General features: G+C 40.8%; 1 protein-coding gene and 1 non-coding gene across 2 annotated transcripts; both read right to left on the reverse strand.

Annotated features, from left to right (window-relative positions):
- Window positions 1-7,484: 7,484 nt before the first annotated feature.
- LOC138739000 (endothelin receptor type B-like) lies at window positions 7,485-57,722 on the reverse strand. The gene is made up of 7 exons (XM_069890317.1): window positions 57,243-57,722; window positions 37,780-37,892; window positions 37,498-37,702; window positions 28,286-28,435; window positions 21,503-21,636; window positions 19,219-19,327; window positions 7,485-9,131 (listed from the first exon to the last, which is right to left on the reverse strand). The coding sequence occupies exons 1-7, from the start codon at window positions 57,672-57,674 to the stop codon at window positions 8,979-8,981; spliced, it is 1,296 nt and encodes a 431-aa protein (XP_069746418.1). The 5' UTR covers window positions 57,675-57,722; the 3' UTR covers window positions 7,485-8,978.
- Window positions 36,229-36,335, reverse strand: LOC138740192 (U6 spliceosomal RNA). Its single transcript, XR_011342731.1, has one exon. It is a non-coding gene; the product is annotated as a U6 spliceosomal RNA (small nuclear RNA).
- Window positions 57,723-72,089: the final 14,367 nt, after the last annotated feature.

The following is a 72,089-nucleotide window of genomic DNA, read 5'->3' on the forward strand; positions in this document are numbered from 1 at the left end:
TAATGTAAAGAGATAAAAGAAGATGCAATAGACTCTTTTATGAAAAATATTAATTTACCACAGTTATCTCAAGAAGACAGACAAGAGTTAGATAAACCTTTTACGGATAGTGAAATTGAAATGGCTATAAAAGATATGCCAAATGGAAAAGCGCCTGGTGGAGATGGTTTTTCTATTGAGTTTTACAAGACTTTTTATGCTGACATATCTTCCTTATTTAAGAATGTAATACAACAACTTTATGATACTTTTCAATTACCTGAGTCCTGTTCTAATGCTATAATTACAGTTATACCAAAAAAAGATAAAGATCCCTTACAGGTAGCTTCTTACCGTCCTATATCTTTGTTAAATGTAGACTATAAAATAGTGGCTAAAGTTATGGCTAATAGGTTGGCTCAGTATTTACCAAAGATAATACATTGTGATCAAACAGGTTTTATAAAAAAATAGGTATGCTTCGGATAATATTCTTTTTTTGAATATTTTATTTAAAATTTTAAAACCATAATACATACAGTTAATAAAACTATTAGTACATAATATATAATGTTAGTAAATGTACATGGTGCATAATCCAAAAAGAAACAAAAACCTTACTATCCCATCCTTTAATCAATGTAACCCCTTACCTGATTCCACCCCTAAACTTCCATCTATCTACCCTCCAAAAAAACAAAAAAAATAAAAAGAGAAAAAAAATGTAAATGACAATAACATAGACAATTACTGTGAACTGAGGTGCTTCCACCACAACAAGGCTGAAGTATTGAAAATTATAAATGCATGTCGTCCAAATAAGGGCTCCAAACTTTCCAATTTTAAAAAAAGATAATTATCTAGTAGATTAAATGATTTTTTTTCCAATGGTATACAAGATCTCAATTCTGTATACCATCTATGTAAATTCATTTAAAATTTTATGACATGAATAAAATAAAAATTACATTTAAAGAAATAATAAAAAATAAGATAATAAAAATTAGAATACTACATCATTAAACTACACAAATTAACCCCCCCCAATAATTATAACACAACATTAATCATCTAATTTAAAATTAGTCCAACTCTCCCCCCAAAATAAAGAGTGAAGAATTAATTAACAATGTTGTAAATAAAATAGAAAAAACCCCACTTACAAAAAAAGGATAAAACTTAACAACAAAAAAAATTACTAACAACAAAAAAAAATCAATACTAAAATAATACCCTTAAACATATATTTAAATCAAACATAATACATGTATTTAACAAATAAAGTCCACCTTAAAACTAAGTTCAAATATTAAAATCATATATCAACCACATATCTGTTATACAAAAAATCATAATTAATAATACATAAATACAGAATTTCCATTAATACCAAGTTTCCTTTATAATTCATCGAGAACAAAAACATCCCTTAGAAAAACAATCAGATAAACTTTTTATTCCCTTCCCCTCCCCTTATATAAAAAAAAGAAAAGAAAAGAAAAAAGTCCAAACACATAAAATACTCCATATTCTTCATTTATAACATCTTCAAAATTCTCTGTCGAAATTAACTTAATTTTATTAAACTCTTCTCCCTCAATGTATTTGTACTTAATTTTCTTCTTTTTCTTCTTATCACCTTTCCCCTCATCTTCCTCTTCATCTAATTTAACATCCTCAATTTTTGACTTATTATCTTCTGTGACATCATCCTCTTAAAAAAGAAAGAAAAAAGAGAAACCCCCCCAAAAAAAGAGGAAAAAAGGAGAGAAAAAAACCTCCTAATTCCCTCTCAATTACAATCAGAAAACAAAAAGAGTTAAAAAAAATTATTTATTTTAAAAAAATAATTAAAAAAAACCTTCACTTCTTAACCCAAAAATTAAAAAGATTAAAAAAAACAGGTCAGAGGTCACAACTACCTCCTCCTGTTTAAACCGCCCAAAGCGGTAAGTCCCCCAAAATATTGGGTGTGAGATAACACACAGGTAGCTGATGACTTCTGGAAACTAGTGCCCACCCAGTTCCCTCTCTCAACTCCCATTTCATTAAACTATCATCATTATTTAAACTATTTAAACACTTCTCAAAAAAAGATAAAAGATTTATTTTTTTAAATCAACGTTATCACTTCGGTCACCATTGCTTCCATTTCTTTTAAAAAACTGGATCCCACCTTACATCTCTACTCTCTTTGGAGACCTTGAAGGACTACATCGTTCCTCAAACTGCATGATTGGTAGAGACTGAGCAAAGTCCATAACCTCTTTAGGATTGTCAAAGAACTTTGGCTAATTTCCAACCTAAAAAATCTTCAGTACCGCAGAATACCTGAATGTTGCCTTATGTCTTTTTTTCCACAACCGTTCTTTCACAGAATTAAATTCACGTTGTTGAAACATAATTTCTTGACTCAAATCTTGATAGAAGAAAACAGGATTATTCTGAACCATCAAAAAAGATCTATTTTGCTGGGCATTTCTAATAGCCGTACGTAAAATTGTCTCTCTGTCACAATAGTTTAAACAACGGATCAAAACAGATCTTGGATTCTGTCCTGAAAAAGATTTTCTTCTTGAAACTCTATAAGCATGTTCCAGTATTAAACCTTCATGGAATTTATCCTGTCCTAACACTCGTGGAATCCATTCAGTAAAAAAAATTATTGGATTTGGTCCTTCTATGCCTTCTGGCAAACCAACAATTTTCACGTTGTTCCATCTAGATTGATTCTCCAAATCAACCATTTTTGCTAAATTTTTATTTTGGATCTGCAATGTTTCAATTATTCTATTTTCATCTTGCAGTTGATCCTGTGCATCGACTAAACCTTGATCACACATTTCAAATCTTTCAATGGTTTCAAGCTTAAAAGCTCCATTAATGACTTCCGCCATCGCATTAATCTTGGAAATAAACAAGTTCACAAAATTAGCTAAGTGACTCAATACAGAATATATCTTATCTTCAAGATCCTTAACAGACATTTCAACAGAAGTAGATTCAGGAATAATGGGGTCTTGCTGTTCCTTAGAGACCACGGGATCTTCTGTCCCTTCCCTTAATTTAGTATCTTTTCTAGCAGTTTGACTTCGTATAAAAATCCCTCTCAAAGTCCCCACAGCAATGCCAGGATGGTTATCTTTAAGCCAAATCTCTTTAATCACCTTCACTGAATCGATGTCTGGAAAAACCGTTGTAATTGAAGATGCATTTTGTAGCGCCACCACTGTAGCAGTCGAATGACAGCTCTTTAACTCTCCAGCTGGTGGCGCCCCAGCTGATTCAACTGTCAAAGTCTCAGTAACAGCACTCACAGTGGCCGTTGTGTGAAATACTGGCACCAGTCCAGCCCTTTGTTCTGAAAGCTGTTGAGTGCGACCTTCAGAGAGCCTCACTGGCTTAAAACGGAGCTTCAATGCCGAACTCTGTACGTCTTCCTCTGGATCCATTCTACGCTGAGTCCTGGCTTCTTGTAAACAAGTATGCTCAGACAATTTCGGAAAATGTAGTTTTTTAACAGTCTGTTGATGTTTTCTTTTACCTTTTTTTTGCATATAAACCATTAGGCACTAATCCAACACCTCTTATTATTTATAAACTTTTAAAAGAACTTTAACGGGCACTTAAAGACTAAACAATAAATCAGAGTCAGGAGAGGTCTGGAAGGCACGTCTGTTCCCTACGCTATCTTGCCACGCCCCCCGCTTCGGATAATATTCTATGATTAATTACTTTGATAAATAGATCTAAACCTGAGAAGAATTATCCAATTGTGGTTTCATTGGATGCAGAAAAGGCATTCGATAGAGTAGAATGGAAGTTTTTATTTAAAGTACTTGAAAAGTTTTCATTTGGTCTCTCATTTATTGGTATGATTAGGGCTCTGTATAATGATCCGAAAGCTAGAGTTGTTACTAATGGCTTGCTTTCAGAATCCTTTAATTTAACAAGATCTACTAGACAAGGATGTCCATTATCACCCGCCTTGTTTGCTTTAGTTATTGAACCTCTAGCACAATTAATACGTCAGAATGATAGTATCAAAGGTATGAGAGTCTTGAATGAAGATTATAAAATAAATTTATTTGCGGATGACGTTTTGCTGTATTTGGTGGATCCTGATGTTTCTCTGCCAGCACTTCAAGATTCCTTAGAGATTTATGGTCAATTATCTGGTTATAAGGTTAATTGGACTAAAAGTGAAATTTTATCAATTAGTAAAGATGATTATTCAATGTTTAGAAATATTACAAATTTGAAGTGGACGAAACAAATTAAATATTTGGGAATTAATGTTAATACTGACTACCAAAATTTATATTCACTTAATTATCTTCCTTTAATGAAGAAGATTAAGGCAGATTTAGTTAAATGGAAAGATTTACCTTTGGGTTTATTAGGAAGAATTAATACTATAAAAATGAATATTTTTCCTCATATACAACATTTATTTCAATCAATTCCTTGTTGTTTACAAAAAAGATTTTTTAAGGATTTATATAAAGTAATTACGGATTTTTTTGTGGAAAGGAAAATTTCCTAGGGTGGCGTTGAAAAAATTGATGTGGGATTTTCAATTTGGAGGGTTACGGCTACCTAACTTTCAATTTTATTATGAAGCAGCTCAATTTAGATTTCTTAGCGCATTAATGGCCACACAAGATACACCTAGTTGGGCACAGATAGAATTGGCAGTTATTTCTGAAAAATTTTCGAATGAATTTTTATTTCGATGGAATAAAAATTTGTTACGAACTTATGATGTACCAATATTGAAACATTTAATGAATTTATGGACAAGTAAATTACATAAAATGGGATTGAAAAAATAAGTGGTAGGGAAGATTACCATTATATAATAATCAACTTGTTCCTTTCACCGTATCTAATATTATTTTGAAACAATGGGAGGAGAAAGGAATACATAATTTATCTGACTGTTTTTTAGAAGGTAATTTTTGTTCTTTTGTAGAATTGCAAAAGAGATTTGATAAGTGGTTATTCTATATTTGTGTATTATCAGTTAAGATCTTTTGTAAAACAGGTATGTGGTCGTCAAATGAATTTACTGTCTGAAACTGATTTTGAGAAATATGTGCTCTCATTTCCAGAAAAGGGTTATATATCAGGTTTGTATTGTATTTTGTTGGAAAGTGAAAGTAAAATAGATTGGGATAAAGATAAAATGAAATGGGAAAAAGATTTAAGTTTAACAATAACTGAAGAAGATTGGTCTGAAATCTGCCGTAATAGTGTCCGAAAATTGATTAATGCTAGATTGGCGATGATTAATTATAGTTTTATACATCAATTATATTTAACATCTGAAAAATTTAAAAAATTTGGTTTTAGTAAGTCAGATCTTTGTTTTCGTTGTGATCAGGTTTCTAGTACCTTTTTACACGCTGTTTGGTTGTGTGATTGGTTACAACAAGTTTGGAAAGGTATTCAATCTGTATTTAATAATCTATATAATCTTCATATTGTATTATATTGATATATTTTTATAGGGAATATGCAACCATTGATTGATTTAGAATTAGATAATTATCAGATCTCTTTTATTTACTTAACGCTGGCAGTGGCCAAGAAATGTATAGCGATTACTTGGAAGAATAGAAATGAATTGTCTTTAGATAGGTGGTATTCAGAGATGAAGTTTTGTTTGGTTATGGAAAGAATATCTTTTTCTATACAAGATAAGATGTCTTTTTATGAGTTAAAGTGGACCCCAGTTATTGATTATGTACAATTTAAATAAGTTTGAATTAATCATTTTTTTCTTTAAAAAAACCTTTTTTTATTATATATTTTTTCTATATATATGTTTTCTTTTTTTTTCTTTTTTTTAGTTTTTTTTATTAGTTGGTTTTTTTTCATTTAAGTTCTTTTTGTTTTTGTTTTTTCATATATTCTTATATAATAAAAATTTTTTGGTTTAATAATTAATACTTAATTATTTTTTTTTGTTTTTTTTATATATATTGATCTTTTTTTTAAGATATATACTTTTTTTATTATACTAATAGTATTAATTCTTCACTCTTTATCATGGGGAGGGGGGGTTTAGGGGTTAAAAAGTTTTTTTTTGTCTTAGTTTTTAGTTGTTAGGGGGAGATGCCGAGATTGGTATTGTACTAATTATGTTACTTTGTACTTGTATTACTTTATTTTGTATTTTTTCTGTACGTGAATTACTTACTTTCTTCATAAGTTAAAATTAATAAATAAAGTTTCAAAAAAAAGGAAACAACATCTCCTCCTCACTGATCATCAACACAGGCTCACCCTAAGGATGCATGCTTAGTCCACTGCTCTACTTGTTATACACCCACGACTGTGTGGCCAGGTACAATTTCAATGCTATCGATGTTTGCCGATGACATCACAGTTGTCGGCAGAATCACAAATGACAATGAGGAAGAGTACAGGAGGGAGCTCATTGAGTGATGTCACACCAACAACCTTATGCTCAACGTCAACAAAACCATGGAGATTATTGTGGACTTCAAGAGGAACTCAGGGGATCATGACCTAGTCCTCATTCGAAGGCTCAGTAGTGGAGAGGGTCAAGAACTTCAAATTCCTGGTTGTCAACATCTCCGAGGATCTATCATGGAGCCTCCACATTGATGCAATCACAAAGAAGGCTCACCAGCGGCTATACTTTCTGAGGTGCCTGAGGAGATTCGGTATGCCACTGAAAAGTCTCATAAACTTCTACAGGTGAACCGTGGAGAGCATTCTGGCTTGTTCCATCACTGCCTGGTATGGATGCACCAAGTCTCAGGATAAGAATAAACTTCAGAGGGTTGTTAACTCGGCCTGCGACATCACATGCAGCAAACTCCACTCCATTGAGGATGTCTACATGAGGAGGTGCCTTAAAAAAGCAGCCATATCCTCAAAGACCCCCACCACCCAGGCCATGCCCTCTTCATTCTGCTACCATCGGGGGAAAAGTTACAGGAGCCTAAAGATGAGCACCCACTGGCACAGGGACAGCTTCTTTCCCGTTGCCATCAGATTCCTGAATAATCAATGAACGAAAGACACTGCCTCACTTTTCATGCACTATTATCTTTAATTTTTTTTTAGAGTAATGTTGTAAAATGTTTATAATATGAATGTTTTCATTAAAATATTGCCGCAATTCACTGAATGTTATGACTTGCTCATGACAATAAATCGTGATTCTGATTCTGATCCATTTTCCCACTCACCCCTACTGCCCAGACTTCTCCCCATTTCAATTGATGCTCTGGCTAATCAAGAATCCATCAGTTTCTGCCTTAAATGCGCTTAATGACTTGACCTCCACGCCAACCATGGCACCATATTCCACAGATTCACAACCCACTGGCTAAATAAATTCCTCCGCATCCCAGTTCTAAGTGGACGCTCTTCAATCCTGCAATTGAGCCTCCTTGTCCTAAAGGATGTGATGTAAAGTAATATTGATGACATAATTTCACTGAAGAAGGAATGAACCCACTTGCAGCAAAGAGCAAATTGTAATTTATTTTGTAAGACGCGTTCACATTTGAATTGCATTAAATGCACGATAAAGAAAAGATAATTTTGTGCAATAAAACAGGAACCGACTCTTAAAAATATACGGAAGAGAATAATAAACATACCCCATCACTTTGAAATTGAAAATACTGTCACAGTCTTTAACCTGGAGCAATAATTTGTTTTGTGAGAATATATAAAACACAAAACAAACTTTGGCTAGGACAATTAATGTTTAGAACTGCACTGGGGCTAAAATAATTGAAAAGAAAACACATAGGTTCTGTTTAAACAATATATACAAGAAATATGGTATATACTCATGTTATCAACAACAACACTGGTGCCAATTAAATGTTTAAAAAAATTACGCATCATGAATTGACTTTTTTTAAATATACATTTAATATTTTAACAAAATAATACTGCAAAATTTTGGAGTCAAATACACATTCTAAAAACAAATGTAAAAAGTTGTGATCTAATTTGCTGACAATTTGTCTGTCTGAATGAGCGTGAAGCTCTCTGGAGTTCTATTCTGAAGCCTGCCCATTGAGGCAATAGTTCGCATGATTGTAAATACTGTACAAAAATAGCATGCCATATTACTAAAATGGAATTGCTGAAAGTCAATGGCAAATTTCCTCTCTGCTACCCTCTGCAATATTTAAAACACTGTTTTACCCACACTTACAATTTCATGAATGGTAAACTACCACCCTACTTCAAAGCTGTTTCCATTAATTAAGGATGGGCAAACAGTTGAATGATCATCGAAGGAAATAAACTGAAATCTACATCTGCTCAAGTAAGACATTATATTAAAATTATTATTACAGAATGTTGCCATGGATTAATATTGAAGGCGTCAAACCTTAAAATATGAATGTTTTATTTGCTGAGTAATGGAAGTTATAATGTTAGTTATTCTAAGATCACATGCCTCGCCACTATTGATGTAAACCAATGATGGCATAACCAAATTTTCTTTACCATGTATGCCAGCTAAGATGCAGAAAATAAATGAGAAGGGCATGGGTCCGGCCCACAGCCCATTTAAAGAACAAAACATTCCTTGCAAAATTTCCATGCATGTAATGCTTATTAATTGAAAGCTAGTCTTTTGGGGCCATTAATCAGTAATATATTTTGCAGTGGATACATTTCAGAATCTAGTGTGTTGCTGGTGACTTGAAAGTGCAGAGTCAGACCCTTCAAGTGCCTTAACAATGGTTTCCCCAGTCAGTGGGTCTGCCAAATTTTATCCCAAATATGTAGTTACTTCTCGGGTTACAGTGAGTGTGAGTGCTTTTCCAAATGGCATTTCCTTAAATACGCATCTGTGTCTGCCATCTTGTTGGGGAGTAACTACAATTTGCAATGTAACCTTCTTCCTTCCTTCGAGCATTGGTAACACATTTTGTTGAACAGTATCAGGAAGAGTCAGCATTCTTCCTTGAGATGGTTGTATGGAATGTGGATTATGATGAACTATACTTATTACTGGAGCGTGAATTGCTGTGGTCCAGTCCATGGTCGATGCCATTTGACTTCCACTTGATGCAGGACTGTTTCTCATCCAAGGGCAATACGTGCATCATTGTCTTCCTCTGGAACCAGCAGCATAGGCAGGACTGTATGTAACAAAGAACATTTTATAATTCCAATCATGTTATATACACGAGAAGGCCTACAGAACAGCAAAGTGAACAGCTGTTATTTATTTCACTCAGGAGGGCTTACTCACAAAATCTTTGAGCATTCAGATCCTTGAAACAACTTGATCTATGGTTCAGCTATTGCACTTCAATTTTCTATGATCTTTATCATTTATTAAAATCATATGTCATTAAGCTGAGTGAATAGGACAGGAATACAACAATATAGTTTTTACCAAAACTGCACTATGAAATGTATATATGAATATAGTGTAGTCCAAAGGTTCTCAACCTTTTTCTTTCCACTTTAAGTATTCCCTATGTCATTGGTGCTCTGTGATTAGTAAGGGATTGCTTAAGGTGGTTTGTGGGTGGAAAGAAAAAGGTTTTAATAGTCCTTCATTGGCTTGTTATCCACACAGTTTCATAACTCCAAAGGAAATGGGCCAATGACAATTTTACTCAAGCAAAATATTTCATTAACAATCGGGTCTAGAGCAGTGATTCTCAACCTTCCCTTCCCACTCACATCCCACCTTAAGCAATCCCTTACTAATCACAGAGCATCAATGACATAAGGATTATTTAAAGTGGTATATGAGTGGAAAGAAAAAGTTTTAAACATACCTGAATGACTCGTTATGTGCATGGTTTCAGAACTCCAAAGAAATGGGCCAATGACAATTTTTCTCAAGCAAAATTGGGTCAAGAGCAATGGTTCAACCTTTACTCTCTATGCACATACCACCGTAAGTAATTCCTTAATAATCACACAGTACCTATGTGAGTCAACGTATATCATTTTATGATAATGCGGACATTTTACATGGAGACAAGCTCTTCATTCCAAAATTAGTGAATTACCTGAACCCACATTTTAGTGGGTTTGAATACTCCTCCAGCAACAAATCACTGTTCTTAAAACCTAGGATTGCACACTGTCAGCTTATTTAGACACTTTAATTAACAATGAATTTCTTGAACTTTTAACTTCTACCATGGATATAACTGGAATATCAGTGGTGAAACAGTTCAACAAAAATTCCAAAATCAGCATTAAATGTCTTGATGGTAGTTCACAAGTTATTGTGTCAATTGAAAAGAAAACATCTGTTGCACTGTCAAGTTTTCATTTTCTGTGAAATGCAGATTCTCTCAGGTTTTGACAGAACATTCGTTTCAGCCTTGTCCTCACTCACCTCCATGCACACGAATCTTCCTGGAATTACGAGTGGACAGTGTGACGGAGGGGGCTTCTGGTAACAGGAGCACGCCTGGCTAATTGAGAATAACTGAATGATTTTAAGTTGTGATTCTCAGCTAGAGCATTCAGTTGTCATTTGCTTGAATTTGCCCAATGGCACACACTGAAATCAGACATTGCATAAGATTTTTGTTATTCAGATCAATAGTTATTGTTTGGATTAAGGTTTTATATAAAAATCCTATTGCTAGACGTGTGACAAATGGGCAGATACCTTTGTCATTTACATTGGAAAGATCTACTAGGCAAGGTTGCCCTTTGTCATCAGCTCTTTTGCATTAGTTATTGAAAATTTGGCTCAGATAATAAGGCAAGATAATAATATTAAGGATATTAAAGGGAAATCAGATGAATTTAAAATTAATTTATTTGCAGATGATGTTTTGATATACTTAACATAACCTCAGAATTCTTTAAAATGGTTACTTGATAGTTTGGAACAGTACGGAGAAATAACTGGTTATAAAATTAATTGGGGAAAAAAGTGAGATTATGTCATTGGTTGAAGCAGATTATAGTTTGAAAAATATTGTTAAATTTAAATGGTCAGACCAAATTAAATATTTAGCATTAAAGTAGATAGTAATTTTAATAAATCTTTTGTTTTATAAAATTAAAAATGGTTTGAATCGATTGAAAGATTTACCGATAACATTAATAGGTAGAGTTAATTGTATTAAGATGAATATTTTTCTTAGAATACAATACCTTTTTCAATCCATTCCCTTTAAGGTTCCACAAACATTTTTTAGAAAAGATTTGAATACTATTGAAAGGAAGTTTTTATGGAAAGGTAAGGGTATCTTTACAAAAGCTAACTAGGAAATATGAATTAGGAGGTTTACAGCTTCCAAATTTACAAAATTACTATAAAGCAGCACAATTAAAGTTTATTAACAGAATGTTGGATTTGGAAAAATCATTGGTATGGGCAAATATTGAATTATCTCAAATCAGTGAGAAGAAAATGGACCAATTTATTTATAAATGGAATTATAAGTTATTATATAATTAAGATTAGCCTATTTTGATACATTTAATGGAATTAAACACCCAACCCAAACCAACCAATTTTCCCTTGCAACCACTGCAACCGTGACTATCTGTCCCACATCGGACATGTCAGTCACCAACGAGCCTGCAGCAGACGTGGATATAACCCTCCATAAATCTTCCTCCGCGAAGCCAAGCCAAAGAAGAAGAATGGAATTATGGAATATGATAAATGAAGCAATAGGTACACAATGGAAAATATCTAGACACCTTTATATCAGAATAAAGTTTTTCCCTTTATGCTTAATAATCACTTTTTGAAATTATGGGATCAAAAGGGAATTAAATCTGTACAAGATTGTTATGAAGCAGGTTATTTTATTTCTTTTAAAGAATGAAAGAAAAATATGAAATAGCATTAAATACTCTTTTTTGTTATTATCAATTTAGAGCTTTATTATTGGATAATTTTGGACATACTTTAAGCTTACCAAGACAATCTCAATTTAAAATTTTACTTACAGAGGGTGGGAAGAAAGGATTTATATCTGCAATGTGTTCATTATTACAGAATAAAATGCCTGTTAGATTTACATAAATCTAGGTTAAAATGGGAAAAAGATTTAGGAACAGAAATTAATCAGTATAATTGAAGAAATTTATGTAAAGATAGTATGACTAAAATTGGTAATGTGAGATATCAGTTCGTTCATTATAATTTAATACATAAATTAGATTTAAATCCAGAAAAATTAAAGAGATATAATTTAATTTCTTCATGTTTTAGATGTCAAGGAAGTAGGTTATTTTCTACATTCAACTTGATGATATGAATCTTTCCTTTTTGGAAGTGACTTAAAGAATTTTTAGAAGTTATTTTTAAAGTTAAATTTTCATTGGATCCATCAGTATTTTTGTTAGGTGATATTAAAAAGTTGAGCTTAGAATCAAGAATTGCTAGATTTCAAGTTATATTTTTGAGATTAGCATTGTCAGAAAATGTTTAGCGGTTACTTGGAAAAGAGAGATTGATTTGAATATATATTGATGGCAATATGGAATTGAGATCTTGTATTCCATTATATAAAAAAACATATAATTTACGTGATAATTTTTTAAATCTGAAAATTTGGGGCCCTTATTTGGATTATATGGGTTTAAAATTTTGAATTCTCCAGCCATACTGTGGGGTATTACTCTAATCCATGGTAATTAATTATGTCATTATGGTTTGTATCTCCTTTCTTTTTCTGTCTTTTCTTTCTTTGGAGGTTAGGTTAGTTGGTTAGAAGTGTTTGGTACAGGGGGGACCAAGGGGGAGAGCAGATATGGGAGGAGGGTGGGTAGAAGGGGGGGGGGGCAGTGTGTTTATATACACCATGCATTTATCATTGGCTTATATGTATTACTTGTTATCTGATTATATGTATCATGGTTTAATACTTTCAATAAAATATTCAAAACATAATTTTTGTTATTCCAGCAATATTGTTTAAGATTTTGAGAACTCATTTGTTTTACACTGTTTAATTTGAAAGCCATCCCTGGTATTGTAACAGGGAATGATGCATCTATTCAGTAGATGAAATGCTATTCTCCAAGCCAAAATTGGGGTTCATTACAACATTATAGAAGACCAAAGGCTGAGAGTTCAGATTAAAGTGGGATGTGAGTGGAAAGAAAAAAGTTGAGAACCACTGGGTTAGGGTTTAAATAATTAATGTTCTAAAAGTTGTATAGTGTCCATAAAAAGATAGCCGCACTGGTGTATTTTGGCTGCCTGTTGTCATTTAGATAGTAATTAATTTATTCCTAATTGTATGTTCAGCACTTTCGATCAATGTGCATTGTGTTAAATGAACTATATAAATAAACTACTACTACTACATTGAGGTACAAATATTTATCAAAGTTATGATTTCCAACTCAGGAGACTGAAAGGTTTGTGGCACGCTTGTAAATTCAGATGAGCTATCTTACAAAGTGATCACACAATCTACATTTAATCTCTCCAATGTTGATGAGGCACATTATGCGTACTGAATGAAATACACTGAACTGGAGGAAGTACATGAATCACTGCTTCATCTGAAGGATTGTTTATGTCCCTGGTCAGTGGGAAAGTCAAAAGGATAAAAGAATAGCCATATAAGAAGATTGTGGGAGAATGTGAGTGATTGTTGGTGATAATAGAAGAGCAATGGGTAGAAAAATGTCAATAGATTTTAATCTGGACAAGTGAGAGTTATTGCAGTTCGGGCAGCATGGTTATCACAGCGCTTAGTGCAATGCTCTTACAGTGCCAGCAATCAGGACTGGGGTTAGAATCCCATGGTGACAGTAAGAGGTTTATATGTTCTCCCCATGTCTTCATGGGTCCCAATTTCCTCCCACTGTTCAAAACATACCAGGGAGTTGTAGTTTAATTGTGGGCTAAAAGGCCCTGTTACTGTGCTGTATATCTTAAAAAAAAAATAAAGAGAATGTAGCAAGACTCTAAAAGGCGCTGATGTGCAGAGAGATCTCACTGTCCAGGTACATAGCTTCTTGAAAGTGGCCATGTATGTAGATATGTAGAAAGCCATGGTATGCTTGCTTTCATTGGCAGGGCCTTGAAAACAAAATTAAGGAGATCTTGTTGGAGCTATGTAAAACTTTAGTTCCGCTGCACTTGGGTTACCACATGCAATTCTGGTTGTCCTATTGCAAGAAGAATGTGGAGGCTTTGCAAAGAACACAGAAGAGATTTACAAGGATGTTACCTGGTTTAGAGAGTATGAGTTATTGGGAGAGGTTGGACAAAATTGAGTTATTTTCTCTGGAGGCTAGGAGACTGAGAGGTGACCTACAGTAATTGAGGTTTATGAAATCAAGAGACACATTGATAGGGTGGACAGTCAGAATCTCTTCACTGGGATAAAAGCATCACTGATGCTGCAAGATTTTGATTCACTTTGCTCCATTTATGCCACTGCCCATTAGATCACTGCCCTTTCTTCATCAACAATCATTTTCACTGTTCATTTGTGGTGATATGACCACATGACTGCAGAGGCGACCTCTGTACCTGCAGGAAGACCACCTAAGGGGTTACTCCACCTGGCCGCCTATCAATCAGCCAACCTGAATACACCCCCTAGGGGGTTGACTCCACCTTGCTGGCTGTCAATCAGCCGACCTGAATATAGACCTAAGGCGGTCCCTCCTGAACCAATCACATGGGAGCCACTGAGGCTTGAACTGGTGTTCAGACTTTTATGAGAATAAAGCCTGTTATACAGTCTTTTGAGTTTTGTGTTTGCTTGCTGCTACCTCAGTGCACCACACCACTTTCCTGTTCTTTCCACCCCTCCTTCTCTGTACGATTCAACATCTCTATTTTCAAAAGTTTCCTGGATATGATCATCCACTTGAAATATTTAACTTTGTCTTTCTTTTCCACAGATACTATTCGACCTGATAAATATTTCCCCAATTTTCTAGTTTTATTTTAGATTTTCAGCATGTTGATTTTTGATTGCTTTGAGAGGATTCCAGAAATAGTCAAGTCAGATATGTACACACTGCATAGATACGATATCCACAGCAATGGAATTACAGTGGCATTATGATGAGAGGGATATTTTAATGTCACAAATACCACTGAGTGCAAGCAGAGTATGTTACCACATCAATCCATCCAGCCATGATTCTGGCTTATCTTTGCCATATTTCAACTTCCTGGCATTGCAAACTGGCATCGAAATCAAGAGGAACCTTCAAATGTAATATATAAAAGATGCCAATCCATTTCCATGAGTTGGAAATCATAACTTTGATAAATATTTGTACCTCAATGTAGTAATAGTAGTTTATTTATAAAGTGCATTTAACACAATGCACATTGATCGAAAGCGCTGAACATACAATTAAGAATAAATTAATTACTATCTGAACGACAACAGGCAGCCAAAATACTCCAGTGTGGCTATCTTTTTACGGACACTATACAACTTAGAACATTAATTATTTAAACCCTAACCCAGTGGTTCTCAACTTTTTTCTTTCTACTCACATCCCACTTTAAGTATTCCGTATGCCATTCATGCTCTGCTCTGTGACTAGTAAGGGATTGCTTAATGTGGGACGTGAGTGGGAAGGGAAGGTTGAAGGGAAGGAAAGCATTGCAGGTACTTGATTGCATATGGTGAGTGAAAAGAATGAACCGGTGGACTACTGGAGACGTCCCACACAGTTGTTTGGAAAGCATTTCTTTGCACTTACATACCGCCTTAAGTAATCCCGATGCCATCGGTGCTCTGTGATTAGTAAGGGATTGCTTAAGGTGGTCTATGGGTGGAAAAAAAGTTTGAAAATCACTGTTTTAATCATCTCTAATTGAGTCATGATGTGCATGGTTTCAGTATTCCAAAGAAAGTGGGCGAATGACAATTTTTCTTAAGCAAAATATTTCAATAACAATTGGGTCTAGAGCAATGATTCTCAACCTTCCCTTCCCACCCTAAGCAACCCCTTACTACTCACAGAGCACCAATGGCATCGGGATTACTTAAAGTGATATGTGAATGGAAAGAAAAAAGGTTGAGGACCAGTGCCCTAATCCGTTCCTCCCGATCGTAGCAATGAACAACTTCCCAATTTGAAATGAACAAAAAGTACTACAAACACCAGACTTCAAAGAACAAGTGGTGAACACAAATAAGTTTGGTCGCAATTCCGTTTGGATGTTTCAAAAAGTCAAACTGCAGCCATCTTAGGGCTGGTTTTCCGGCGTCATCAGGACTTGGATGTTACTGTCTGCCAGGTTCCAAAGGGAAACTACCAACCAAATCTCAACTTGAAGTGGCAGAGCAGCAATTCACTCAATGACCTCACCCCCCCCAACCTCGGACAATCCAATTGCTTTGAGGCCTCGCGCCTCAGATCGAGATTGACCATGACCAACACATCCTTTGGCGCTAACTCTGCCCCACCGCTCCAGTTGTATCGGGACACCACCTCCGTCTCTGCCACGTCGCACCAGTTCCACGACCATCGAAGCAGGGCACCACTAGAAGGCCGAGGCCACATTGCCACACTACCCCTCAGTTTGGTCTCTTCTGTAGGTCTCACTCCAGGACCGTCGTCGAGCTGCAAACCTTGAGACTTTGTCTCAGCGACCCTGGTCGTTGATTGGCGATCCAAGTTGCAATTCCAGACTCATCGCGTTTCACCAAAAAGTCCTGTCGAATCCAGGTTTGTGCACGACATGTCTACTTGTTAGTTACAGCAGTCCTGGGATCCAGAGTGGCTGCTTCTACGAATGCAGTTGTGCCACCATCTTGCAGAGATGTGTATTCATTGGCCTTCACAGTAATTTCATCTACCTCAATAATCCACTGAATCACTTGACCATGTCAGTGGGCTAGTCCTAAACTTGCCATTTCACTGACTAAACCTTTCTACTGGTCTTTATCTTTATACTGCTTCTATAAATACAAGCTCAGTAACCAAGTTTTGAGACAACAGAGCAAAAATCTCTTCACGTGGTTCAGTCTGCCTACTTTTGCTCCTGTTGATGAACTTGAGGAACTTACTGTGTCCAAAGTACTTCATAAATGCAGTGAAAGCTTCAGCCCTGCCAATATAATCATTACCTGGCTGGCTAACCGTTATTGTGATGGTTCTTCAGACAGATCAGATCGCATAGTCTCACTACTGGGATGACTAAGAGTGAGTGTATCTGCATCCAAAGAGGTGCAACGTGGGTGCTGTAGCTGTTCATCCCCCAATTCAGGATGCTGATCTTTACCATTTACTTGCACAGGAGCAGCCACGTTGTTGCAAAAAGAGACAGGTGCAAGTGGACAGTAGCAGTTGGTTTAACACCAACATTTGCAGCCTATAAATGTGGTAAGGTGAAGTAACAAAGAGAGCCAAACATTCAACATGCCTCCAACTCATCTTCAAGAGATGCTGAACAGAAAGTTATCCTTGCTGCTTTTTGAACTTGCAATTCTCCTTTACTCATATGCATGAGAAACGGTTACAATTGAGTTGGATACAATTGACCTGCAGAAGCTTGATCAGTTTATAAATCCCCACTCAATTGTAAAGCTGTCTCTTAATGCTGTCACTTTAATTATCACTCTTGCCAGCTCTGGACTGGTTATCCCCCAACAAAGAATAATTATGAAATTAAACATACCCAAGAAAATTATGAACTATTTGTCACTATCTACTTGGACTTTAGAAAAGCCTTTGACATGGTCCTACATGGGAGTTTAGTTCAAAAGGTTAAGATACCAGGTATCCATGGAGAGATTGGAAAATGGATTTGAAATAGGCTGTGTGGGAGAAAATAGAGAGTGGTAGTGGATGGCTGCTTCTCAGACTGGAGAGATCCTCAGCGATCCGGGTTGAGGCTATTGTTGTTGTATGATCTGGATGATAATGTGGTAAATTGGATCAGCAAGTTGCTGATGACTCAAAGACAGGAGGCGCTGTGGACAGTGAGGAAGATTTTCAAAGCTTGTAGAGGGATCTGGTCCAACTGGGAGAATGGGCCAAAAAATGGCAGATGGAGTTTAATGCAGGCAAGTATGAGGTGTTGTATTTTGGAAGGGCATTCACAGTCAAAGGTAGGACACTGAGGAGTGTGGAGGAGCAGAGATATCTGGGAATACAGATAGATAATTTCCTGAAGATGGCATCGCAGGTAAACAGGGTTATAAAGAAAACTTTTGGTATCTTGGCCTTTGTTAATCAAAGTATTGAGTAGAGGAGTTGGGATGTTATAATGAAGTTGTTTGGTGAGGCTAAATTTGGAGTATTATGTGAACTTCTGGGCACCTAACTACAGAAAGGATATCAATAAGATTGAAAGAGTTCAGAAAAAATTTACTACGATGTTGCTCGGTCTTCAGGAGTTGAGTTGCAGGGAAAGATTAAACAGGTTAGGACTTTATTCCTTGGAGTGAAGAAGAATGAGGGGAGATTTGATAGAGGTTTACACGATTATGAGGGGTATGGACAGAGTGGATATGAGCAGGTATTTTCCACTTAGATTGGGGGAGTTAAATATGACAGGTCATAGTTTTAAGATAAAAGGGGAAAGGTTTAGGGCAAGAGTCAACAAACCTTTTAAACCATTGACCTCTCCATGGAATCCTTGATCTCTCATCGACCCCCAAGTAAGTAAAATAAATGAATATTATCAGTAATAATTTTCTCTGCAGCCTAGACATTTAACAAGCCCTTGGATACTCCCTTCAAATTCCAAGGGTCAATATAGACCATTTTGCTGACCCCTGGTTTAGGGGATCATTAGGGGAATTCTTCACAGAGAATGGTGGGTGTGTGGAATGAGCTGCCATCTGATGTGGTGAATACAGGCTCAATCATACGTTTTAAGAATAAATTGGATAGATGCATGGATGGGAGAGGTCTGGAGGGTTATGGAATGGGGGCAGGTTGATGGAAACTAGCGGAATAATGATCAGCACAGACAAGAAGGGCTGAATGGCCTGTTCTATTTGCTCATGTTCGTTCACCTGGTGTTGGAACCAGTTCCGCATCAAGACAATAAGATTAAAATTATCCAATTTTATTGATCCGACATATCTTTATGAAACGTTCAAAGGCCTGAATGTGACTCATTTCAACTATGTTGGCTCAACAGTACTATTAATAGGCTTACACACATATGATTTTGATGATCTGATAAGCATTATATGTTTAATGCCTTTAAAGACCCATCACTAAAGAGCTTGGAATCAAACAGTAAACATTTTAGGCTGCAGATCTTGAAAACAATTGTGCTGCTACCTGAAAGCAGTTCTTGAATCTCTTGCTGACGAAATAGAGTGCAATAGGATTGATGCAGGAATTGAGGGAAGCCATGTTGATGCCAATGTAATTCATCACCAGGAGAAAACTGGAAAACAATGCAAGATCATTAGAAATGGTTATTTATTGTGCTGGTTGTAGCGTCCATGATACTATGAAGAGAAGAGGAACACGTCTACGCCCAGCTGAGTGAACCAGTAACAGACTGTTTATTCAAACAGACCAAGCTGCCAAAGCAATACTGCAAAACCCCTACCCACCGCGCTGGCTCACAGGAGAGACATCAGTGCGCAGTCTCAGGAGAGGCGCTCACTCCCCGCACTCCGCTCTTTAACCCTGGAGCTTCTACTCAGTGAGGAGGCAGTCACCATGCCGTTGTGCGTAGGCTGCGTGCGGTGGCAATTTGGCCCCTTCTGTACAGGGCTGGGCAGGAACGCTACACTGGGATATTATCGTGCATATAGATGATGTGCTCATTCACATATCATTGTTAATAATAAATCATAAATTAAATGTGTGTATTCCTGCATCCTGCATGGGTTCCTCGCCTCAAGTTGCCCACAGCCTGGCACCTGTGTGTTCTTCAGCTGCGAAGCTCCTGACTGGACTGCCACTGTGGTTCTTATTCCGTTGGTCTTCTCCACTGCTTTTCATTCTCAAAAGGGGGTAGTCTCCCCCTTTTCTAGTGCCCTGTGCCAGTTCTCTGTTTCCCAAGAGTCTTCAATAAACCACCATCAGCTCCTTTAACAGGACATTTAAAGCCTATACCAAGCAGTCAGTAGCTGGACTGGGTGCTAGAACCATGTGGAAGAACACTGGGCCTCCTCTCCTTGCTCTCCACAGGGCCGCATCAGCGGCAGCGCTGCCGTTACCGCATTTTCAGCAGAGCCACCATTTGTTTTTTAATCAGCAATACAGTTGGCCACGATGTTTGGCAGAGACATCATGGACCAAAGGGCCTGCTCCTCCTGTTCAACATTCCCAAGGATTTAGTCCACTGTAAACTGTATCATTGCAGAACAAAGACATGGGGCGGGACAGTTGGCATAGCAGTCAGTGCAATGCCTTTACAGCATCCGTGATCGGGGCCGGACTGGGGTTTGAGTCACACGCTGCCTGCGTGCGTTTTCTCCGGGGGCTCCAGTTTCCCCCCATCATCCAAAATGTACTGGGTGTGAGGTTAATGGGGTGTAAATTGGGCGGCATGGGCTCGCGGGCTGAAATGGCCTGTTTCCGCACTGTATGTCTACATTTAAAATTTAGAACAAAGGAAAGCTGGAGGGACTGAGCAGGTCAGGCAGATACATGGTCAGTGAGTGTTGTCTGTCAGACCCTTTGCCAAGACATGGTCGAGAGTGATTTTGCCGACATTACTAAAGAGATTTATATTTCCCATTTATCAAGATATTTATTCCATACACCACACTCCGCTTTCTATTGGTCATCAATATTGCAAGAGCAAGGTCATTATTAAATTATTTAGGATTCTTTAATTATGTGTATTTACATATTGTAAGCATTTATCATCTGCATGCTTCAACATTTTAAGATCTAAATGTTTTAAAAGATTTACTTTGTTTTAAAATATTTCCGAAAGCTGGGAACATGATCAAAACCTTATTGGTCTTTTCCTGGCCAAGGTTATCTCTGTTTCTCCCCCTCCATTACATTATATTCAGGTGATGAATGAAGCCATTTCATCCCACTGGGGAGAGCACAGGAGGCTTCTAAGTAATTCCCCATGCTTTTGTTTTATATTTTAATCTGATACCAGGTGACATATAGCTAATGGAACTACTGGCTCCAGCAACTCTGGTTTGAATTCAGAGCTCTCATGCTCTCTGCGTAAACTTCCCATGTGAGGATCCTCCCCCCTCCCCTCCCCCGTGACTGTGTGGGGTTTCCTCCTTGTCTGCTCAACTTTATTTCCATGTTCCAAAGACATATAGGTTGATTGGCCCAGTGTACTTCAGTGATGGAATATGGGGGGAGTTGATGGGAATATGGTGAGAATAATTTATTGGGCAAATTTAATGGACAATGCAAATGGGATTGGCCTGAGAGCTGGTATGGTCATAACAGGTTTAATAGCCTACCTATGGTATTATATGGAAAATGAAAAAATGAATTTAAGCTTCTGCTTCATCAACATTGCAAATAAATATAAAGCCTGACACTTTTAATCCTAAATTACCTTAAGAATCTATTTCTCCCATGCTGCTCTCTTTTGGTCACCAGGCAATTGTGCAGTGTTCAGCCTTACCTTAGTAGTTCACATCTATTGGGATCATTTTCATTGTAGAAAAGATTCTTTAAAATCCTGCTGAGATGCAGTGGGAGCCAACAAAGTGCAAAAACAAGCACGAGGCAGAACACAGTCTTTGCTACATCACGCCGCTGAAAATGAAGGATTAGAGCATTATTCAATTGGTAGCTGGATGAGATGCAAGAAAAGTCTTTAAAGCTACTTTGATGACAATATACATGAACAGTTGTAACTCTTAAAAGACTGAGGGTGAATAAACTATTATCACGATAGGAAGAATTCAGTACTTATCTTTCTGGAGACTTTTGAAAAACGTTTTGACATACAGCAGGGTAACAGGCCGCTTCAGCCCACGGGTCTGTGCTACCCAATTACACCCCTCTAGGTTCACCATTTTGAACGGCGGGAGGAAGCCGGAGCCCCCATGGAAAACCCCCACAGACACAGGGAGAACGTACAAATTCCTTAGACAGTGCAGGATTCGTACTCCAGTTCCGATCGCTGGCATTTTAACACTGTTGCAGTAACTGCTACTCTAACCATGCATAGAAATTACCAGAAAAATAGTGTTTGGGTATCACAAGATTAAATTAGTGAATAAATATTGCCGTGATCAGTTAATTCCAAATTCTGTTTGAAGTGCAGACTTTGGCCTTTAAAAATTTCCAGAGTTCAGAGAGGGGGAAAATAGGTGGCGGTTGCAGTTCAATGCCCATCGGAGGCAGAGCAATGCAGCAGATAGACCCGCTGCCTAACCCTAATCCTGATCTGTGGCTGTGAAGAGTTTGTATGCTCTCCCTGCATTTCGTCCAGGTGCTCTTCTGCCAGCAGGTTATTTGACTGCTGTGCATTGTTGCCAGTTTAGGTGGGTTGAAGAATTAATGGGAATGTACAGAGAATGGGCTACAGTGAAATTAGAGGAGGAACAAGTTGCTCTGTTTGCATGAAATGCAAATTATTTGAGTGCATAAAGGCTCAAAGGTTTATTTTATTGTCACATATTAATACATTAAAAATGGAGCATACATGATATACTTCAACTTTTGCATGTCGTATGGCAGCTAAAGTGTCACCATGAGCATTGCTCAGAGGCCCCAACAATAGGAGAAGGAAGAGAGTCCCTTCAGAGACCTTAAGTGGAAGTGGATTTACCTCCAGCACTCCGGCAACCATACAAACTCCAGTTCAAATCCTGAGCTCTATACCTAAACCTCCGATACAATCAGGAAGTCTTCAGCGCCCAAGGCCTTTCGAGAGTCCTTCTTGCCCAGATAACCCTCTAAATCTTACTTCAGAATAAGGAATTATTGTCATGAACAAGTCATGAAATTTGGTGTTTTGTGGCAGCGTCACAGTGCAAACATTCAGATTATAAATATCTTATGACATTTCTATAAAAAAATACACAAAAAGGCAGTGTCTTGGTTCATTGATCATTCAGGAATCTGATGGCAGCGGGGAAGATGCTGTCCTTGTGCCACTGAGTGCTCATCTTTCGGCTCCTGTACCTTTTCCCCGATGGTAGCGGGGAAATCAAAACATTGATGGTAGTCAAGAGGGCATGGCCTGGTTTGAGGATAGAGGCTGCTTTATTAAGATACAGCTTCATGTAATGTCCTTCATGGAGTGAAGCCTGATGCCTGTGCTTCCAATAATACTGCAGAGTTGTCTCGTAAGCTTCTCCTCAACTGCGGGGGTGGTGGGGGGGAGGGGGGTGCAGGGGTAGAAAGGGGTGTTCTTCCTGTTTCTGATGCCCAGTGGCAGTCCATTGCTCCCCTACAGACTGCTATCTTGGGCATAGACTACATGATTTCACGACTTAAAAAAAAAATTTGCTCTTTTAACAGGCTGTTTAAAGCCTGAATGGAGATGTCGGCCATAGAACTGGGCACTTGGACCATGCGCTGTATCTCCACGCCCCTCTCTCCCATGTCCGCAGCAGTGACAGTGCTGCAGATACAGCAGCTTTGGCAGCGTCACCGTGTTTTTAAAGAACTGTGAAAGGTCCCCAAATTATAGGAAGGATATCAATAAGGTGAAAAGGGTGCAGAGAAGATTTACTAAAATGTTGCCTGGATTGCAGTATCTAGAATACGGAGAAAGATTGTGTAGACTGGGTCTTTATTTATTGAAGCGTAGAAGGTTGAGGGGGGATATGATAAAATTATGAGTAGGATAGACAGAGGAGATGTGAATAGGCTCTTCCCCTTGAAGGTAGGTGAGATTGGAATGAGGGGGTCATAAGTTAAAGATTAGGGGGATAAACTTTAATATAGAGGACGCTTTTTCACTCAGAGAGTGGTGGCTGAGTGGAATGACCTTCCGGAAGAGGTGGTCGCAGCAGGGTCAATTTTGTTATTTAAGAGAAGGTTGGATAAATGCATGGATGTGAGGGGTTTGGAGGGTTATGGGCAGGGAGCAGGTAGGTGGGACTAGTGGAGATCATTTAAATCGGTGTGGACTAGAGGGGCCGAGATGACCTGTTTCCGTACTGTAATTGTTATATGTTATATGGTTATAAAGAAATAAACATTACAGAGCAAGTTTTTATTTAATGGTATAACTGGGACAGTCGAGATGATTTGATCAAAATATGGGTCTTCAAAACATAAAATAGCAACAGGTTTGAAAAAAAAGTTCCAGTGAAACTTTCTTTTTGAAGAGAATAATATGAATGCTTGTGATGTAGGAATGTATAAAGACAGAGTTTGTTTAAACACAATAGATTACAGCAGTTGAAGAGCTGGTTGTGAGGCAATCCAATCCAGGTTGAAATTTTGCAAGATCAGGTACGACATACGAAGAGGTGTGAAGTCTGTTTCATTCTGTCTGAACAGCCTGCACATTATTGGTAGAGAATTAACTGAACCAAAAGAATAGAGATTACATTGAAAAATGTCATCGAATCTTAATTTGAGTGGAACATTTCTTGGCAAAGAAGTGGTCTGTTCACTATTTTTTTCTGTACTGGGAAATGCAGTTTTCTGTTGATGGAGCTGAATTGCTATCAGTGCCAGATTTATTAAATGAACTGAGTGTTCTCCTTTGAACTGCAAAGCAATACTTAGGAATAGTACAAACTTGTAGGAATGGAGATGCATTCCAATCACATTGAAAATTGCAGGTGAACTTCAATCTAAAAGCTAACCTATTGAGATAGCGGAAGAGAATTGGTTCTTAGCACTTACACAAGTACAGATTTGTGTTATTGACTCGTGGCTGGCCAATATACCCTCACTGTCTGAGAAAATGGTTTGATTGTAACAATATTAAATTACTGATGTTTGGCGTTTCATATGATTGCAATAATTGACTTATAAACTTTGTGTTCTTGGAAATAAAAAGTTATTTTTCTTGCAGAAGTCTTCAATGTATTAAAATTTGAAATTATCCAAAGATTCTCCAATGCTGTTGGTCTCGAAGTTTCATAGCTTTTGCTGAGGCCATGCGTGGCAGGAAGGATGTGAAGGCTTTGAAAAGGCTCTTCTCTATCCTTTCTAAATTGTACAGAGAGCTGTCTAGATTGGAGACCATGAACTATGAGGAGAGGTTGAAGAAACTTGGGTTGTTATCTCTCAAGTGTCGGAGGGCGAAGGGACACCCAATGGAATTTCACATTATGAGAGGCACAGATAGAACTGACCATCAGAATCTTTGGCACAGGATACAGGAGAACATGCATTTAAGGTTAATAAATGGAAGGTTAAAGGAGTGTGCAAGTTTTTTTTATACATGGCATGGCAGGTGTTTGGAACAGGCTCCCAGGGATAGTCAAGGGAGAAGTTTAAACATAGGAGCAGTTAAAAAGCTTTTAGATAGACACAAGATTATGCTGAGAATGGGGGTCTTGTATCCCAATGATAATTATTCATTTTTTGTTAAAGTTTGCAGCCTGTATATGATATATGGGTTTAAATTTGTAATAGCGTTTTTTTCCCCACAGGTGTTGGGGTTGCACCAAATCATGGCAATAGTTGATGATTGTTATATGTTGATTCCTCTTCTATCTTCCATTCTTTCCTCTTTTCTTTTGGGGTAGATTAGAGGTGGGTTGGGAGGGGTGGAGGAGTTAGAGTTGGAGGAGGGGGACCATAGGGGATAAATATTATGTATCTACTTGTATTTTGACTTCGATTGTATGATTTATTTTGATCAAAAAAATAAAATTTTAAATAAAGAGAATGGGGAGATATGTATCATAGGTTGGCAGAAGAGATTTAGTTTAATTTTGATTCATCTTTGGTACAGGCATCGTGGACTAATGAATCCATTGCTGTCCTGTATTGATCAAGTTCTACATTCCAGCTTTGAGTTCTACCACATTAATCAATAAGCGAAAAAAACAAGATCCAGCCTCCATTGTCCATCTGACACCAGCTTAATGTGAAGAACGATCGGATTGAATTTTCCCAAATGGACATCTCTGTTTGGACTTCCTGTTCGATTTTCCTGATAGGATTAACTAACATTTGTTTGCTCACTGGTGTTGAGCCAAATCTAAAGGCACTGAATGCTGACAGGGCCACGAATAATAATGTGGAAGGACCAGGACAAGCCTTTGGGAACCCTCATCCAGCTGAAAAAAGTCCATCATTTTCTTGGGCAGTCGTCAAAGATCGTCATTTCTATCACCACTAAAAACTCTAGCAATTACTGAAGTATTAGTATGTGAAAAAAAATCTGCTCAGACAAAACACAAAGAAGTGAAGCAAAGTATCTGAGCCATGAGAGAGTGGGGTCTGGAGCAAATGCACGCTGCTGGAGGGAGAGAATAGTCAATGTTTCAAATCCAGATCCAGTGTCACACAGGTGCAGGATCTCAACATGAAACGTTAGCAACTCTTCCACTCCCTGTCCCTCCCTCCAGCAGAAGGCTTGTTGCTTTAAACCAATAAAAACCCCACCCCCTTTATTGCTCAAAAATTTGTAGTCGCTATTCAAATGAGCTTTCACTTGGCCCAAGCACAGAGACACCAGCAACTGAATGCTGCAGAGAGAGCTTGGGGAATGAGATTGTGGTTTATAAATATGCATGAGTAATTGCCATAGGGGCAAACACAGGGACTTTCAAGGCCAAAAGATTATTGGTTCATTTAACTCAGAAGAGTAATCCTCAACCATTGAATTGTGTTGGCTCTTTCTCAACCATTCATTCCCCAATATATTTTTCCTAACAGGGCAGGCACGGATGGCATAGTGGATAGCGCAACGTCTTTATAGCACCAGTAATCGGGACTGGGATATGAATCCTCCGCTCTCTGTTTGTACATTCTCCCCGTCTCTGTGTGGGTTTTCCCCGGGGGTTCTGGTTTCCTCCCGCCGTTCAAAACGTACCAGGGGTCTAGGTCAATTGGGTGTAATTGGGCAGCACAGACTCGTGGGCTATAATCGTGCTGTAGGTCTAAATTTAAAATTATTTCTTCAATTTCCATTTTCAACTTACTCACTTGACACAATAACAAAATTTACTGTCCTTTATCTATCTGCACAACCTATAGAAATGCCAGAGTATCCAAAACGGTCTCTTATACATAAAATATTTCCCATTTCATTTCCACTTCTTCATCCATGTTGTTGAAGCGGGAAATTATTCCAGCTCCTCTTTGCCAACTTTACCCCTGGACATTAAAAGACAGTAAAATACGCTGCTGCTACCAGCCCCTGAGAAAGCGGAACATGAACTGTAACAAACTCTATGGCCATAGATGTAAGGCAATAAGTAGGAGCCAGAAATATCTCTGAGAGGAGGAGGGATGAATGCCAGAGAAGGTAATATAGGGAGCAGGGAATGCACAGTTATGTTGGGGAGAGTGAATGATGGTGGTGAAATGAAAAGCCTAGAGGATGAAGGTGAGAGAAAGAGTGAGTGGAGCACGTACAAACGTGTAAAACACATGCACACATATACATGCACGCACACAAAGACACACACACATGCACACAGACACGCCACACATGCACACAGATATGCCGCACATGCACACACACACACACATGCACACACAAAAACACACACACATGCACACACACACAAACACACATGCACACAAACACATGCACACACATACATGCAAACACACACATGCACATACAAACACACACACAAACACACATGCACACACACATGCGCGTGCACACACACACAGAGGCACGTGCCCACAGCATGAGAGAATGAGAGAGATTAAAAAGAGTGAACGTGACAGTGGGTAATTTGGGCAAAAAGGAGATAAAGGATGAGACAGAGAGAGACAGATGGCAAGGGAGAGGAAAAGAGATGGAGAGGTGGCAAAAGGGAGCAAAATGGAGGTGATGGTGTTGGTGGAGGGAGTAAATGGCATTAGTGGGGGGATTGTGGTGGTGGGGGGAGTAGACCAGTAGAGAGTGAACAACTATTGGGAAGAAGTTAACGCAGTTTATAAAAATGAGACGTGACTATTGCTGGAAAGAGAGGAAATGAAAGGAAACATGTTGCTGATCAGGCTTTGTATTAATCTGAAGTTGCAGGAAATATCATGGCATAACCAAACTTTTGGCTTAGAAGATAGTAATGTTTTTTAAATGAAATTTCAAGGCCTATATTCATTACCCTAAAGTGTTCCAAGAGTCATGGTGTGTGTATTTAATTGAAGAAAAATATTACAGAAATCTCATAAAAATTTATCAATATCTGGTACGTATCATGTATTGATCATGTAAGACCAGTGATCTTGTTTAGACTGTGACATACAGCGTTTGATGCAGCATTGTGAAAAATAAGATTTCAAATTAAGTTCCAAATACCTGCTTAAGGTGATCGTTCAGAGCAATTTGCATCCCGCTTTTCTTCCGTAGCATCTCACAAGTCATCAGAGAGTAAAATAGTGCTGTGCATGCAAGAGGCATGCAGAAATAAAAGGAAAACAGCCACCAGTCTTTTGCTATCTTGTAAAACTGAAGGAGGAAAAATAAAACGAAACAGTAATTAGACCGTCACGGATATTGAAAGTGTCACATTTCTGTCCTAACATAGATGAGATGGAAACAACTTGGATTTTCCTTGTTGAATTCTAAGTTTATCATCTGGAAATTTAACTGCTATTTTATAATGAGAAAGTAATATCTTCAATTAAAAGTAAAAGTGTTACTTCTTTAAATTCTTTCTGACATTGCATGAAATATTTATTTGTTTCTGACAATCCAGCTGGCAGCACACTGAATTCCTTCACTGAGAAGTAACAGAGTTGTTCTGCCTCCACATCCAATACTTTATTAGAGCTAGGATGCTTAATTTGTCTACAAAATTATGAAAGTTGAGCAAAAGCAATCTCAAGAAAATTTCCTACCAGCTGAATATCCTTGTACTACACCGAACATTACAGCAGAGTACAGGCCCTTCGATCTACGTCCAACAAACTAAACCTTCCCTTTCTCACATCCATAACTCGCTATTTTCCTGACATCTATTTGCCCTGTGGAGCAGTCTTTTAAATGTCCCTATTCTAACAGCCTCCATCTCCATCCCTGGCAATGCATTCCAGGCACCCACTACTCTCAGTGAGAAAAACTTACCCCTGACATCTCCCCTAAACTTTCCTCCCCTCATCGTTCCAGATACCTCTGGTGTCTGCTACTCACCCCCCGGGGGCATTAAAAAGGTGCTGCCTGTACACTTTATCAATGCTTTTCATAATCTTGAAAACCTCTAAGTCATCTCTCCAAAGGGAAACGTTCCAGCTCTGCTAACCAGACAGGTTCTCCAAATCCAGGCACCATCCTGGTAAATCACATGCACCCTCTCCACAGCTTACAGATCCTTCCTGTAATGAGGTGACCAGAACTGAACACCACATTTCAAGTGTCGTCTCACTGGAGCTTTCTAGAGCTGCAACATTACCTCACGACTCTTAAACTTAACCCCCTGACTAATGAAGGTCAGCATACCATTAACCTTCTTAACTGTCCTATCAAAGTGCGTGGCAGCTTTGAGAACTCTCTAGATTTGGACCCCAAGGTCCACACTGTTCTTTTTCTTTGGCTTGGCTTCGCGGACGAAGATTTATGGAGGGGGTAAAAGTCCACGTCAGCTGCAGGCTCGTTTGTGGCTGACAAGTCCGATGCGGGACAGGCAGACACGGTTGCAGCGGCTGCAGGGGAAAATTGGTTGGTTGGGGTTGGGTGTTGGGTTTTTCCTCCTTTGCCTTTTGTCAATGAGGTGGGCTCTGCGGTCTTCTTCAAAGGAGGTTGCTGCCCGCCAAACTGTGAGGCACCAAGATGCACGGTTTGAGGCGATATCAGCCCACTGGTGGTGGTCAATGTGGCAGGCACCAAGAGATTTCTTTAGGCAGTCCTTGTACCTTTTCTCTGGTGCACCTCTGTCACGGTGGCCAGTGGAGAGCTCGCCATATAACACGATCTTGGGAAGGCGATGGTCCTCCATTCTGGAGACGTGACCCATCCAGCGCAGCTGGATCTTCAGCAGCGTGGACTCGATGCTGTCGACCTCTGCCATCTCGAGTACTTCGACGTTAGGGATGAAAGCGCTCCAATGAATGTTGAGGATGGAGCGGAGACAACGCTGGTGGAAGCGTTCTAGGAGCCGTAGGTGATGCCGGTAGAGGACCCATGATTCGGAGCCGAACAGGAGTGTGGGTATGACAACGGCTCTCTATACGCTTATCTTTGTGAGGTTTATCAGTTGGTTGTTTTTCCAGACTCTTTTGTATAGTCTTCCAAAGGCGCTATTTGCCTTGGCGAGTCTGTTGTCTATCTCATTGTCGATCCTTGCATCTGATGAAATGGTTCACAATCCTGTCATTAACCATCTACTCTGCCTTTCGGCCAGAGTCAGAGGGTTGAGCACTGTTCAAGAACTCAAATGAATGATTACAGCAGGGCTGTCACAGACTTTATCAAATCAGCTGGGGATGACTGTGTCCCCACTAAATCATGTTTTCCCCAAGTAGAAGTCCTGGATGAAAAATGAAATTCAGAACCTGCTGAGAGCCAGATCACAGGCTTTCAAGTCCAGAGATGAAGAACACCACACAGGGAGCAGGTATGATCTAGGAAAAGCCATCTTCCGGGTGAAGTGGAGTTTCCAAAGAAAATGGAAACAATGAAGGATTCCTGACAGCTGTGGCAGGACCAAAATGAGATAACCTGCTGCAAAATCACATCTGGTGCAGTTGGAGACATTAAAGCCTCTCTTCAAGGTGAGCTCAATGCTTTCTGATCCATTACGACCACTGAAACTAGGAGGAACCGCTGTGCACCCCCATTTCCTTTGGGAATCCTCTACTGTCAGTATCCGAAGATGACACACTTCAGATTGTGAAACCGGGGAAAGCTTCTGGTCTGGATGGAGTACCGGCCGAGTACCTGTACTGACCACCTGGTCAATGTTTCCATGGATATCTTCAAATTCTCACTCTGGCAGGGTGTCGTTCAAACAGGCTTCAAAAAAGACCAAGAAGAGTGTGGTAACCTGCCTAAGCAACTACTGACTCAAATCAGCAATGACAAAGTATTTTGAGAGGCTGGTGTTGAATCATATCAGATCCTGTCTGAGCAGTGACATGGATCCATACAGCAGATGCCATCTCACTGGCTCTACACAATTCCTTGAGTCACCTTGAAGTGCCAATTGATGAAGTAGACAAAGACAATGTGGTCAAACAATAATCATGCCTTTTATTAGCAGAAACTCATGGTACAATAATGAAAGACAATAGGTGCAAACACAGTTATATCCAAGGGGAATGTCCTTAACAGTAAAGATAATGCACAGCCAATGTTCGTACAGCAAGGCTCGCCAGAAGGGAGATGGGCAGCTTAGCAGACATTCACCACAGTTTCTCACTCCCCCACCCTGGCAGAAGAAGGGTTAAAATCAAAAGGACAGCTGCTAGGAAAGACTGAAGCAAACGATACATGGATACCATGTTTGGCCTTGAGATACTCTAAAAACCAAAATATGCCAGTATCTAGCAAGCAATCGAAATATAATGAGATGTTTTATGAATACCTCAGCCTATCAGGTTGTTTATGAATTCTAGTGCTTCTCAAAACAGGTGGCTCCTTTGCAACCTTGGGAACTGGTATAGGTCCTGGGTCTGTAGTATGGGAAGGACTGACTTCTGGACCCACTCCAGAATTGCCAGCGCGAGGCAGTGAAGCCTCAGCATGGCCATCTGAAAGCTTACTAGGGGTCACAGGCTAAGGGGGTGAGACCAACCTCTCAGGCTCACTCTGAGTAGGGGTGCGAGGAAGGGGCAAACCAGGCAAGGCCAGATCTCTTAGGGGTACAGTGTCAGTACTCCCGTCTGGGAATTTAACACGAGTGTAGTTGGGGTTAGTATGCAGTAGCTGAACTGGTTGGACTAGGGGATCTGTTTTACGTGCCTGAGCATGGCTCTTCAGCAGCATGGTTTCAGGCTCAGATAAACAAGCTGGCCAGTCCATCACAGTTCCTGATTTCCTAGGAAAGGCAAACATACCTTCATGAGGTGTTTGATTTGTTGCAGTACCCAATAATGACCGAATAGAATGTTAGTGCCTCAGGCAGCACCTCCTGCCACCGGGTAACAGGATAACCATGTGTTTTTAAAGCAAGATTAACAGTCTTCCAGATTTTCGACCTGCCCATTGCCCTGCGGGTTGTAGCTCGTGGAATGGCTGATGGCAATCTCCTTCCGTAGCAGGGCTTGCCGCAGTTCAGCACTCATGAATGCTGAACCTCTATCTGTATGAATGTAATTGGGAAAACTAAAAATGCTGAAAATTCTGTCAAGTGACTTAATGACAGACGCTGACGAGATGTCAGGGCAGGGTATCGCAAAGGGAAACCTGGAATATTCATCAATTACAGTAAGGAAATATATATTTTTGTTGTTGGAAGGTAATGATCATTTAAAATCTAAGCTAATCCTCTCAAAAGGTTGGGTTGCCTTGATGAGAGTGGCCTCCGGAGTATTGCCGTTTGCATTCTGTGCAAACGGGACAGCTTTTCGTCAGTTTCCTGACTCCTTCCAGAGAGTAAGGAAGGTTGTTAGCCCTTATGTAGTGGAAGAATCTCGTGACTCCTGGGTGGCACAGTCTGCTATAGATCTCTTTTAGCCCCTCCTGCTGAGCACCAGCAGCAGATCGTGACAATGCGTCAGAGGGATCATTTAACCTGCCCGGTCTGTACTGGATCTCATAATTATAAGTTGAGAGTTCTATTCGCCACCGTGCCATCTTATCCTTCTTGATTTTACTTTTGTGTTTAGTACTGAACATGTAGGCTACAGATATTTGATCAGTGACTAGAGTAAATTTTCTGCTGGCTAGAAAGTGTCTCCAGTAATGAACAGCTTCAATAATAGTCTGGACTTCTTTTTCAATGGCAGGATCTTTAAGTTCAGGTCCACGTAACGTGCGGGAGAAGAATGCCACAGGTCTGCCCTTTTGATTAAGGGTTCCTGCCAAGGCACAATCTGAGACATCAGTTTCCTCTTGGAATGGGACATCCTCGTCAATGGATGAGAGTGCAGCTTTGGCAATATCAGCTTTAATTCTCTCGAAAGCCTTCAAGGCCATTGGAGAGAGGAAAAGATTTAGTGTCAAAGAGAGGCGTGCCTTCGTGGCGTAGTCCCGAACCTATTTGCAGTAGTAGGAAAAGAATCCCATACACCTTTTCAGGGCTTTTGCTGAGTCTGGGGTTGGTACCTTCTTAAGGGGGGCCATTCTTTCTGGGTCGGGCTGGATTTTGCCCTTGCGGACAATGTAGCCCTGTCGCGTTGAACACACATTTGCCCTCGTTATATGTAAGGTTGAGTTCTTTAGCTGTTGCTAAAAATTTCTTTAAGTTGTTGTCGTGCTCAGCCTGTGTTTTCCAACAGATAGGGAAACGTACCCTGTAACTCGTACATCCTAACAATCTTATCCATTTCCCTCTGAAACACAGACTCACCATTAGTGACCCCAAAAGGTACCCTTTTAAACTGGTATAAACCCCATCAGCCTCTAAAGCCGTATAGGGCTGTTCCCTTTTTTAAAATCGGGATTTGGTGATATGTTGCTTTGAGGTCGATAGTGGAGTACACTTTGTATTGTCCTATCTGATTAATCATTTCATTGATGTGTGGCAGGGGTTAGGCATCCAGGTTAGTGCAATGGTTAATTGTCTGGGTGTAGTCAATAGCCACTCGTCTCTTTGTGTGAGTTTTCACGACTACCACTTGGGCCCGCCACGGATTCTTACTAGGTTCAATTACTCCCTCTTTAAGCAGTCTCTGGGTCTCTGCTTTGATAAACTCACAATCCTCTTTGCTGTAAGAACAGCTCTTAGTGGGAATTGGCTGACACTCAGGGGATAAATCACTGAAAAGGGCAGGAGCTTTGATCTTTAATGCGGACAGACCGCAGTAACTACCATTTTCAGCATTTTTGGTTTTGGCCCACCACAATTTAACACTACACTGTTCATTTGAGATTGAATATCTAACCCCAGTACCACAGGGGTGCAGAGCTCCGGCATAATAAAGAGCCATACATCAGCAAGGCAAAGTCCCTCTAAATTTAAGTAACTTTACACTTGTCCCGTACAGTTTTTGTAAGTTCACTACAAGCCATCGATATCTTTTTTTTTTTGGATATCTCCGCAAATTTAAGGCTCTGGCAACTTTCTCATGGATATTGCTGTCAGTGCTCCCTGAGTCTATTAGACAATCAAGAGTCTCACCATTCACCTCCCCCTTCATAGTCGACCATTCCAGTCCGTAACATCCCCCAAGCTTTACAGTCAATTGAGTTATCACAGGGGATCTCACTTCTCCGTCACTTGAAGCCAATTCAGTCTGCTCCGTATTCCCCTTTTCATAGCTGTCTTCCATTCCTGCAGCTCCAGGATGCATTTTCTTGATTCTTCTCTTCTTCTTCTTCTTATCAGTGGGAGTACTTTTCACCTTATTCGCTTTAGCGAAGTGGACGAGTTTCCCACAATAGCTGCAGGTAGCAAATTGAACTGGGCACTTCTGTCTGGGGTGTCAGCTCTTATCACAGAAGTAGCATTTTTCAGGAGATTGCCTTTTTCTTTCCTTCAGGGATCCAGCACTCCTGGATGTTTCCTTTTCATTTTCTAGCATTTCACTGGACCGCATGGCACTTCTCAGTGTTTTGGATAGAGTGACTGCCTGGTCATAGGTTAAGGGCTCCGTCTCCAGCAGCCTCTGTCAGATGTAACTGGAGTCAATCCTGTTGAAAAAAGCATCCAGCTTCAAGGCATTGCGGTGTTGTTGCACATTGACTGCCCTGACATCACATTCGTTTGCCAGTGAGTCGAGGGCCAATGCATAGGCAGCATCACTTTCCCTGGGTTTCTGGCGTCTAGTCAGCAACTGGTGTTGAGCAAGCACCACATTCCGTGGCGCTGCATAGTAAGTGGTCAGACGTTCCCGGGCTATAGCCAGAGTGGTAGCTCCTTGCAGCACGACGAAAGGGACCTCACCAGCAGAGAGTTCAGGTGGCCCCACTGTATCGCCTCAACGACCACGTTGTTTCGAGCCATGTAGTAATTGAAACAAGCAATCCAGTGGTTGAAAATTTCTCTGGCCCTTGGGGCAGACTGATCAATTATCAGCCGCTCTGGCTTGAGTGCTGCATCCATCTCTGCTAATAAAATTGAAGTGCCAGTTGATGAAGTAGACAAAGATGATGTGGTCAAAAAATAATCATGGCTTTTATTAGCAGAAACTCAAGGTACAATAATGAAAGACAATAGATGCATATACAGTTATATCCAAGGGGAGTGTCCTTAACAGTAGAGATAATGCACAGCCAATGTTAGTACAGCAAGGCTCGCCAGAGGGGAGACAGGCAGTTTGGCAGACATTCACTACACACCTGGACAGCAAAGATGCATTCATCACGTCGTTCTTTACTGGGACTCACCATCCCACTGTGTAATTGTGTCATGGATTTCCTCACCTCCAGACCTCAATCAGTGAGGATGGGCAAGAACATCTCCTCCACAATCTCCATCAGCACCAGAGCACCACTGGGCTGCGTACTTAGCCCTCGGCTCTACTCGCTTTACACCTAGAACAATCTCGGTACGACACCACACCGTCTACAAATTTGCTAATGTACCATGGTAATGGGCTGCATGAAAAGAGGTGATGGGTCAACATACAGGAGGGAGATTCAAAACTTGGCTGAATGGTGCACCAACAGCCTTGCACTCAGGAAGAGAAAACCAGAGGTGTACGATCCAGTGACAATCAGATCAGACATTGAGAAGATGAGCAAATTTAAATTCCTGGGGATCACTAACTTGGTGGACCTATCCCAGACCCCAACATATTAATATCAGTGTGCAGAAAACACGTCAGTGCCTCTACATTCTCAGGAGTTTGTGGAGGTTCAGTATGCCTTTGTACTGTTTTTATTGGGAAATCAGCAGATATAAGACCTAAAATGGGGCTGTTGAAGTATTAATTAAAAATTTTTAAACCCGCCAGGAAATGCATAGCCATTACTTGGAAATCGGATTCCCAACTGAGTCTGACCTACTAGAAGGCAGAAATGTATAGTTATGTTCCCCTGGAGAAGGTTACTTACAACTTCAGAAATTGTTACATGTTTTTAAGAAAATGGAACCTGTATTTAAGATACACGGGGATTAAACTTTGAAAATTTCCCCCCCCCCCCCCCCCAGTCTCCAGTATCCCTAGTGATGTCTACGTCAAGACATTTTTTTTAAATTAAAAAATATGGAACGCTTCACGAATTTGCATGTCATCCTTGCGCAGGGGCCATGCTAATCTTCTCTGTATCGTTTCAATTTTAGTATACGTGCTGCCGAAGTGAGCACTATGTCAAAACATTTATCACTGAAGGGAGGATGTAAGCTGTGAATGAATCACGTAATGTTTCATCTGTATGTAATTAACACTGTTGGAAAACAGATGATTTTTCTTTGGGGTCTTTCTCTCTTTTCTCTTTTCTTTTTTTCTGTTTTCTTTGAACGATCGGCCTGGGGTGTAATTTTATATTAATAAACAATAGTGCAGAAGTTGATCATTGTGACCATGTGCTGATTCATCCTTCTTTGTACATCAACGTGTAGTTTGGTTTTGGTTTTTTATTGTACATAATCTGCAATGTTTCTGATTTTGTTTGTTTTGTAACTCCATGTTGATTGAAATTAAAAAAAAAATCTAATTGAGAAAGAAAAAGCACATCAGTGCCTCTATTTCCTCAGGAGTTTGCGGAGGTTCAATAGACCTTTGTAACCCTTGGAAAACTTCTGAAGATGTGTAGAGGAAAGTGTGCAGACTGCATCATGGTATGGGGGTACCAATACCTCTGAGTGGAAATCCCTGCAACAGGTAGCGGACACAACCCATCGCAGCCAAAACTCTACCCATCACTGAGAAAACCTACAGGGAACACTGCCATCAATCATCAAGGATCCACACCAGCCCTAGGACACACCCTGTTCTCACTGCTATCATCAGGAAAGAGGTCTAGGTGCTACAAGACTCACACTGCCAGGTTCAGGAACAATTGCTACCCCTCTAGCATCAAACTTCTAAACAACAGACTCAACCAGAAGCTCACTAAAGGTCTCTTTTTAAAAAAAAATTATATTTAGACATACAGCACAGTAACAGGCCATTTTGACCTACGAGTCCCTGCTGCCCAATTTACACGGTTACACCCCCTTAACCTACACCCCCGGTACGTTTTTGAAGTGTGGGAGGAAACTCCATACAGACAGCACGGGATTCGAACCCAGGTCTGATCCTGATCGCTGGTGCTTCAAAGGCATTGCACTAACCGCTTGACCGACTGTGGCACTCCATATGGCACATTAATTATTATTGAATATTTATAATTTTTTTCTGTATTTTGCACAGTTTGTTCCCATTTCTTACTTTGTTTAAATTTATCTCTTCTTTATTCTTGAGTATAGTTTGCACTTGTGATAACTATAAATTCCTCAATCTCTACAATATTGTGAAATGATTTACCTGCATAAACTTAGTTTTCTGCATGGGGTTAAGCAAACAGACACTATACTTTTTTCCTCGATAGTTCGATTCCATCAGATCAAAGGCGATGGATTCAGGAACTGCCAAAATAATTGACACGGCCCAGATGAGTATAATTTCAATAACCGTCCACATAGGAACTCTGATGCCTTGAATACGACTCCAAGATGCCACTGCTCGATACCTGAATGTTAAGCAACAAATAAAATATGAAGGATCTTTTGGCAGCAAGCATCAAACAAGAAAGATGTTGTAAATTACCTGTCTATACTGAGTGCACAGAGACTGAGAACGGTGATGCCAACGGATGCTTTCTGCATGAAAGGCAGCAGTTTGCATATTTCCACCCCAAAGGGCCAGTCTTCAGCATGGAGCTGCAAACAGAAAGTCCAAATGATCTTCTGAGAGATTGGGAAATTTAAGAAAGCAACACCAACACAGTTGTGTACTAAATGACTGTACAATGATCTGCACCAAGTGTTCTAACCCTTCCAACTGCCATTTCTTTCTCTTCCTGTTTCCTTTGAAATTCATGCGTCTTAGCTCAGGATGGTCTCAAGTGAATGAAACATTCTTCAACAGCACAATACTGGTACCTTCTGGCTGCCAATTGCCTATTTAGCAGTAGAGCCATTAATTGAAACAAGGATCTCAGATGACCTTCGGAACAGTCAGAGAGTTTGCATTCAGGATCAGAGCAATGTTTTTTTTCTGAACGTTTACTTCCCTGCATTCGCCAGTGCTGCTGGTACCCATGTTTGTAGCCACAAACCAAAGCACCAATGTGCCAGTTCAGTGGAAGTTGCCTGTGTACATGAGCTTACCCTTGACTTCCAATGAGTTTCAAATCATCTCTTCAGATTTTTATTTACTTTTACCACCAACAGCATTTCAAACCTTTATCGTTTCACCCTGGTATGGTTAGATCGAACTCACATTTCTATATAAACATGAGCATTTTACTAGTTCCATTTGTCCCAGCCAGAAAGTCTTATCACCAACCAGCAAACGCCTTTAAAATCTTTTTTATTTTAAATTCTGCTTTTATTTCTCAACCATACTCGAAGGTAAAACACAATTATAACAAATTGTTATAATTAATAGGATCCCGTTTGTTAATAGTACCAAGCTAACATCTTCAAGTGTATGCATATGCAATCTGAAGCCCACTTCCAAAATCAATTACTGATGTGGATATTATACAGAGAAATTTCATGAATGAATTTCATTTCCAAATTGGTAATTCTATTGTTAGAATTTTTTTTTTAACAGATCAGGTTGAGAGTATTCGATTCACTCTGCCCCTGCCTGCAAAGCCTTGCTCCAGGAACACCATGTCACTGGATTTAACACAGTATTTGAATGCACATAATTTTGTTTCAGTAATATCCTTACTAGATTTCAAGAATCAAGATTTGTTGACTGATGGTCTCTCAATACATCTTTACTACTAATCTTTCAAACGTTGCTGGGCTTTGTAATAGATTTAGACACAGGTCAGTCATCACATTTATTTATCATTTATACCATGTTCGCATGGTAAAGATGAGATAGCGTTTCTCCAGGACCAAGGAGCATATTTACATAAATATGTTAGAAGTTAAACACATTAAAATGTTAAGATGTATACATTAAAATCCATGGTACCTTATCAACATATGTTCTGGGAATTCAGGAGCTTGACGGCTTGGGGGAAAAACTGTTGCCCAGTCTGGATGGAAGCGCCCCGAGTGCTATTGTACCTCTTATCAGATGGCAGAAGGGAGAACAGTTTACATGAGGGGTGTGTGGATTCCTTTACAATGTTTATTGCCTTTAGCCTGCATCGAGTGTTGTCGATGTCCTTCATGGTAGGAAGAGAGCCCCCAACGATCTTTTCCCCTGACTTCACTATTCTCTGCAGGGCCTTCAGGTCCAATGAGGTACAGCTTCCAAACCAGGTGGTGATGCAGATGTACAGGATGCTATCAATACATCCACTGTAGAATGTAGTGAGGATGGAAGGTGGGAGATAGAATTTCCTCAGCCTTTGCGGGAAGTAAAGGCACTGCTGGGCTTTGGAGCTGGTGGTAAGGGACCAGGTACACTCCAAGGAACTTGATACTCTTGATGACTTCAATGGTGGAGGCATCAATAGTCAGTGGAGCGTGGTTCCCCCCGGGCCCTCCTGAAGTCGACAACCATCTCTTGTTTCATTAACGTTCAGACACAGGTTGTTGGCTCTGCTCCAGGATGTTAGCGACTGCACCTCATCTCTGTACGCTGACTCTTCATTCTTCATATTATTTCATGCACATTTCATACTGTTAACAGTTAATGGGTCCTACTAATTATAACAATTTTGTAAATGATGATTCACTTTTGTGTATGGCTGGGAACAAAATACAGATTTGAAAAAAAAAATGGTTTAAAAAGACCTTTGCTTGTTACTTATCAGATATTCTGGTTGTAATGACATACCTCAAGAATGTGCCACCTGTGGCTTAGAACAGAGGTTCCCAACCTTTTTCTTCCCACTCACATCCACTTTAAGTAATCCCTATTCCATTGGTCCTTTGTGATTAATAAGGGATTGCTTAAGGTGGGAAGGTTGAGAATCACTGCACTAGACCCAATTATTAGTAAAAGATTTAGCTTGAGAAAAATGGTCATTGGCCCATTTCCTTTGGAGTTGTGAAACTGTGCACATGAGGGTCAATGAGGGACGATTAAAACAGTGGTTTTCAAACTTTTTCTTTCCACCCACATCCCACCTTAAGCGATTCCTTACTAATCACAGAGCACCGATGGCACAGGGAATACTTAAAGTGGGATGTGAGTGGAAAGAAAAAGGTTGAGAACCACTGGCTTAGAGCATAGCTAAAGATCTGATCGCGAGGCAAGGAAAACTATGATCAAAATAAATTTAGCATTCCTACAGTCAGCTTGGAGAGCGCTGCTCACAAACGTTTGATACTGGTGCTGTCATTACCAAGAGTTGAGGGAGGCCAGGCTTAGCTACACTAGTGAACAAGGGCCTGACTAGAATGATTTTGTCATAACTTCTTTCCCCGGATATCATACTTTATTTCCCAGAAGGAAGATTAAATAACCAATTCATCACTGTTAGAAAGAGATCGCAGCAACATTAATAATGCATGAGAAATTTATGACAAAATGGCATGGACAAATTCTTGCACGTTAAAGAATACAATTTGTACAAACCTGAGCTTGCTTACTCTTGTTTACCCTTAATTGTCATGAAATGAGTGACATTTCACTTTAATATAAATGCAAAAAAAAAAATGAACTCAATAAAGCAGAATAAAAGGAAACTTCAAAGTCATTTAAACCATTCGGTAGGAGAAGGTTTTTAAGATGTAATCAGGATTTGCAGTGTATACAAATGATGTATGGTTCAAAGCAATATCTTATTTATTAGGGCCAAAATTTTCACCATAAATACAAGAAAGTAATCAAGCTTTCATATTCACTTAATTGACTTCTTCAGTTAATTCCCTCTTATTTATTGATTCTCTTTTTCTTCAACCCACTAACTCATCCATCAGTGTTTGTTTTTAGTACAAATCCTTATGATATCACAAGCATGGATTAAATTACCTATAGGTTAGTTTTCGAGAAGACAGGAATTTATTTTTATATTGCAAATTAGGATATCCACATATCAATCTCCTTTGAAGTTCAGTCATTGCTGTGAAATTTAGATTACATTCAACAAGGTGTATTAGGGAGGATCATTTAGTTAGTCTACTTTTCATGTCAAATGATTTCTATCTGAGCAGACAAGTTAGACTGAACTTTCCACAGGACCCCGATTTGAACAGGCAAATGGCTGACCCGCTTATTCCGGTGACATCAACACTTGCATGCACAGGCAGCCAGCACCCGAACATCCGGCAGTCCTTCCAGTGAGTGCATGATGCGTCATTGCTGGGGGCGGGATCCCCTTTAAATCACCGGATTGGCGATTTATTGGGTCGCTCCCCCTGCAATAAGGTGCTTCCAGCACCTTTGCCCCAGTAATCACACCTAAGTCCCAGGAGAGCGACCCAGGAGCTGCAGTTTAAAAGGGGCTATTGAAGCTAATATCAAATACTACTGCCTGCAATGGAAGTGACACCCATTGATGTGAAACTAAAGTACTATTGGAGGCCTCAGCACCAGATATCCTCCAAGGTCTTGTTTATCAGTCGATATTAAATGGTTAAAAGTATGTTACCGATCTGTTCTAACTAAATTGCTACTTAGTAGAAGTGGTACATCTCATAAAGTTAAACCTCTCTCAATATTTTTGGCCAAGGTGCTCTGTTCCAAGTACAGTCCTGGGCTGTTCACATCCTTGCTCTTTGTCACTGAGTAAGTCTTCCCTATTTTTTGCTTATTTACCATACATTTTAGAATGATCTCGTTTGCTTTGCAGACGGCCCCGTCAGAATTCACATATGGGGCATACAAAAATCAGGTATCTCCCCAAATGGGGAGTTAATTAGATAATGTATGGATGAAAAGATTCCAGGTGTGCATAATCTTTGGCAGAGAACAGCTGGTAGCAGATCCAGCATGCCACGATGAAGTGCAAATTATCATGGATGCCTCAGAAAACATTGTAAAATATTACAGTCGTGATTCAGAAAAAGTGTTGCAGATGTTGGAATTCTGGAAAAGAAATATAAAACGCTGAAAGTACTGTGTGGGTCAGGAAACATCTGTGGAGGGGAAAGGTTTTTAGTGACTCAGGTTGATGGTCTTTCATCAGAATATTGCTGAATTCTGATCAAAGGTCATCAAGTTAAAATCTAAATCCTGTTACCCTTTCATCATCCTGCCTGAGTTGCTGAACATTTCCACTTGGTTTCTTTTTTAAAAAAAAACTTCCTAATTTCTGACTATTTCGTGAAAGATGCAACTCTTTCTTCTTAGATTTTAATAGCCAGTAATCAAATTGTTTTTTTGCTTAACTGAATTTCCAAAAGTTGCAAGATTTTTTTTCATAAACCTACATTTCCTTGCAAATGAACTGCCTTTTTAATGCAGTGACTATGTTCTGAACACAGCTGTAAACTATGCTGCCAAAACCAGCTGTTGCAATGCAGACATAACTGTACAAATCGGGAAGAATCCATGACTGTCACTGATGACAACAACTGGATTAATCGAAACCAAAGAATGTGAAGCTTGATGTGCAGCTGGGAGAGGGCTGGCAACTTGTCGAGACAGCCCCATTTTCCAGAAAGTAAAGATTAATCACCTGGATGCAGCTTAGAGAAACCAAGGAGAAACATTAAAGAGGCATAATTCATTTAAATCATTATTTACAGGATGAGAACATTTCTGACAATGCTCACTCATACTGTACACCCTAATTTCATTGAACCAAGGAACAGTTAAGATTTATTTACATTTATGGGTAAGGTAAAGATAGCAGATTTCAATCCCTGAAGAAGTTTATTTTTTTTTAATACAATTCAATATTTTGTTTTAGTTACCTTAAATTTGGCATGTGATGTTCTTATTAAATTTAAATTGAATTAAAATTCCCCAGCTATGCTCAGGAAATTGGAAGTCATGTCTCTGCATTAAGATGCTGGATATTAGTCCAGTAGCTTCATCACATTCCTAATGACCCCCTTGCTAATTTGTTGCCAAAGTTACTAATTCACTTCACATTTCCTTTGAATATTTCCATCAGCAGACTCTGGATGGAAAGGTGGCACTCAAGAGCTGGAGGTCATGTGAAGGCCTTGCAATGCATTCAGAACTGGGAACAATAAACGATAGATCTTAGCAGCAACGAGTCTCTGAGAGGGTTATAATTTATATTAAAAAATTAAATTTAGTCCTACAGTGCGGTACCAGGCCATTTCGGCCCATGAGTTGGTGTCATCCAATTTTCACCCAATTAGCCTACACCTCTGGTACGTTTCGATAGGTGGGAGGAAACTGGAGCCTTGGGGGAGGGCGGGAACCCACGCAGACATGGGGAGAATGTACAACGCGGGATTTGAACCCTGGTCCCAATCACTGGTACTGTAACAGCATTGCACTAAACGCAAGGCCCACCATGCTGCCCAGGCACTGATTGATATCCAATTACTCTGACTCGCAAATTCTGTACTAAAGTGGATGTGAAATATTGTTAAATTTCAGGCCATTCTTACAGATGTAACACCAAGGAACCCAACAACTAGTCCACTCCACCATCTGGCTTAATCCAGCTCTCATTGGGCAACTATTGACTCAGAAAATTTAGCAACGACTTGTAGCACTGATACCCTGTTACAGACATTGGTCAAGGGTACAGGTGCTAGGCTGGCCATTTCAAGCTTACCAAAATGGAGGTCATGCAGGGTCAGTGTCAGAAACTGTTTCCGGTGGGGGGTGGGCGGCGACACTCTCACGTCTTCCCCTAATCGCACATGCACATGAGAAGAAATGCGGCCATGCACGTCGCATTTAACAGGTAAGGACACTTTCCACCACTTAATCTGTCTATTTGGGGGTGTCAGGCCTACACCCTGTTGGGCCTACACCTCCAAATGGAGGACAAATTAACGTCTAGCTCAAGGTGGCACTGGACAGAAGACAGAGGGCTCAGAGGCTGGACTGTCCGGCCTAAAACCAAATGCCTAGCCACCCTAATAGGTGCATCTTCATGGCCTTTCGGGTGTTACACAGAGATGACAAAGGGTTGAAAATGTATCTCATGTGCTCAATGTTCCATATAAGTGTTGGTGGATGGATAAAGAAGAATTAGGATATCAAAGTGATCACCATCAAGACAGGAAGCTTATTAGCAGAGGGTAAATTATTTGATTAAATAATATATGTAGTTACCTGTGTAAAAATTAAACATTTAAAAGCACAATTAATGCAAAGCTTTTTCCTAAAACTATGACCACGATGTGGACCAGATGAACCATTTGGCCAAACCTTTTATTTTCCTGGGTAATCAACCCGACAAGAAAGAAAGGATCTAGCATGTCCAGACGGACGTTTACATAGTGCACATAAAAGCTAAGTTAGCATTACTGCTCTTCTACTCAGTGTTATTGGTTCGTAAACAGCCACCATCATCCCGGTACCAAAGAGGGAATTAGTAACAGGCTTCAATGACCTCTGCTCGTGGCACTGATCTCCACCATTATGAAATTCTTTGAGTATATGGTGATGGAACACATCAAAGCACATTTCCCAGAGGTGCTGGATTCATTGCAGTTCGCTTCTAGAGGGAACTGTTCCATTTATGATACTATAGCCTTGTCCCTCCAATTTGTTCTGACCCATATTGAGAACAATGTCTCATAAGCCAGCCTACCTTTCATTGGGTTCAGCTCAGCTTAATATGATCATTTCTCAGAGGCTGGTGGAGAAGCTGACCTGGCTGGAACTCAACACCCCTCTCTGTAACTGGATTCTCGACTTCCTAACGGAAAGACCATAGTTTGTCTGGATTGGTAGCAGAACATCGAGCACCGTCATGCTGAGCACAGGAGCACCTCAGGGCTGTTTGCTCAGCCCAGTCCTGTTCATGTTACTGACCCACCACTCCATCACCAGATCCACCTCCAACAGTGTCATCAAGTTTTCAGATGGCACAACAGTCGTTGGCCTCATCACCTACAACAATGAGTCACTCTACAGAGAAGAGGTGGAAAATCTCATGAAATGGTGTGAGAAGATGAAAGAAATGATTGAGGACTTCAGAAGGACCAGGAGTGACCATCCTCCACTGAACATCAATAACATGCTGATGGTGAGAATGAAGAGTACTAAGTTCCTCGGAGTTCACTTAACTAGTAACCTATCGTGGACACAAAACATCTCCTCACGTCAGGAAGGGGCAATAGCGGGGGGTGTGGCAAGATGGCGCAAGGAATAGACGTGCCTTCCAGTCCTCTCTTGACTCTTTGTTATTGTTTTGTCTATAAGTGCCCGTTAAAACTTTCTAAAAAATTTATAAATAGTTAGAGGTGTTGAACTAGCTTCTAATGGTACAATTGTTGAAAAAAAGTAGAAGAAAACGGCAACAGATCGCTAAGAAATTACATTTTCCGAAGTTATCTGAGCCTACCTGCTTACAAGAAGCCAGGACTCAGCGTGGAATGGATCCAAGAGGAGAAGTGCAGGATTCGGCAAAGGAGCTCTGCTTTGTACCGGTAGGGCTCTTAAAAAATGGCGCCCGGCAGCCTTTGGAACAAAGGGCTAGCCAGGTGCGTGTATTTCAATCAACGCCCGCTATGAGCGCTGTCACTGAACTTTTGACACTTGAAACAGCTGGGACGCCGCCAGCTGAAGACCCGACTTTAAAGAGATGTCCACCGATTGATGTAGCGGTGGCGCTGCGAAATGCACCACCAGTTATGAAGACTTCAACAGACCTTGATGTAATGAAGGTTTTTGATGTAATATGGGTTAAGGATAACCCTGAATACCAGTCTTCTGATACTGCTGAGGAGGTTGTGGCAGGGGTTTCTACACGGAGTCATACTGCAAGAAAAGCAGTTAAACTAAAGGAAGGAAAAGAAGATCCTTTGGTTATTCAGAAACAGCAGGATCCTATTTTGTCTGAATCTATCCCAGTTGATACGCTTATCAAGAATCTTGAATTTAAGTTATCTTCTTCAATCAAAGAGATAAGTAAATTTTTGGTTCAAGTTAATACTAAGCTTAATATCTTGGTGGATGTTAATACTCAACAGATGGTTGATTATGGAGCTTTTAAGCTTGAAATGAATGAAAGACTTGATGTTTGTGACCAAGGTATAGTTGAGGTACAAGATCAAATACAAGTAAATAAAACAATTGAAACTTTACAAATCCAGAATAAAAAATGAGCGAAAAAGGTTGACTATTTGGAGAATCAGTCTAGACGGAATAACGTAAAAATTGTTGGTTTGCCAGAAGTTATAGAAGGACCAGATCCAAGAAAATTTTTTACCGAATGGATTCCACAAGTGTTAGGACAAGATAAGTTCCCGGAGGGCTTAATATTGGAACATGCTCATAGAGCTTTGAGAAGAAAGCCTTTTTCAGGAAAGAATCCAAGACCTTTCTGGTTCGTTGTTTAAACTATTATGATAGAGAGACAATTTTACGTGTGGCTATTAGAAATGCGCAACAAAGTAGATCTCCTTTGATGGTCCAGAACAATCGTGTTTTTTTTATCTGGATTTGAGTCAAGAAGTTATGTCTCAATGACGTGAATTTAATCTTGTGAAAGAAGTGTTATGGAAAAAAGGATATAAAGCAACATTTAGATACCATGCAGTATTGAAGATTTTCCAGGATGGATGTCAGCCAAAATTTTTTGATAATCCTAAAGAAGCTATGGACTTTGCTCAACTGTTACCAATCACACAATTCCAGGAATGACATAGTCCTCCACGGTCTCCAAAGAGAGTAGAGACACAAGATAGGAATCGAATTTCAAGAAGAAATGGGAGCAATGGTGGTCGGAGTGACAAAGCTGATTTAAAAAAAAAGATTTTTTTTTCTCGAGAAGATTTAAATAATGATGATAGTTTAATGTGAAATGGGAGTTAGGAGAGGGAACTGAGTGGGCATTATTTTCCAGAAGTCGTCAGCTACGTGTGAGTTATCTCACACCCAATATTTTGTGGGAGTTACCGCATTGTGCGGTTTAGACAGGAGGAGGTAGCAACCTCTTACCTGTTTTTTTTAAATTAATTTTTGGATTAAGGAGTGAAGTTTCTTTTTATTATTATTTTTTTTTTAAATAATTTTCTTTTTTTTGTTGTAGTTTTAAGAGGGGATAAGGGAAGGTGTTCTTTTTTTTTCTTCTTTTCTTGGTGTTTTTTTTTCCTTTTTTTTCTTTTTTTTTCTTGTTGTGGTGTTGTAAGAAAGATCTAAACTAAAGTTTGTTTTTTTTTAATGTCCAGGGTTTAAATAATCTTATTAAGTGTAAGAAAATACTTGTTTACTTAAAAAAATTAAAAGTTGATGTGGCTTTTTTTCCCCAGGAAACTTAATTAACAGATAAGGAACATGTGAAACTTAAACGTGAATGGATTGGATAAGTTTTTTTTTTCATTTAATTCAAAGGCAAAAGGAGTGGCAATTTTGATGTACAAGAATCTACTATTTCAGTTACAGAATGAAGAGAAAGATGGTGGAAGATTATTAAAACTGAATTGTACAATCTTTAACGAGGCTTGGACTTTGCTTGATGTTTATGCTCCAAATGTTGAGGATATAGCTTTTGTTGTGGATATGTCTTTATTATTTGGACAAGTAAATTCTAATGTGATGATTGGGGGAGATTTAAATGTGGTATTGGAGCCTCTATTGGACAAGTATTCAAGAGTAATTAAGCCATTATATAATAATCAACTTGCTTTTTTTTACACATACTGTTTGGATTTGTGATTGATTGCAACAGTTTTGGAAAGGTATTCAATCTATTTTTAATAGTTTATATAATATCTATGTTGTATTAGATCCTGATATATTTTTATTAGGGAAAATGCAATCATTAATTGATTTAGGTTTAATTGATTATTAGATTTCTTGTATTTATTTAGCCTTAGTGGTGGCCAAGAAATGTATAGTGCTTATTTGGAAAGATAGAAATATACTAATCTTAGATAGGTGGTATTTGAAGATGAAGTCTTGTTTAATTATGGAAAAGATATTCTTTTCAATTTAAGATAGGATGTCTTTTAGCTGAAGTGGACTCCATTTGTTACGAGCTCTCCACTGGCCACCGTGACAGAGGTGCACCAAAGAAAAGGTACAAGGACTGCCTAAAGAAATCTCTTGGTGCCTGCCACATTGACCACCGCCAGTGGGCTGATAACGCCTCAAACCGTGCATCTTGGCGCCTCACAGTTTGGCGGGCAGCAGCCTCCTTTGAAGAAGACCGCAGAGCCCACCTCACTGACAAAAGGCAAAGGAGGAAAAACCCAACACCCAACCCCAACCAACCAATTTTCCCTTGCAACCGCTGCAATCGTGTCTGCCTGTCCCGCATCGGACTGGTCAGCCACAAACGAGCCTGCAGCTGACGTGGACTTTTTACCCCCTCCATAAATCTTCGTCCGCGAGGCCAAGCCAAAGAAAAAAAAAGAAACTCCATTTGTTAAGTATATGTAATTAAGTTTGACTTAAATATGTTTTATGTGTGATATTTTAGATTTGATAACTTTTTTATTAGTATTTTTACTTATTATTTTTCTTTTTGTTTGTGAGTTTTTTTATATATATAATATTATTAACTTCATTAATTCTTCACTCTTTATTTTGGGGGAGGGGTGTTTTTTTTAATATATAATTTTTTTTTAGTGGCCGTATATATGGGGGGGGGGGGGGTTAGACTAATCTAAGTTAGGTTATTAATGTTGTGTTGTAATAATTACTTTATTTTTCATTTTTCTTTAAATGTAATTTTTTCTGTTTTATTCATGTGATAAAATCTTTAAATAAAGTTTAAAAAAAAAAGGAAGGGGCAATAGCGACTGCACTTCCTGAGAAGACTGAAGCAGGCAAGGCTACCGGCCACCAATATGTCAACCTACTATAGGAGGTCTAATGAGAGCGTCACAGTGTGTTATTGTCACTGTAGAGAATTGGATTGGAGATCGTGTTACTCAAAATTAGTATTTGTTACTGTCTATAAAACAATCATTCTTGGAAATGTAATAATATTCTAACCATTAAAAACAGTGGAAATTACCATGTAGCTCCTCATTTGTCTAATTTCTCCATTCATTAATCAATTTTCATTTGTACAAATTATCTAATATTTTAAATATCCCTTGGCATTAAATCTCTCTATAATCAATTAGAAGTATTTTGCCAAAGTTTAACCTAGAGCAGTGGTGGGCAAACTTGCTTTACGTAGGAGTCACTTCACATATTTGAGAGCAGCAAGACATGAAAATATTTTACAGACACATTTTTACTCTTACATGCACATTTCTTTACAAATATTTTATAAAAATATGAAGAAATATTTTTTTTAGAAATACAGCACAGTAACAGGCTACTTTGGCCCACAAGTTCTTGCTGGCCAAGTTACATCCCATTAACCTACAATCCCTGTAAATTTCGAACAGTGGGAGAAAACTAGAGCCCCCAGAGAAAATTTGTGCAGACGGTGGGAGAACATATAAACTCCTTACAAACAGTGTGGGATTCGAACCCAAGTCCCGATCGCTGGTGCTGTAAAGGCATTGCACTAATTACTTCATCACTCCACTTATTACGTATATGTATGTAATAATATTTGTTCATATAAAAATTTTTTTTACCTGCTAATTTGTATTACTATGAATAAACAAAAAAGTACACCTACCGTCTATACCAGGGGTGGGTAACTGTTGGCCTGCAGGCCAGATCCAGACCAAATTTATCTGGTCTGCAACTGAATGCAAAAATCTTTCCCTGCACCGCCACCCATGAGTGTGTACATACGGCGCAGCCAAGCAAAGGGGCTCCTACTATTTGGCAGGAAGCCGAGCAGTAGAAGGGACGGCTGCCATGGATTAGGCGGATGGCAAGGCAGGCTGTCCAAGCCCAGCTTGGCAGCGCTGGATAAAATCGCCTTGTTAAAACCACATACACCATGCAAAGGACTTTGCACTTGATTCAGCACACATGGGCGCATTTCAAGATGGGTTAGGGAAGTGGAAAAAGCCGAGTTTATAAGAGGCGAGGAAGGGAGGGAGGGAGGTGGGGGGGGAGCATTGAAAAGAAACTAACCTGGTACACCCTGGCTTAATCCTTACCTCAAAGGGGATCGAATGCTGAGGTAAAGCAAGTTTTAAAATGTATTTTATGCAGAAGAAACACAGCAGTATTTGGTTTACCTTCTAATGCTGCGGAGGGTCTGTGATGCGCTGTTGGTCAGAAGCAAACACATAAAACCAAAAGACTGTACAACAGGCTTTATTCAACATAAACTTCCACAGAGGCAGCTGTGAGGAGAGCTGCTGTAAACTCTGAGAATTACTTTGAAGGGCCCGTTCAGGCTTATATCCTGGAGTGTGATTGACACTTGACTGGGTGGGGCTTCGTCTATTCAGGTCAGCTGATTAACGCTGGCCAGATGTTGTCTTGTCCCCATGCTCTTCTGCAGGTACAGAGGTTGCCTCCTGCATTAGGCCAGAAGTGTATCACCTACCACAGGGTCGGTGGTGTATCTTCATCTTGAATTTAAAATGGCATCCCTGGTTATGTTGTTAGCCAAATGACCCCGGGAAAGAAATACTGAAATTATTATTCTTTTAATTACTGGTAGCATCAGTGCAGCCAATGACACACCATCCTGCTCAGACATGGTAAAAGGTTGCCCACCTCTGGTCTATAGTTGAATTTTGTGGACAAATGTTTCGGGTAAAATTTAGATTATATGTATACTACTTTTACTTTTACCACACTAAGTACCTGCGTCGAACAAGGATGGGCAGGCGGGCGACTAGGACTGGGTAATAAATCTGATTTCAAGGTGTTGGGAGCTTGGATGGGTGGGCTGCCAGATCCTAGGCGAGTTTCTGTGGTTGGGGTGTCAGGAGCTCAGATGAGAAAGTGGCTAAGGTGTCGGGAGCTTGGATGGTCAAGAATCCGGGGCTTCGATGAGAGTCCCCGTTCAGGTGGCAGGTGGCCTCGGCTAAGGCAAAAGTCCATGGTCAAGGCTTCAAGAGCTATGGAGGACATCCGGCCAGGGCCTACATGAGAGATGGTGTTGCAACATTGGGAGCTCTGGTAGGCGAGTGGACTTGGCCTAGGTGAAAGTCCACAGTCAGGGTGCCTGGAGCTCTGGAGAGTGGGCGGCCTTGGTCAAAAATGGGTGGGTTAAAATTTACAGGTGCACATATAGTATACATACCAAATCTTTTCAATTGCCAGCCATGCTCAATAGTGAACACTGGCTTATATAATTCCTGTCTCAGCCAACATATTTCTGTGAGCCACATATTACATGTCAAAGAGCCGCATATGGCTCACGGGCTGCAGTTTGGCCTCCCCTGACCTAGGTCATAGAAAATGATCTTAGCCCGAATGATGAAAGACTTAGTTAAATAGGCAGATTTTAAAGAGGATCGTAAAAAACAAAGAAAGAAAAAAAATCAGCCAGCACCTTCACCTGGGCATCTGTTGGTAAGGAGATAAAGATTAAATTTTTAGACGTACAGCACGGTAACAGGCCAACTCGGCTCTACAAGTCTGTGCTGCCCAATATACACCCCATTAAACTACAGTTTGGTACATTTCAAAAAGTGGGAGGAAACCAGAGCCCCCCGGGGAAAACCCATGCAGACATGGGGAGAACATACAAACTCCTTACAACGCGGGATTCGAACCCTGGTCTGGGACCGTTTGCTGGCATGGTAAAGGTTTTGTGCTAACCAGCACACCAACTGTGCTGCCAATAAAATTGTATGTTTACAAATCTTGAAATTCAATAGGAACACTTTCAAGACCATCTTTAAAACTGCTGCTTATTTTAAATGTGTTAGGAAATGAATAAATGGGCAATGCTAAGAAAACCTCATTCATCCGTCCCCAGCTATAGCTTGAAATCCTTTCCCATTATCTCTGAATTATCCAGTTTCTCTTTAACCACTACAACTTATTTTGTAAATGGTTCCCATGTTTCTTGCTTGTTTTATCCACCTTCAGCCCCAGCATCGAAAGTCCACCTTCAACACTTTGGCCTTGCAATTATTTATTCACTTGCCCTTTCCTCATCCACATCCACTGTTTAGACACCTGCACAATCTCTGTATAGTTCCTTTCTTATATCTTTACTGTCACACAAGTCTGGTCAGAAGCAACAAAATATTCATGATCGTGATGACAAGGAATTCAACCTTCTTTGTAACACACAAAACAATGGTCTCTTAATTCTGATGAAGCACCACTCTGACCTCCAAGAACTCTCCTCTAGTATCTAGCCCCAGTAAACCTGTCATACCCTCTACAAATTAGACACTGCATACATCTGTGCTAATCTTAATTTGAAAACCTCATCAAAGAGTTTCTTTCTCTTTCGTCCTCGCCCTTAGCTTAACCTATAAAAAGGACTTCTTTCAATTCCTCGCATCCACTCTTGACTATTGCCCTCATATGGTTTAGCATCTCCCAAACGCTATCGTCCTCTTTAACGTGTTTAAATCCCATCATGGCCTTGCACTTCAGATATCCAACTACTCAGAACCTTCTTCTGACTGCATTCCATGCATTGGAAGTTTCTCGCAAACCCGGCCTCCTCTTCCTCATACTCGTTACCTTTCAGAGTCTCCATAAAACAGTTCTGTTGAAGGGTCAATGACCTGAAGCATTACTCTCCACAGATGCTCGGCTTTTATCTGTACAGAGCTCTTTGACCAAGCATCCCTCCAGGGTCGACTGTATTGTTTCCATACAGAGGAGCCTTCTGTGTTTCCATGAATTCAATAAGCCACATAACTGAGCGTTAATTGTGAGAATGCAGGATGCTGCATTGAAGAGTGTTTTTGCTCTGAAAGTAACAATTAAATTACTGAAGAGCAAAGCAACATCTTACTCATTAAAGAGCATTTACTGACAAAAATTGATGAATTGTGTGGTGCGGGAAGTAAGGTCATTGGAAATTAAAGATCTGCATAAATTATGAGGCTATGGATTCTGCACTGTTAGACTTTTGACATAATGTGCCAGATGACTTGATCTACTCCCTCTTTCGGGGTTCTCTGACCAGCCTCTCGGTTACTTGCTACTTGCAAACCCAATTATAAATTTAGACATACAACTGGCCATTTCCGCTCACGATTCCAATTTACATACTGTTAGCCTTCATCCCTGGTACATTTCGAAAGGTGGGAGGAAACCGTAGCCCTCCAGAGAAAACCCACGCAGATACAGGGAGAATGTACATAAAGGCAGCGTGGGATTTGAAATCCAGTCCAGATTGCTGGCACTGTAACAACATTGCACTAACCTCTATGCAGATCATATCCAGTGCAAAGTCTGAATAACAAAGCAGTTCAAGCAGAAGTACTGTTGCCTAAGGGTCTAGTGATCTGAGTCCAACCATGAACATGATGCCACGTTTGCACTTTTTTCCATTGACTAGCAAGATAATGAATAGTCTAGATATGTGGGTGATGTTCATAAGAAAGAAACTGAAAAGTGATTAGCAATATGAACAATTTTGGTTTTATTGATTGGATGAAGAGCTCCAATAGCTATCATGGAATGGATGCACGCATCACAGTCATACAACAGGAGATTGTGCAGGCCAGGGTGTAAAGCAGTGCCCCCACCTACCGCTAATCATGTTAATGGTGCTTGGCTTTTAACATGCAACATGCACCCAGCTCTTGCTTCTGGACTTGCATTAACTCTTCTGTTACATTGGCTCCATTCTGCAATAAACATAGCTGAATGTTGGAGATGGGCAGGTATCTTGGCCTTGAATTCTGATGTACCATCTCCTGCAACATATGGGGACAGGAGGACTACTTCTAACTCAGTGGTTCTCAACCTTTTTCTTTCCACTCACATATCACTTGAAGGATTCCCTGTGCCATAGGTTCTCTGTGATTAGCAAGGGATTGCTTAAGATGGGGTGTGGGTGGAAAGAAAAAGATTGAAAACCACTGTTTTAATCATACCTAATTGACTTGTTAAGTGCACGGTTTCATAACTCCAAAGGAAATGGGCCAATGACAAATTTTCTCAAGCAAAATATTTCAATAAAAATTGGGTCCAGAGAAATGGTTCTCAACCTTCCCTTCCCACTCACGGTTGTAGAGAGTGCAGAGAAGATTCACCAGGATGATTCTTGGAATGCAAGGGCTAACATATTAGGAACGCTTAGTGGCTGTTTTCATTGGAGCATAGTGAATGAGAATGGATCTCATAGAAACATTTTGAAAGCTGAAAGGATTGAACAGAGTCGATGTGAGTAAGATGTCTTCCTTGGTGGGTGAATCCAGGACAAGAGGGCACAGTTTTAGAATTAGAAGGTACCCATTTAAAACAGAGATGAGGAGAAATTTCTTTGGCCAGAGGGTTGTGGAATTTGTTGCCACATACAGCCAAAACCCAACCCCAACCAACCAATTTTCCCTTGCAACCACTGCAACCGTGTCTGCCTGTCCCGCATCGGACTTGTCAGCCACAAACGAGCCTGCAGCTGACGTGAACATTACCCCTCCATAAATCTTTGTCCGCGAAACCAAACCAAAGAGAAAGAAGAACAGCTATGGAGGCCCGATCACTGGGTGAGTTTAAGATTAATGGGTATCTAATTAGTCAGGGTATCAAGGGATATGGGGAAAAGCCGAAACTTGAAATTAGATGTGAGAATAGTTTAGTTTAGGGTGGATTTGAGGAGGAGACTCAATGGGCCAAATGGCCTACTTCTGTTCCTTTATCTTGTGATCTTGTATTACAAACTGTTCACAGTCTTTGTTTTTGACATATGCAAATACCTTAGATTGTGGTGAAACTTCAATGAAAAAAAATGAACTGGAAATTATTTCCTACCAGAGTGTTTAGTGTTAACGATTAAGTCCATTGTTTGAAGGTGACGAAATGGAGAAAGAGCATAAAAAAAAGTTTCAAACATATATTTAGGCAAAGTCAAAAAATCTTTACAGCTTTCAGAGTGTGTAGGTAAGATGCATTGTTCATTGATGCAGTGTGGACTTCCTCTCACAACTTTTACAGTACTTTGGCTGCATGCCTGGAAATGTGGTCTTGCTTGGATCAATTGGGATTCTCTCATTTTCGATTTAGCTGTTTGAAATGGAAAAAACTACATGTGTCACAGCTGGATACTTCTGTCAGTCAAACTAATGTATGAGGAACACCAGAAGTCATTAACTTTGGAGACTGACAGACACTTCAACTACATGGGAACCAAGAGGCATGGGAAGTGGATTTGGGTCCAAAATTGAAGCAACCATGATTTTACTGAAGGCTGGTTTAAAGAAGCCATTGGCCTCTTCCAGTTCCAGTTTTCATGTCCTTGCTCCTTTATTAATGTAGCATATTTCTACTCTTCTTAATTGATGGTTAATAAAAATATAAGGGACTAATTAATTCTCCCCCAAAAAATGAAACAAGTATGCAAATAACATTTGTATGTAAAATTAGGATCAGTGCCCTTCGACCACACGCATGTAATGGCAGAATCAGCGAAATTTGGCATTGCACATCCATGCAATGTGATCTTCACAAAAAAAAGTCCAAAAAAGAAAAAGTGCAGGAATCTTTAGTCAATCTCCTGCACCACGATTTATCCTGCAGGACCCCTACTACATTTCGCGGAGAGCCTGCGGCCTAAGTTGCACTACAAAACTCACCTCTTGAATTCGACGTCCAGCTGATGACACAGGCCACGTTGCTCCACGTAAACGTGCCAGGACCAGCGCGCACAGGAACTTAAGGGGTGCGGCGTAAACGACCACGAGGAGCGTGATTATGTTAAATTTATGTTAGATTTTCCCAACATTGCTGTCTGAAAATAAAACCCACTATTGTCTCAGGAAGATCAAGTTACGCAGGAGAATTTAATGGACTTAGAGCTCACACCTTGTTTATACAGGTCTGTGAATGTATTTTGGCTCAGATTTTGCTGTAGGAGGACATCTGATTCTGCGGAAGACTGGATTTGTCTGCATGCACCTCAAATTTAATTTCAAGACTGCGGACTTTCATGAAATTGGATAACACTAGGATCATATCGAAAGGGTAGGCAACCCTCATGAAATAATCTGAGCGGAAAGGCTGCAACATAGATAGCACAAGTCAATGGCAATACAAGATCTGCCCCCCCCCACCCCCCCTCCACAGAGCGTGGTGGGTGCACGGAATGTGCTCCTGGCAACAGTGGTGGAGTCAGCTACAATGGGATCTTGTATGAGAGGAGTAAGGTCGGCCCATGGAACGCAGTCGGAAGATTCGAGGCAGGTTGGCAGAGGGGCCTGTAGATGTCTATGTTCTATGCAGAATTATTTTTTTTAACCCACAATAAATTGGGAAAGTAAAGAGTGGATAAAGAAAGGGAATTCTGCTTACAAATCTCTGAGCGTTATCTAATATCCAGCAATACCTATTGTGAATCAGGGAATATCTGATTGGCAATAATGAACACACATCGCGGGAATATTCAGGAAGGGAGTTCTATCTAACATTGCAATCAGGTGAAGGGCCTTTCCACTGCGAAACAGGCTCCAGCTCCACGGTCTTTCCCATATTCACATCTCACCGGTTATCTGTCACGGTCTACAGTTGCATTGATTGACCCACATCAAAGCTCATCGCAACTTATTTGAAAAAAAGGAAAACGACCCCCCCCCCCCCAAAGGGAGATGCATGTGTTGTAAAACGCCCGAAGGGATGAGGAAGGGGGGATCATGAAAGTTTCGTCGCGAACTTCGCCTGGAGTTGAAAAATGTGGACCTCCAAAGACTTGGGGGGGGGGGGGTGGGGGGGGGGGGTTCTTTAAGAGCCGGAGTCACGGCACATTCGGCGGGTATCCGGGTGGAACAGTGGCCCTGCCACTGATAATCGGTGGAATTGTTCGCTTCCACCTCGAGGTGAATGGGATGGCATCTGGTGATGGGACCGTGCAAGACTGAACCCGTCCCTGGTTGCATCCTTCCCCCCTTGGATGCCGCTCCTCCGCTGCCGCCCAAGCCCCGCAGCCCCGCGACTGACCCGTCCCTGGCTGCATCCTTGCCCCTTTGGATGCCGCCCGAGCCCCGCCTTACCTTGTACACCGTGATGGGGATATCGATGACAATGTGCAGCAAGTCCCCCAGAGCCAGGCTGGCGATCAGGATGTTGGGTCCGTTCCTCATGTACTTGTTCTTGTAAATGATTCGCAACAGCGTGGAGTTGCCGATGATCCCCACCACGAACACCATGCAGGACACGATGGTGTTGATGTACTTGAAGGTACCCTTGATCTTCGGCCGCTGATTGCACATCGGGTGCATCATGGCCCGGCTCCCGTTTTGACCCTGGCTGCTCGCGTTGAACGTGCTCTGGTTGATGTTCACCGGTACCTTGTGGGGGGTGGGCGCAATCGGGGGTCCTTCGGGCTGGGGCTCGGTCTTCCCTTCCTGGCCCCGGGCGGCGCGGATGGTGCTCTCCCCCACCAGGAGGAGGAACAGTCCGACGAGGGCTCCGTAATGGAACATCTTGAACGTCCAGACAAGCTCGATGACTGGGAGCGCGGAGAGTTTTCCACCGCGAAATTATAGCGGGAAGGCGGAGCTAAGGAAGGAGAGGAGAGCACACGGGATGACAGCGCAGGGAGCGTCCAACTTGCTCACTCCCGCCTCTGGCAGGCGCAGCGGGATCCCATTTCTCGCTCAAAGTTCACGGAGTCCTGGCATCCTGCTGGGGCAAGTTCTTGTCCAGGTGGAGTTACCTTTAGAGCCATTTGAAGCGGCGGCGTGGGGGGGGGGGGGGGACTCCAGTAGTGCGGATAAGTGAACAAGGGCTCAAGCCCTACAAAGCAAATGTTTTTCCTTTACAGCCGATCTCAACGCCGCTGAATCTGCTACAGTTCATCGTTGCCCTATAAATCATTCAGCCCCCGTGCTCCAGAATATTGGCGCAATTTAGACTTAAAATAGGGTTAAAAACACACACACACACAGACACAATGTTGGAGCAGCTTAGCAGGTCATGTAGGCAAAGGTACAGATTCATCAAGATCTGGGAAAATGCCTGTCAACCACCGTGTCTACAGATGTTCGTGAGTGTGATGTGCTATCGAGCAGAAAAACCGCGAGTCGGTTCAACAGGCTTTATTCCACAGAGCTGGCTGTGAGTAGCTGTGTGGGGCTTGGCTCATTCAGGTGGGCTCACGCCCTTCCTGCAAGTACACAGGTCACCGCCTGCTAGTAGCGTTTGTTTTTTTTTCTGTATCGGTCTACCCAGTTCACTTGGATTAGTTGAAGCGCTGCCTCAATCTCAGTCCGAGACAGTCTCTCCATCAACCCGAACCCCACCTGCTGAGAGATTCTGCCCTTTCTCATTCTCAACGTTCCATTAGTTCCATTACGAAATTCTTTGTCTCCTGCAAGGAAGTTGCCAGTGAGGTGCGAACTGGCAACCCCTGGTTTAAAAGGCTAATACACTGAGCTATTTGGAGGCTCACAGGGGTGAGAAGCACAAGAAAGGGAGGTTGCTGAATTAATACTAAATAAACTGGAGGGGCTCAATGGGTAGGGGACAACAGTATGGGTGGCGAGAAAGGAACAGTAAAGGGATTCGGGTCAGGGTCCTCTTGAGAAAGGGTCTCCTCCCGAAATGTTGACTGAGCATTTCCACCCATACATGCTGCCTGAGGTCCTTTCACTAGCATCTCTTTGTTGGAACAGATCAAAGTTGTGAGGCCCTGCATTTGACGTCAGGTGTGCGCAGTGGCTGGGGGGCCCTGTGAGTGTCACACACATCAGAGGACTCCTGTCCACCGCCTCCCTCCACTCCCTACCTTAGTTCCCCCACCACCACCACAACGCCTTTTGCATTGTGCAGATCGACGACACTGCACTAGGAGTTCGATATGAAATCAAAAATATAGTTAAGAATAATAGGTGCCTGGAAGCAGCTAGCAAAAGTAGTGTTAGAGGCAGATACAACAGTAGCATCTCGCTGGACACATGAATATGAGGGGAATAGAGGGCCTCTCATATCCAAGCAACATTATATTCAGAATCAGGATTTATTGTCACAAACAAGTCATGAAATTTGTTGTTTTGTGGAAGCATCATAGTGCATTCATATTATGAACCATCTTACGACATTACTATAAAAAACTTGAAATAATAGTGCCTGAAAAGTGAGGCAGTGTCTTTGGTTCATTGATTATTCAGGAATCTGATGGCAGAGGGGAAGAAGCTGCCCTTGTTCCGCTGAGGTCTCGTCTTTAGGCTCCTGTACCTTTTCCCTGATGGTAGCAGAGTGAAGAGGGCATGGCCTGGGTGGTGGGCGGGGTCTTTGAGAGAGGCTGCTTTTTTAAGATCCCACCTCATGTAGATGTCCTCGATGGAATGAGGTCTGGTGCCTGTGATGTCGCAGGCCAAGTTAACAACCCTATGGAGTTTATTTCTTTCCTGAGAGTTGTGCCTCTATACCAGCCAGTGATGCAACCAGCTAGAATGCTCTCCACGGTCCACCTGTAGATGTTTATGAGAGTCTTCAGTGACATACTGAATCTCCTCAGACACCTCACAAATTATAGCTACTGGCAGGCCTTCTCCATGATTGCATCAACATGGAGGCTCCAGGACAGATCATCAAAGATGTTGACATCCATGAATTTGAAGTTCTTGACCCTCTCCACTACTGAGCCCTTGATGAGGACTGGGTCATGTTCCCCTGATTCCCTCCTAAAATCCACAATCATCTCCTTGGTTTAGCTAACGTTGACTGCAAGGTTATTGATGTGACACCACTCAAAGAGATGCTCTATCTCCCTCCTGTAGTTTTCCTCATTGCTGTTTGTGATTCTGCCGACAACTGTGGTGTCATCGGCAAACTCGTAGAGAACATTGGAATTCTGCCTGGCCACACAGTCATGAGTGTATAACGAATAGAGGAGTGGGCTGAGCACACATCCTTGGGGTCCGCCTGTGTTGATAGTCAGTGCGGAGGAGATGTTGTTTCCAATTCATACTGGCAATGAGAAAGTCAAGAATCCAGTTGCAGAGGCGGGTACAGAGGTCCAGCGTTTGTAGCTTCTTGACCAGCACTGGGGGAATAAAGGTATTGAAGGATGAGTTGTAGTTGATGAAGAGCTGCCTTATGTGTGAACTGCTGTTTTTGAGGTGATCCAGAGCTGAGTGGAGAGCCAGCATTATTGCATCTGCTGTGGAGCGATTGTGATGACAGGCGAATTGCAATGTACAGATATCTTGGGCAGAAGGGCATTATTCTGTTCTATGTTCTATTTATAAATAAATTGATAGCACCAGCAAAATGGCTTAGTAAAGGTTTTTCTTCCCAGAGGTGGTTTGGCTTAGAATGTTTGGAGAAAAGAAAACGGGGAAAGGGGCTGATATGATAGTTCTAGAAGAAGAACTAATGCCCATAGACTTGCTTCTCCACCTAAAAATTCCATTCTACAGCCTTAGGTTAAAGATTACTTGCAAATGGCCACTGATCTTAACACTGAATTGGAATAAATTCACACATTATCCATAGCTAATTTTCTCTCAGCCAGGCAATGTTGGTAGTTCTGGTCTTGCTTCCAACCTGCTACTGCTTGTCAAATCTATGCACATTTTTCTCACATCTCCATTTCGACCTTTGACAGTTGTCTGGTTTTCTTGCAGCACACCTTTTTCAAAAGACCTACCAAATATATGTAAAAATACCTTCTAAATCTGTATGTCTGACTGTAAGAGGCGCTTTGGCAATTCCTGCCGGTAGTGAATCTGTCTGCCTTGAAGCAGGCAAAAAGAAATTTCTTGTAATATGACCTGTTTTATTAGTATAACAATAAATTGAATTTTAAATCTTAAATCCCTTCTTTTGAGTGTTTTAAATTTGAAAACCATCCACTTCACGTAGGTTTTACACTTCACATTTCAATTTGCAAAGTCCACGCATCCTTTTAGTGACTCGTAATAACATAATAAAAATGTAACTTTCATGATACTTGTGTCGGCCATAAGGCAAAGAGTCCCATCAGCCCAGAGTCCCTACCAGTAGGAGAATGAGAAGCAAAAGAGAGTCCCTTCAGAGTCATTGAATGTCCATGGATTTGCCTCCAGTGCTCCCACAGCCTCGGCAGGCGCACAGACTCCTGTTCAATTCATCGGCAACCCGACCTTCAGATCCAAACCTCCGACACAATCAGGAGGCCCGAGGCCCTTTTGGGAGCCCTTTCCAGCACCCTCTTGAATCCTAGCTCCGATACCTGGTTCTCATTAGCAGCAGCTCACAGCCCATCTGAGTCACCCTACAGTAAGTCGCCCCCATCCCGTGTGGGTCCTTCAGCCACTGAGCCCCTCACTGACCAATTGTCTTGGTCACTGTCCTATAGGATTATCTCCCCTGCTTCTCACTCTTGAAGGGTGGCAGGGGGGGGGGGGGGAAGTGGTGGGTGGTGGTGTTGTGGTGGGGAGGTGATCTTCCCGTTTCTGGTGCCCTGCACCAGTCCGCTGGTCCCTGGAGTAAAAACACAGAATGCTGGAGAAACTCAGCAAGTCAAACCTGAAGGCGCAGGTGTACAAAGCTGCAAAGAGCAGTGGGAAACTGGAAGATTGGGAAAACTTTAAGAGACAACAAGCGGTTACAAAGCGGGTAATAAGAAATGTGAAAATGGATTATGAAAGTAAATTGGCACAAAATATAAAAACAGAAAGCAAAAAATTTTATCAATATATAAAATGGAAGAGGGTGGCCAGAGTTAACATAGGACCCTTGGAGGATGAGAAAGGAAAACTGGTAGCAAAAAATGAGGAAATGGCTGAGGCATTAAACAAATATTTTGTGTCAGTCTTCTCGGTGGAAGACACGTCCAGCATGCCCAAGTGCGGAGTTAAGGATGCGAATGTTGGGGAGGGCCTTGATAAAATAATTGTTACAAAGGAAGTAGTGATGGAGAAACTAATGGGACTAAAGCCAGACAAATCACTTGGCCCTGATGATATGCATCCAAGGGTTCTGAAGGAAATGGCAGAAGTTATAGTTGATGCATCGGTGGTCATATACCAAAATTTCTTGGGTTCTGGGCAGATCCCGGCAGACTGGAAGACAGCAAATGTCACGCCACTTTTTAAGAAGGGATGTAGGCAGAAGACTAGAAATTATCGGCTAATTAGCTTGACGTATGTAGTTGGAAAAATGCTTGAAGCCGTCATTAAAGATGAAATAGTGAAACTTTTGGAACGTAAGGGTTCAATCAGGCAGACGCAGTATGGTTTTAGAAAGGGAAGATCTTGTTTGACAAACTTGTTAGGATTCTTTGAGGATATAATGGGTGCGTTGGATAGAGGGGAACAGGTTGATGTTGTATATTTGGATTTCCAGAAAGCATTTGATAAGGTGCCGCACAAGAGACTTATCAGTAAGTTACAGGAAAGTGGAGTCCGGGGAAGTATTGAAAATTGGTTGTCTGACAGGAGGCAGAGAGTCGGGATAAATGGGAGTTTTTCAGGTTGGCAGAGAGTGGTAAGTGGGGTGCCACAGGGGTCAGTGTTAGGCCCACAACTGTTCATCATTGACATTGATGACTTGGAGGAGGGGACAAAATGTGGTGTAGCCAAGTTTGCGAATGACTCCAAATTGAGTGGAAGAGCAAATTGTAATGAAGATGTGGAGAGTCTGCAGAGGGATATAGTTAAGCTGGATGAGTGGGCAAAGGTCTGGCAGATGGAGTACAATGTTAGTAAGTGTGAGGTTATCTGCTTTGACAAGAAAAATAAAAGAGCTGAATATTATTTAAAGGGTGAAAAACTACAGCATGCTGTTGTGCAGAGGGACTTGGGAGTGCTTGTGCATGAATCACAAAAAGTTAGGTTATTAAGAAGGCAAATGGAATGTTGGCCTTCATCGCTAGAGGAATTGAATTCAGGAGTAGGGAGGTAATGTTGCAACTATATAAGGTATTGGTGAGACCGCACCTGGAGTACTGTGTCCAATTCTGGTCTCCAAATTTGAGGAAGGATATACTGGCTTTGGAGATGGTCCAGAGGAGGTTTACGAGGTTAATCCCTGGGATGAAAGGGTTGACTTATGATGAAAGATTAAATCATCTAGGATTGTATTCGCTCGAGTTCAGAAGAATGAGAGGAGATCTTATAGAAATATATGGATTATGAAGGGTATGGATAGGATAGATGTAGGAAGGTCTTTTGAGCTGGCCGGGGAAACTAAAATGAGAGGACACAGTCTCAAGATTCGGGGGAGTAGATTTAGGACAGAGATGAGGAAAAATAGTTTCTCCCAGAGAATAGTGAATGTTTGGAATTCTCTAACCAGGGAAGTGTTTGAGCCTGCCTCATTAAACATATTTAAAATTCGGTTAGATAAATTTTTACATGATAGAGGAATAGGGGATATGGGGAGAAGGCAGGTAGGTGGAGTTAGGTCATAAATTAGATCAGCAATGATCGTATTGAATGGCGGAGCAGGCTCGATGGGCCATTTTTGGCCTACTCCTGTTCCTACTTCTTATGTTCCTATGTTCCAAACAGTGTCCTTTATGTAGCAAAGGTACAAATACATATCCGATGTTTCCGGCTTTTGACTAGTTTGACAAGCTAAGTTTCTCCAGCATTTTGTGTTTTTATTTGCTTGACCAGCTGAGTTTCGCAAGTACTTTGCATTTTTACTTCAACCATGCTGCCTACGGATTTTCGTGATTTACTTCTGACCATTGATCCCTGGAGTTTGCCACCCCTCGTGACCGCTGCCGAGCACAGGGTATCTTGGGCACAGGCCTCGCGGTTACAGGATTTCATTGGTTCCTTCAATGGGCCGTTTAAAGGACCGGGTGGCTGAACCCTTTGGAGCCATGCTGTGACTCCGTTCTTCACTCTCCCGGGCCTGCATGAGGAGCAGTGCTGGCGCCACCATAGCTCCGGCAGGGCCGCCATTTTAAAATATTGAATATCAATTTAATGCTTCCTTTTAATTTAAATATTTTATGTAATTTCCAATCTTAGCTGCTGATCGATCTCTATAAAGAATTGGTGAAGCACAATGAATGTTCAAGATGTTTATTCATTCACTGTCATCACAACATTATTAATATCAAAACAATTGTAATATTTGATGCACGTTGATCATTTAATTTCTCCTAATTTGTTTTTAATTCTATTTACATTATCATTGTCATGCTGTTCCCTGTGTCCATAGTTTTCACCTAACCTTTCTTCCCTTCAATTATTGCATCAACTTTATTTATTGATTGTGGCTCATAAGTGTTTGGTTTGTTCATAAACCTGAGCTATAACATTTAAAAAGTTCAAGTTCACAAGTATTGTCAAAGTGCATACATGCCATCACACACAACGCAGAGATTCGGAGATTATTTCCCCTGTGGACCAGGTAGAAATTCAACTTATCAGTGTAAACTGTAGTCAAGAAAAAGATTCAAGAGTCAAGATTATTTTATTGCCATGTAATAAAACTGCAAATGTAATATTACACAAAATTTATTTAGTCGACTGCAAGGCAGATAAAAAAAAATCACGATCAGGAGAGCTGCCTAGGATTCCTTGAAGTCAGAGAAATAGATGCCAAAGAGTGTCCTGGCAGCCTTCAGTCCAAACTATCAGCTACCCGAGCTCGACATGCAAACCTCTCACCTAATCAGGAACCCTCCAGCAGCCTCAGGACCCACTCGCAGTCTGGTTCCGATACCTGGCACCCCTTCAGCTTGTCTAGAGCCAGTCTCCAGCAGTCCACAGTCTGGCGCGAGTCCCTTGACCGCAGTTGCCAGCAGCCCGCAGCCTTCCTGGGTTTTTCACCTCGAGTCCTCAACAGCCCCGCTTGCCTGAGGATACTTCAAGTCTCAAGTCCCTCGATGGTCCACTGCCATGGTTACTGTCCCGTGGATCGTCTCCTCTGGTTCTCTTCACAAATGGAGGGGGGGGGTGATCTCCTCATTTCTGGTGCCCTGCACCAGTCCTCTGACTCTCCAGAGTCTGCAACCCCTCATGGCTGCTGCTGATCACAGGGACCGCCATCTTGGATTTTAAAATAAACCACTGTAGGCTCCATTTACAGGCCTTCATGGAGCCAACAGCAGTTGGACTGGGTGTTTAGATCCAACCGGGGAGTGCTGTGTCTTCACTCACTGATCTCTGTGGGGCCGCACCAGAGCAAAATTAAAACAAAGAATGGAAGTAGATAAACGAACTACACAACACTGAAAAAATAAGTATTCATTAATAGATAGTATGCAAAGTAAGGGTCTTTAAATGTGTTTCTGGTCGAGTCTATTGTTTAAGTGATGGGTGGTGGAGGTGTAGCAACTGTTCTTGAACCTTGTGGTATGCGTCTTGTGAAACACCAAGGTCTGCAGACTCTGTGATATAGTGAAAACACAGAAATGATGGAAGAATTCAGTTGGTCTTGCAGCACAAATTGGAGGAACAACACATCACCATCCGTTGGGGCACACTCCAACTGAATGGCATTAATATTGGCCTCTAGTTTCTGATGAAACACTCCCCCACATCTTCTTCCCCCTGTTTCCCTTCCACTCTCTCTCTCTCTCTCTCTCCCCTTTCCATCCGCCTCTTTTCACAGAGTCAAAATCAATATTCGCCTTTACATAAGAACATAGAAACAGGAGCAGGAGTTGGCCATCTGGCCCATCGAGCCTGCTCCACCATTCAATACGATAATGGCTGATCTGATCAGTGACTCAACTCCACCTACTTGCCTTTTCCTCATATCCCTTAATTCCTTTTTTATATAAAAATATATCTAACTGACCATTAAATATGTTTAATGAAGTCACCTCAACTGTTTCCCTGGGTAGAGAATTCCACAGATTCACTACTCTCAGGGAAAAACAATTTTTCCTTCTCTCTGTCTTAAATCCACTCCCCTGAATCATGAGGTTGTGTCCCTTAGTTCTGGTCTCACCTACCAGTGAAAATAATGTTTCTACCCCTATCTAATCTATCACTTTCATAATTTTATGTTTCTATAAGATCTCTCATTCTTCTGAATTTGAGTGAGTATAATCCCAGACGATTTAATCTCTCCTCGTAGGACAACCCCTTCATCTCTGGGATCCTCTGGATTGCCTCCAAGGCAATCTTGCCTTCCTCAAGTATGGAGACCAGAAATGCACACAGTTCTCCACGTGCGGCTTCACCAGGACCTTGTACAGTTGCAGCATGACCTCCCTGCTCTTGAATTCAGTTCCTCTAGCGATAAAGGCCAACGTTCCATTTGGTTTCTTAATAACCTGTGGTACCTGCAACCAAACTTTTTGCGATTCATGCACAAGCACTCCCAAGTCCTGCACTACAGCATGCTGCAGTTTTTCACCATTTAATTAATAATCTGCTCTTCTATTTTTCCTACCCATGTGGATGACCTCGCATTCACTAACGTTGTTCTCCATCTGCCAGACCTTTGCCCACTCACCTAACTTAACTATATCCTTCTGCAGCCTCTCCACATCCTCTGTACAATTTGCTTTTTCACTCAATTTAATATCATCCATAAACTTGGCTACACTACATTCTGTCCCCTCTTCCAAATCATCAGTGTAAATGATGAACAGCTGTGGGCCCAGCACCGACCCCTGTGGCCCCCACTTACTACTGGATGCCAATCATCCTGACTCATTTATCCCATTTATCCTGACTCTCTGCCCCCTGTCAGTTAATCAATCCTCAATCCATGCCAATACGCTTTCCCCGAGTCCATTCATCTGTACCTTATTGATGTCTCTTGTGCCTCACCTTATCAAACACCTTCTGGAAATCCAAATATACAACATCAACCTGTTTCCCTCTATCTACAACGCCCATTATACCCTCTCCCTTTCTTTCCCCAGCCTTTAATTCAGATGCTTGTCTATTTTTCTTAATGTTTTAATGTTTTTATATTTTATTTCCAGCACGATAAAAGCTGATGCTGGCCATTTATACCTGTGTCAACCAATTTCATCCAAATTAGCTACAGCCTCTTATATTTAAGTGGGTGGGAGAATACTGGAGCACTTGGGGAATACCCCACGCAGACATGTGGAGCACATACAAACTCCTTACAGACCGCATTGAATTTGAACCCAGTTTGCTGGCACGGTAACAGCATTGCACTAATTATGCTAATCATGCTGTCCATTCAATCGTTGAGGAAGGGCTCAACCCGGAACATCGGTAATATATTTTCCCTCCTATAGATGCTGCAAAACTAGTTGAGTTCCTCCAGCATTTCCGTCAGGATGAGTCTTGTGGCAATCATATTTCCTTCCTGCTGGCAGCAGCGAGCATATCCTGGGCGGAGTACATCCTTGATGATTGCTACTTCTCTCCCATACCAGCATCCAATGTAGATTTTCTCGATGGTAGGGAAAGTTTTGCCTGCGATGTACCAGGCTGCATCCACCACCTTTCGCAGGGCTTTCTGGTCAGAGTGCATCCATACCAGTCCATCAACACATTTTCCAAGATTTCCAGTGTCAAACCTAACTTATGAAAATTCCTGAGGAAGTCGAGGTACTTGCATGTTTTCCTCGCACTGACGGGTATGATGGGTCCAGGAACAGTCCTCTGAGATAGTGACTCCCAGAAATTTAAATTTGCTCACCCTCTCCACCTCCAATCACCGCTGGATCGAGCACCTTTGGTTTTCTTTTCCTAAGGTCCTTGTGACATTGAGAGATTGTTGTCAGTACATCATTCAGTTAAGTTTTCAATCTCATTGCCCCTTTTTATACAGCCCGCTACTATGGTACATCAGCGAATTGGTAAATGGTGTTTTTTTTTTGTACTGATCCACACAGTCATAGGTGTAAAATGAGTAGAGTAGGGGGCTAAGCATGGAATCCTGTGATGTTCTAGTGTTGATGGAGATTGTGGAGGAGATGTTCTTGCCAGTCATCACTGATTGGGGTCTGGATGTGAGGAAATCCAGGATTCAAATGCAGACTGGGATATTGAACCCTAGGTATTGCAGTGTGCTGATCGGTTTTGAGGGGATAAAGGTGTTAAATGCTGATCTGCAGTCCATAAAGAGCAGCCTGATGTCCAGGTGTTCCAAGGTTGCGTGAGGTAGATTTTCAAGCCCACGTTAACAGTAAAAACTAAGCTCGAGAGGTTTAGAGAGGGGATTCCAATTTTACAGACTTGGAAATTGCAGGCACAGTTAGGAACAGTGCCGAGATTAGATTTGAAGGTGATCAAGAGCCAATGAGATGGTATCTCCCTAGATCTGTTGCTGCACTAGGCAAATTGGAACGGATCCATCTCGCTGCTCAGACAGGAGCTGATATGCTTCCATGCCAGCCTTTCAAAACACTGCATTGCTGTCAATGTGAGTGCCACTGGTCGATAGTCATTTAGGCAGGTAACCACACTCTTCTTGGGGACAATTAAAGTCTGTTGTATCCAACTCTATCTCATCACCATTTCGCCTCTGTGTTACAAGTTGCTCACTTGGCATCCAACCTAGTCCTTCAATAAAACAAGAAGTGGAAGTTATCATTTTCACTAAACACCAGTCTCCGTTCCCCACAAACTCCATTTTCCTGCTACCAATTAACTACTCTCTTATGTTGAACCAAAACCTTTTCAAAGCCTTATTTAAGACTAAGATGAGTATTAAATCTCACACCCACTTCATTGCAAACAAGTTCTGCTTTCGCTTATATATCATCTTCCTCCCTGTCTCAGATCGTTTGCATCTGAAGTCATCAGCATGCCATTGCTGTCACCAGAATCAGTTCATTCGATTGAGAGCATAAAGCAGTAAACCCAAGGTAGAGACCTGTCAGCTTCATGCTGTCTGCAAGGACCATATAGCCAATTTAAATGAATCCCATTTGCCTGCACATGGTCTGTAGCCCTCTGAGTTCTTGTTGTTCATGTGGCTTAGTACCTCTTAAATAACACTGCAGATGCCTTATCCCTGTCCCTACACACAGCCCTAGAACACCTGGACAACAAGTTCACGAAAGTCAGACTAAGCTAGAGAGGTGAAAAGATTTAGAGAGGGGATTCCAATTTTATAGACTTGGAAATTGCAGGCACAGTTAGGGGAGATGCTGAGATTAGATTTGAAGAGGATTAAGAGGTAAAAATGGGGTTAGCCCAAATATCTATGAGGGTATGTCAGACTACTGCTCCACTTTCAATACCATCATGTCAAATAAACTCAACCTAGAACTCCATGACCTAGGTGGCCCCCTCCATTTCTGCAGTCGGAGCCATGCCTTACTATCTTGCAAGCCACATTCAGTGCTAATTAGGGACAGCACATCCTCCATGATTATCCCCAACACCAGTGGTCCACAAGACTGCTCACTAAACTCCATACTAGACTCCCTGTAAGTCCATGACTATGGCCAAGCACCACTCCAATTCCATCCATAAATTTGTAGATTGTAGGGCACATCTCAAATGATGATGAGTTGAAATGTAAAAGGTAGCTGAAGGGACAAGAGGCTCAGTGCCATGATAACCTCTTCATCAATGAAAGCAAGACTAAGAACTGGTTATAGACTTTAGGAAGAGAAGTGGACCTCACTCCCCAGTCTGAATCTGTGGTGCTAAGGTGGAGACAATAGACAGTTTTAAATTCCAAGACAAAAATATCTCCAACAACATTTCCTGGTCCATCCACATTGATGTGATGGTCAATAAAGCACACCAGTGCCTCTACCCAGAAAGCTGGGTAGTCTCTGAAATTTAACTTTCCACCTGTGTCAAGAACCTCTCCAGATGTACCATTTAAAGTATTCTGACAGATGCATCATTGCTGGTGTGGGAACTACTCTACCCAAGAGCAAAAGAAATTGTGGTTTGAATCCAGTCAGACTATCATAAAACCCCGCCCCCTCCCGGCATCAACTCCTATTGCCTTGAAAAAGCACCCAACATTTTAAATGACATCCCACACTAGCTTTCTGCAAGGAGCAAGAGGCTTTAGAGTCACCTTAAATATCTCTATCTCCATGTTTTTATTCCCATTGCTGCCTTCAAATCAACCTGGTCTTAACCCTCCTTTTCTATGCAATACCCTCATGCCCAATTACTCCTATAGATAGTTAGGCTCATCCCATTTTTATCTATTGATCATCTTCAAATCTAATCTCAGCACCATCCCTAACTATGCCTACAATTTCCAAGTCTGTAAACTTGGAATCCCCTCTCTAAACCTTTTCACCTCTCTAGCTTAGCTTTTAATATTAGGGTGGTCTTTAAAATCTATCTCAATTGATCATCTGCTGTACAATCTACTTCATGAGTGTGGTGACATGTATATACTGCTGTGTATGACTGGCTGACGCCCCTTGTGACCTGGCCATAAAGGTCAACCTCCCTCCCCCTATCCATTCATTCAAACACATGGAGTCGGGCCAGCTAAAGTCTAAAGTGTATTAAAGACTATCGTCTCCCTCTCAGGTTTCAGAGTCATTGATAGAGCATATCAATGAGGCCTGGCATTAATTTTTATTTGAAGATCTTTCTATGAACTATCTTGAAACAATTTTCTATTAAGGGTTAATTGCAAATATCCTGTAGATTGTTATTTTAAATAGTTTCTTTCTAATGTAGCTTTTGGTTACCTTTCCTACGTCTTTAGCTTAGAATTAATATTTGCCCAAGTTAATTCCTGTGATGCACATTGGGACATTAAAAGGCACTATTATAATGATGTTTTTAAATTAAATTATATTTTTAAACTTAAAAAAAAAATCAATTAAAAAAAAATTTAGACATACATGACAGCAACAGGCCATTTCGGCCCACAAGTCTGTGCCGCTCGATTCACACTCAATTAACCTACACCCCTGGTATGTTTCGAATGGTGGGAGGAAATCTGAGCCCCCAGTGAAAATTCACGCATATACTGGGAGAACGTAAATACTCCTTACAGACAGAATTGGATTCGAACCCCAGTCCCGATTGCTGGGGCTGTAAAGGCGTTGCGCTTGAACAACCTTGGTGGTTGTTCAAGGCATTTTTTTTAAACCAGTTACACTAGTGGTTCTCAACCTTTTTCTTTCCACTCACATACCACTTTAAGTAATCCCTGTGCCATCGGTGCTCTGTGATTAGTAAGGGATTGCTTAAGGTGGGATGTGGGTGGAAGGAAAAAGTTTGAAAACCACTGTTCTAATTGTTCCTAATTGGCTCGTAATGTGCACAGGTTCATAACTCCTAAGGAAATGGGCCAATGACCATTTTTCTCAAGCAAAATATTTCAGTAACAATTGGGTCCAGAGCAGTGATTCTCAACCTTCCCTTCCCACTCACATACCACCTTAAGCAATCCCTTACTAATCACAGAGCACCGATGGCATGGGGATTGCTTAAAGTGGATGTGAGTGGGAAGAAAAAGGTGGAGAGCCACGGAGTTCTTTGGCTTGGCTTCGCGGACGAAGATTTATGGAGGGGGTAAGAAGTCCACGTCAGCTGCAGGCTCGTTTGTGGCTGACAAGTCTGATGCGGGAGTTACACTGAAAGAAAACCCAGAGAAAACAGACACCACTAAATGAACATCTTTCCATTGATTTCATCTAGAGCTAAAATAAGAGCATGTAGAGAGCGAATGATACAAAGACTGTCATACATTTCCTTCCATTGTATACATTTTTACCCTGCTTAAAGTTTCTTTTGAAATTGAAAGAACATGACTGGAATTGCCATGACAGAGGATAGATCATGAGTTGCACCAGAGAGTTGATCGTCAGGTTGTGCATCCTCCAATTAGGTGGAAGACTGTCATACAGGAGAAAATTCCGTTCGTTCAGTTCTCTCAGTACGGCATTTATGCAAATATCACAGCCACCATCTCAGCTTCTTCAGCAGGATTATATGATTTCTTGTATTGCTGCGAGCTTTTTGCTCCCCCTTCTTTTTAACTGTTCCAATTTCGAGAAGGGAACAAGGCATCCGTGT

The sequence above is a fragment of the Narcine bancroftii genome, chromosome 7 (genome assembly GCF_036971445.1).
Source record: "Narcine bancroftii isolate sNarBan1 chromosome 7, sNarBan1.hap1, whole genome shotgun sequence".
NCBI classification, from domain to species: Eukaryota; Metazoa; Chordata; class Chondrichthyes; order Torpediniformes; family Narcinidae; genus Narcine; species Narcine bancroftii.

Excerpts from the sequence above, each read along its gene's own strand:
- LOC138739000 (XM_069890317.1), bottom strand. The coding sequence starts at position 57,674 with ATGTTCCATTACGGAGCCCTCGTCGGACTGTTCCTCCTCCTGGTGGGG. Across the intron at positions 19,328-21,502 it reads AATAGATGTGAACTACTAAG|TTTTCTCCTGGTGATGAATT; the intron begins GTAAGGCTGAAC and ends ATTGTTTTCCAG. Across the intron at positions 9,132-19,218 it reads GATTCAAGAACTGCTTTCAG|TCCTGCCTATGCTGCTGGTT; the intron begins GTAGCAGCACAA and ends TGTTACATACAG.